The sequence below is a fragment of the Chelonoidis abingdonii genome, chromosome 7 (assembly GCF_003597395.2).
Source record: "Chelonoidis abingdonii isolate Lonesome George chromosome 7, CheloAbing_2.0, whole genome shotgun sequence".
In the NCBI taxonomy this organism is placed as follows: Eukaryota; Metazoa; Chordata; order Testudines; family Testudinidae; genus Chelonoidis; species Chelonoidis abingdonii.
Window position 1 is genome coordinate 10,447,690 of NC_133775.1, and position 50,634 is coordinate 10,498,323.

The window sequence follows — 50,634 nt, forward strand, 5'->3', positions numbered from 1 at the left end:
CAAGCAGTGGTCTCAGCACACCAGCAGCCTGTTCATTATCAAGTTTTTTTGTAGGCATCTCAGCAGAGGAGAATATTTTTTTTAAAGAGAAATTAAATTATATTTGTTATGATCAAATAATTATTATTAAGGAATATCTTTACAAATGTATGTGCATATACATGTATACACATGCATTCAAAAAGAAGAGGTAAAAAAAAGCTTTTTAAAAAAATAAATAATAGATATAATCACCAAATGAAGCTATGTTCCTAGTGAACTGCTCAATCTTTTGTAATTTAGAGGTAAAGGGCTAGGCCCCAATCCTGGGAGCTAATTTCAGTTCTTCCCATGTACCAAACAACAGACATGGCTTAATAATTTAAAACTAAAAAAAATACATGAAACAAATACATGCAAGACAATGGAATCAGACACTTTTACAAGTTGTTTCACACAGACACACCCCCTCAGAACTAATTTCAGTTTACTATATCCTTTAAAAAGGAGAAGAGAGAGAAGTAAATGCCTGTTTACTTGTTCATGAGGAAACAATATAGAAAAATAAAGCTACCAAGCTATTACACTGAACTGATTAACTAAATACCTGCAAACCTGTTAAATATCACTTTCAATTGGTAAGACTTGCTTTGGGATTGAGATTAAGGTATTCTGGGGATTTTTTTAAAACTTCTTTGTATGGTGAAAGACTTCCCAGTGAACATTTCTCTCTCTACAAATATAAATATTTCTTCATTATAATAAAAAAAAACTTCCCACGCATTCAAGCTATCACAGGTGGAGGCAGCCATAGTCCCAGTGCGCTTAATGTTTACATTATGATGGAAATTAGCACCCATCTCCAGCACAGCAAGTGGCCTATTGACAGCTAAGAGGTTACACACAGTGACCACTGGGAGAAGAGAGGAGTTTTGTACCCTCCAGGATTTTGCCTGGCCTGGGCGAGATGGGCTATAGCTTGTCTGAGGTTTGGGAATGGGGGCAGGGATGAAGGTGCCTTTACTAGCTGTAGAAACGATCTGTGCGCGTTTCAAAGACACACCCCGAGCTCTCAGAGCAGGGCAGGTTTTACAAGGTAAAACAAACAAGCGACCATCTGTTGTGGGGGGGGCTCCACGCCCGCAGAGCCGAACCCCGCCACAAAGGGGTGGCACAGAAATAGGGCGAAGGAAAAGCAGAGGGGTCGGAGACTGAGAGACTGGGGAAGCGGGGGTTGAAATGTACCTGAAAATCTGCCAGGATCATTTCTCTGTCCATGTTGGACGCCATTGCAGCCGGCCGGGTCCCCTGCTCTTGTCTGCACTGTGCACCTGGAGCCTGCTGCTGCTGGGGACCGGGGATGGGAGGCTAAGAGCTCATGTGAGCTCCGAGCCGAGACAATCCCCCTGCTGCTCCCCCGCTCCGCAGGCTCGCTCCGGCGACGGCGAGGGTCCCCGGCGTGCGCGTGCGGGAGGAGGGGGCTCGGCTCTGAAGGGGCAGGGGCGCAGCCGGCCCCTCTGAGCGGCGCCCTCCGCTGCTGTGCCACAGAGAGGAGGAGGCAGCGCTGCTTCCTCCCTGGCTCGCAAAGCGTCTGTCGCACATTTTGCCTGTCATTGAGGTCGCAAAAAGATGCTTTGCGGCTGCCACGTGACCCTCCTGTCAAGCGCCGGCGAGCAGAAAAGCCGGGGGAGGGAGGAGGGGTGGTATCTTTCTGGCGGTCCGGCAGCGCGTGGAGGCTGCGCCAAGCCCTGGCACTGTTACGGGGCCGGCGGGCGCTGCTGCAGCGCTGCACAGCTGGGAGCGGGGCTGCCAGGCCTGGGGAAGGCTGCAGAGGGGGCCCGGCTTGGCGCCGAGCTGCTGGCAGAGCCGCGAAGCTAGCCGCCGGCCTCCAGGGGATTGCAAGGGTCTCCCGTTACAAAACACACACAGCAAACTCGTGCCACGCCTCGGGGGGGGTTAGAACTGGCCTTAAAAGCAGTCACGATCACAAAGGAGGGAGTCACTCCCTCCAAACCTGGGAATAACCTTGGGTATGTCTAGGGGGCACTTGGCCCACGTTTAGGCCTTCCCTGAAGTCATGATCCGCTCATTATACAAGGAAACGTCCTATGTCTATGCAATGTTGAGGTACTGAGGTAATAGCGTTTATTGGACTAGTGAGAGAGAACAGCTTTGGCGCTACACCGAGCTTGCCTTCAGGTCTGGGAAAGGGACTGATAGGGTTACAGATGAATACAAGATGATGCAGCTAGTTCAGCGTCTGTTCAATCTTGTATTTAGCTGTGACGCTCGGAGGACTTTTCCCGGACCTGAAGAGGAGCTTGGTGTTTTGTAGCTCCAAAGCTTGTTTCTCTCTAAGAAGCTGGTCCAATAAAAGCTATTACCTCACCCATCTACTCTCTAAGTCTCAGTGTCATTTGAGGGTTAAAAGCCCCCTTTGACGTAGTTAAGAATGACTGCTTTCTTTTTCAGTGAGATTCAATATCTTGATTTATTTTAACTTCATCCCTTCTGCTTGGCATTTTGACATAGCTCTGTATTCATGACAAATGTTATTTCACTTTTGAAACGATTGCTCATCAGTATGATGATAAGGCTATTTCTTCACACGCTTTTTCTAGCAATCACTGGTTTGACCCGGATTACTTGTTCCCATCTAGCATGACAAAGACCTAGGTGTATTTATGTTGTGAACTATACTGTGTGTACCTGAATTAAGGTGTAACTCAGTGGAGCTATGAGTCACAGGATGAAACATCAAATCATGATTGTCCCATTGAGGCCTAAGCAAGATACCATTTCTCCCTCCAAATACAGCCCACATGGAAATGCCTCTCTCAAAGAGAACACTCATAGAAGTGTTTTAGCTATCTGTTCTGTTTACGATTAATGCAGGACAGAGATAGTTTTGCCTTTCTGTAACACAATATCTGGTTGCTTTGTATATAAACAGATTGTTACTGATAAACAAAACAGGTGCTTTCATTGTAACATATATAAATACAGTGATTCAGCTCCAAGACAGATGAATTGTTCCCTAAACATGATTTCCTTTTTCTTTTATAATACATGATTTTTTTTATACACTGGGCAAACAGTGACTTCCTTTTAATGAGAAAAAAAGAAACAAGGGATGGCTAGATGTGCAAGATTAATTTCTCAGTCCTTGTAACTCCTCTCATATAGGAAACCATCAATTTGTCATAGGTTTATGATCCAATAGATGTTAACATGAATAATAGCCCTTACTCTCAGGTTTCCCACAACAGTACTTTAGGTCTCAGCTCCATTACATATCATCACTAAGCTTGTTTCATAATATTTATGCAAGTCCTAGTTTTTAGCCTTATTTGTTATTTTTAAATATATGTCTTCTAATGTTTTCCTTCTCTCCTCTGCCTATATACACAGTTTGACTCTTTAACTGGCTAATTAATGCAACTTGTTTTATTCTACCCCTACATAATTTCTAGTTACTTCGCTGACACCTAAGGTCAAACACAGAATCAATCACACAGCCTTCCTAACATTACAGGATGGACAAGATCTACATTATAACATTTTGCGATTCTAGATATTCTCTTCTATTTTAAGATATATAGAGTTAGTTCTTGACTGATTTCATTTTCGGGTTTGTAAGACGATATATACAAGCCTGTTCAGAGTAGATGTGCTTCCTGCTGATCATCAAAAAAATAATGGCAGGATTGATACTAAAAGGGAGGAGGGAGAGGAAAACAGAGAAAGAATAAGTCACAATGGAAGACATTAAAGAAAAGGAGGGTGATTTAGGAAAATAAACATTACATACAAGTTACAACTGCAGACGAACTTCGAAAAGTTTAACTATCTGTCTGCAGGTTAGACCATTTGCCCACAAGAAAGCGGTAAAATAGCAGGACATAGAATTATGAAGGCACGTTGCTAGATGCTAATAAGAACTGTGATCTTTATGATACAGTTGGCTTGTTTCATATACTAAACAAACGTTTTATAATTTCACGGTGAACTATGACAATATCAAAGCCCTACTTGTGATGGAAAGCAAAATATGTCATTCAAACTGGATATTCTGCTTTGTCCTACTCCTGTTCCAATTCATGTTGACTGGGTTTGCAGTAGAGATTTACTACACGTTGTTAGTTTAATCATTCTAGTTTCACTTTACAGGATTTATAGACGACGCAGCTATTACTGCCACACTATCTCCTTTTTCCACTGCTTGACATTACAAACAATTCTGTACTATATACACTGCGTGGTTCAATACCAGAGACAATATATGCTCAACTATAAACAAATCTACCCACATATCAAGACAAAGTAACTATAATAAAGGCTGAAAGGCAAGTTTTGTAAATTGGATCAAAGCAAACTATTTTCTGTCAGTAATTTAAAACTCTGGTTTAGTAATTAGCGCTGCAATATTACTCACGGCCATCAGCTGTAGTCAAAGGTTAGTTACCTGGTGCTCATCAAAGCAATATTTGAAGCGAGAAGTAACCATCTTAAGTTAAATAAAGAGCAGGATTGGGGCCAAAATGAGAAAAAGATGAAAAATGTTAAATCTACGTTATGTCACATGCAGTCCAGATTACAGTAATATAAATAACTTCGTTTATTCCCCTCACAACTTTTAAATGAGCCCCAATCTGGGTGCTTCCTATACATACTAGATGAATTATAAATGGTACTTGGAAGGTAGGGAAGTCAGGTGGGTACATGTTTGCAGAACTCCGTGCGATGTCCGATTATTATACCTGTGTGCAGAGGGTTTGGGGATTTTTTGATTGTTGTGTTGAACGCTGATACAGCTCTTTCTGATTTATAAGATATGTCTCTCTATAATTGTTAACAGTAATTAATTACAAACAACATGCTCCTTCCTACAAATATTTTAAAAGGACATACAAGGCATCCGGTAGTATGATGCTACTTTTCTGCCTGGTCAATTTAAGCTGCACAAGAAAAAGAGGCCTTCAGTGCCTCAAAGTAAACGATTTTTGTGACTATGGCCAGTCACTTTTGTTAGCTGAAATTATTAACAAAAGAAAGATTCTTCTTCTTTAAGTGTCCTATACAGAGATTAGTAAAATAATATAATATTTATGGCTCAACTTCTGCAATGACTTAATCTACATATAATTCAATTCAAGTTAATAGACTTGAACTAGGTGTAAGTCAGCTCAGAATGTATTTGCAAGCTACCTAGTGCAACACCCTATTCTAAATAATATTGTAATATAATGTCTGTTTTCAGAAAACCAGTGTTATTGAAAACATACATTTCTGGAATTAACTTTGAAGGTAGTTAAAAATCACACTTCTGCCTAGAAAATTGTTACCCCCATGGTTACTTATAACATGTAGGTTTATTATAACAGAATTGTAATAAGTATTTGCTCTTTTTTCATCTTGTTTGCTTTGTGCATTTGACAATAATGTGACCATAGTCAGTTTCACTATTGCCTGTGCTATTCGCTGTAACAGTCCGTTCATCAGCTTCCCTTGTTGCATGTGTCAGTTTTTCACAAAACAATAGGGAAAAGAAAAACATTTTAAAAATAAAATGTGGCTGTGAAGCCACAGAACTTTGCCAGGAGACTCAGAAGCATAAGCAGTACTTACAACTTCTTTTAACTTGCTCTTTGACTACCTATAGTTCAGATTGACATGTCCCTTTAAAAACAAATTATATTTCTAGCATGAGGCATTTTAAATCAGGCCTTGGACTTGCGCTGCCTACGCATACAAAACTTGCATTGTTGTCAGTGGGAGTTTTGCCAAGTAGGGAGTGCAGGATCGGATCCTTTAATTATCTGATACTGTTTCTAAACAGTTAAATTTAAACAACATCTATTGAGTTAGGCAGAGTGTGTATTAAAATAAATGTTTTGCTTATGCATGGAAAATAGAATGTAAGACTATTTATCAAAGGAACATATTAGGTATACTTATGTGGGAGTCCTGACACTGACGCCGAAGTACAGCATAGTATTCAGAGCGATGACCTGTGTGGAATTCAGGCTTCTAAGGCTCACTGATTTTAGAGCATTTCAGTATTCAAAATCATTTACAATTCAAATGATTTTAGTCACCTCTGGCAATAAAATCCTCACGCCCTCTCATCGCTACTTGTTTCTCCTTGGACATACAAGTGGATCCCGCATTTCTTCCATTATAGCCCTATGTATTTTTCCACTGAACATGGCACTTTGCAGTTTGTCGAGGATGCTAGAGACAAGAGAAGCAAAGGTTTCTGCCCTGGATTATTGCAGTTCACAGTTAGAATCATTTGACATTGACCCTTTAGCCATGACCTTGTCTCATGGGCACCTGGGAACTGCCTCCTTTCGGAATGGTAACTACACTCTGTTGGCTCGATGCCGCTCTCATTGACTTCAGTGGCAGGTCCCACCCCACATTTACTTGCATGAGAAAAAGGACCTGGCCGGTGACCCTTCTATGGACTGCCCACTTGAAGACTGCTATGGACATGAGCCTCTGTCCTTAACTAGTGTCCTGATATTACAGCAAGAGAGCGTGGCAGGAACGTTGCCTGATGCTACTTCAGCGGAAGGCAGGAGACTACAGTGTGGGGTGCCTGCCCACAAACACATTTCCACAGCCCTGGGATCCTAGCATTGGCCCTGCAGCAGCGACAAGGGAAATCTCCTCTTTAGGCCTCACCAGGGGCCCTCTTGCAAAGCAATCGGGGTGGTGGGGCTTGTTCTTCTGCGGCATGATTTTAACTTTGGATGCCACACGAAAAACAAGAGCCTGAGTGTGCAAACCGCCGCTCAACGCTCTGCCCCGGGCCGCTGGGGCCTGCGCGGTGCGTAAAGGCGAAGGGGAGGGTGTGCGCCGACGCAGGCCTTCCTGCTCGCCTGGCTGCGGCACAGCAACTCCGCCGGGCCTCCTTAAATCTCTGCCGTTAAAATGTGGGCGGGTATTTCAACTCAAAAAGCGCTCAAATTTTTTTTCTTTTCAAAAAAAGCTGATGAGGTTAAAACAGGAGAAGAGGAAGGAGCGAGACAGAAACCGGCCGGGTGTCCGGGGGGGGCGACAGAAGCCGCGATTGTCCGGGCAGCAGGCGGCTGGTTTGGCAGATCCTGGCGAGGAGGAAAGTCGCTGCTGTCACTGAGGCGGCAGCTGCTTTGCAAGGCTGGGACTGGGGACGGTGGCATAGCAGGTTCGCTGCCGCGGCAGCCGCTCGGCGCAGGGGAGCCGGACCTGCGCTTCCCTGCTCCAGGGGGGGTCCGGGGCACATCGCAGCCCAAGCCGCTGCCTCCTCCCGCTCGCTGCGGAAAGCGAAAGAGGAACACCCCTATCCAAACAGCCGGCGGAGCGCTGCGGCACGGCGAGCCATAGGCGGGAAGGGCTCGCCCCGCGGCTTGCAGCTGTAATGCCGCCGTGTACCTTGGAGATCGCACCGGCCGGCTAGATGGAACAGCCGCTGCTGCTGGGCTTCTCCTCCTTTCCGTGAGCCCTGACGGAGGCGCTGGCACCGGCATGCAGCCGCCCGCGGACAGCCACAGGACCCGGTGCCCGTCTGAATGCACCGAGCCACCATTGCTGGGGGCTGCCGAACCTCCGCATAGGGCGGCAGCCGCTGGGGAGCACGGACGCCGTCTCCTCCGAGGAAGATTTGTCCTGCTGCTGAAACCGAGACACGTCAGGGTGAAGGCAGCTAGCGTGTGAGCTGTGCGGCGGATCAGCCTCCCGCTGTCTCCCCTTGGCTTTTTTTTTTTTTTTTTTTTGCGTACTTGGCTTGGAATAAGCGCAGCTGCCTGCGAGGAAGTGGGGGGACCCCAACCGATAATGGCTGCATGCGGCTTAAGAAGATTTCTCTGCGAAGTTGTTCCCGCTGAGTCTCAAATCTCGACTTGAATAAGGGTGGGTTGTTTTCTTCTTCAGTCTGAGTCAGTCTCCTAGGTATGTGTATATATGTTATCTGTAACATATATAAGATATTATATATTAATATTTCCCGTTTAAAATGGCCAAAATCCATAATGTGAGTTACTCTACGTGTAGAAGCAAAGAAATATTCTTTCAAGTGGAGCGGCAGTTTTGCTGAATAATCACGTGTGAATTTAGGGGCGGGCTTTTGGCAAGCAGTTTTTTACGAGTATTTACTACAAGGTCTACTCCAGAAGATTAACCATCCCAGTCCTTCTGTCAGTCTCCGATGTCATGCCTGGTTAAAAAAAACCCCCAAACTCACCTTTTTTTCGATCGTCAGTCACCCTAAAGAATGGCCGAGCCTTTGGGGAACGAGTTGGCGTCCGCAGCGGCAAGGGGGGACCTAGAGAAACTTACTAATTTGTTGCAAACGAATGTAAACGTCAATGCCCAAAATGGATTTGGGAGGACTGCGCTGCAGGTTGGTATCCAGAGAGAGAGAAAATATTTCATCACTGCTACCTACGTGACCCGGGTTGCTGAAAGACAACGTTCTAAATAGGCTGGTGTAACCAAATTTCTGTGTTTTTTTTTAACCTAGTTGGTTGCCATATTTTATAACTTTAGTGGCTCTAACTCCCTAAAATGACGTACTTGAAATGCAACTGGCCAAAAACCATTATTTTAAACGGGGATCATCCTCAATATCAAATAGACTGCGAGTTTAATCAGTTTTATTATTGGGGGAAGGGGAAGGAAGGCAAAGAAAAGGTTGGCGAGATGAAAAGAAACCATCCTAGCTGGGCACTGTTTCATAGATTTGTAAACATATACGGTATTATTATTTGAGGTTTTGTGTTGTTTTTAAAAAACATACGGTAGAAAAATACATTAATGTTCTCGATTATTTATTCTGGAGTGGATGGTACTTTTCCTTTATACGGTGTTTGTGACGAATGACCTTTCTGCATCTGGACACATGCTGCACAGGCACTGAGTACCTTTCAGATGTACATTAACAGTTAGACGAGTGAGTTAGAGGTCCGTCTGAATCACTTGCCTATCCATTCATAATTAAGGCTGAATAAAAATAGTATTTTTAGACCGGACACTAGTGGATGAACTCAAGATTTCATTTCGGAGGCTATAGGGTTGTATGTCCTAATTTACAGTATTTAGATTTGGAGGCAGTAGTTGGAACTGATCCAACCGCTAAAGATTGGAATTGGTTAATTTTTTTTCCTCTTAGGATCATCATAATGGTGGTGAAAATGTTAGAATACAGACAAAAACGTGAAACTGGCAATTTTTAACTGGGGTGAAATTCTGTGGTGTAGGAAAATGTGAAACTGAAGTCATAGTTTTGTTTTGTTTTTCTAAGTTCACACTTTTTAAAATCATGTCTCTGTTTTAAAATACGAACTACTGTTCACTTCTGAAATGTTCTTTTCAGGTACTGTGTTGTTTGCGATTGAAATCCAGACACTTACTGGGTCTTTGGCTTAAAATCAAAATGCAGGACCTGGAAAAGAGGAAATTCTTGTCTGAACACAATAATCATTCTTATTTTTCTGTTTCAGTTAAACTCAAGAACTATACGATGATCCTTGCACAATTATTATTATTATTATTATCATCACATAGGTAGGGGATTGTGCGACACTGCAGGCACCTTATAAGAAAATGAAATAACTTGTATCTAAACCTCACACAAACTAACTTCTGTAGGAAATCAGGAAACGTTTAACCAAATTTTTTATCCTTAAAATTAGGCTGAAAAATTCAGTTGCGCTGCAGTAAATATAAGGCTTTAAAAAATAACAATCAACGGACTTAACTTGAGACTTATTTGTACACAGTGGCATACCACATAACTATCTTAAACATAAGCATCCATCTGATAATATTCACTTTTATTGCAGCTTAATCATCATCGATTTAATGAACTATAACAGTCAAAACAGAGTTGTCTGTCTACTTATTTTCAGTACGCATAAAACTGAAACATGCTGTGGGTAGGTGACAGAGATCAAGAATATTGTCAGTCAACATTTTCAAATATTGTTCACTCGGTAATGAACCGGATGAAAGTGAAATTGTATTCTCCTATGCAATTATGCTAATTTAAACAACTACTTATAGATATTTTCCTCTGCACTTTTTCTTTTTGATGATGAGTAGTCATGCAGGCCTCAGATATTGAGTTTCCAGCATGACCTCCTTCAGGTTTGTTCCACAGATCTCTCTTACCGCACCCCCCCTTAACGCCCCCCACTCCCAAATTACAGTGTCACTGATATTTGAAGCCACAATTGTATCCTAAATCCGACTAGCATTATCTTTCATATCACACCGAAGTTTTAGGGTTCGCAAGGAATCGAGGATGGGCTCCCCAAAAGAATAACAGCTACGCCTAGGATTTACCAAACAATAAGAAAAAAGGGGGAAAAAGAGGACGATGCCCTCACTTATTTTCCAGAGGTATAGCCGTACCTCTTACAATCTCTATCCAGAATTGAAAGGGATGGCAGGTAATGTAAAGGAAACAGTCAGTTATCTCTTATCACAGATAACCTTTCCTCAATCCCAACTCTATCCTATCCTATAACAATATGTATTTTCTATGTGCCTTTTTCACAAAGCCTAATCTACATTTACTTTTCAGTAACAGCAGGTTTTCAACACGTCATGTAGAATTTGTAACTGGTGGTGACTACTGTAACTATAATCCTTGTTTATGCTAGTAGAAGAAAGCTTCTTTGCAAGATTTTCAAGATATCGGTTGAAAATTTCTAAAGAAGTAAAGAAGGTGTCTTTCCCTTATCTGATGTTGATAATAAATTTGTCTCCTGCGAGAGTAGGTGAATACTTGGTCTTGAAAAAATATAGACTGTAACATGGGAAATTATAAACGATCTATCTTGTTTCATTCTTTTAAAGACTGAAGGGACAGAAGTTCTGGCGAACTTTGGGGTCAGGCCAAGCCACTCAAACCCCTAATCAGAGATGTCCCTGTGCTCAGTTATAATAGCTTAATGATGTGATCAAACAAAGTTAAAGAAATAAAGTTTTACTTAACAAAAAGAATCATTAGGAACACTGATCGCTCTTCTTAAGAGGGTTATTTTTAACAACATACATTGACAGATTGCTTAGACAGAAATTCTGAAGCTCTGAGATAAAAATGTTTGTTTTACAAGAACGTATGTGAACTTTAAGTCATCGCTCTTAAGTTCTCCATTTTGGGCAGCACACAATGAAGCACAGATCTTGTAGAAAACGTTGAAGGTTTATTTTCTTTATATAGAGAACTACGGCACATTTATACGGTCAGACTGACATTTAATGATAAGAAACAGACAATTTAAACACTTATGAGAGAGTTTATCCTACATTTTGTGTTACTAGAAGAATAAATATCAGTCTCAGAAAGTCACCCATCTTATACTTAACGAGTTTAAAGAAGTTAATGAAAGTTTCTCTATTTATAAGTGAAACCGAATTATATATAGATTTTAGCCATGACAAAGCTGAGATAGAAGCAACATTATAAAAAAGCATGATAACCTCAATATTCCACACTAGCTCATTTTGATATTAATCTCCTGTACGATAGAAAGATATTTCACACTGAAAGAATAAACTTATTCGTAAATTTACTGGGGCTAGTGTAGAAATTGGAAAGTTAAGTTTACCCTCACCTCAATTTTCTATCGGGGTCCCTCTGCAGAGGTAAAATAGGTCTCCAACAGTGACAAAGCTCAAATATAAAAAGGAAGATTCTAAAACAAGTGAGTGAAACAAGCAGTTCTAATATTATTTGGAGTATTAAACTCTTATTTTTCCTCTTTAGGTAATGAAACTTGGGAATCCTGAAATTGCCAGGCAGTTGTTAATGACAGGTGCTAATCCTGATCTGAAAGACAGTACAGGGTTCGCTGTAATTCATGATGCAGCCAGAGCGGGTTTCCTCGACACGCTGCAGACTTTACTGGAGTTTAACGCTGATGTTAACATTGAGGATAATGAGGGAAACCTGCCATTGCACTTGGCAGCTCAAGAAGGCCACCTCCCAGTAGTGGAATTCCTTATTAAGCGCACAGAAAGCAAGGTGGAACATCGGAACAAGAAAGGAGACACTGCCTACGACTTGGCTAAGCTGTACAAGAGAAACGATGTAGTTAAACTAATGGAAGGCAGCACTTTAAGTGCAGAAGCTACAGACATGAATTAAATCAAACACGGACAGCTTCTTATTGGGACATTAAGGCTTATAGCCCTTGTTTTTAATAACATTTATTACAACGTTTTTCTTTTCTTTTTAAATAAATAGTGCAAGTCTGGTGAAACTGCAAAGGCGTCGATTTTCTCGCAAAAGAATATATTTAAAAATCACACCAATAGCATTTTCCTGCACCTGCCATCCGCATAATGCTAGAAAAGAAGACAACATGGACATATGTTGATCGCTTTTGCTTAGTCCCTGCAGTGTATATTTTTATACTTTCTTCGTTTGATGTAGGTCACTAATACTAAAAAAGATAGATGCTAAAATGCTTTATGTTTCTGACATTTACGTTTTAAAAATGTTTTACTGTGATGTTTTTTCTTAAGATCATGCCTAGCAATTTGAAGCACTGCTTCTGACAAAACAGGATGTTAAAGGGTGTAGCCTGTGGTTCAGGCAAAGCTTGGATTAAAGGACATTTGGTCTGTAAGGACAGCAGGATAGAGCTCTACAAGTGTTAGGAAATAGCTGCATTTGGACACTAATAAAAGTTTGTAGAACTAGGTAGTTTGCTTTCTAAACTGAGATTATACTTTTCTTTTTCACTGTATTTAATCTTTCACAAATCTGCTTCTGAAATTGATGAACAGAAACAATGTAAGTGCCTTTTTTGTTTGCCAGAGGTTAAAACAGTTAAGTTTGGTTGTTCGTGTTTTCTGTGCACTGAACAATGCACTTTCCTAGTTTCAAACCAAGCAGCAGACAACCGTTGTCAGAGGAAAGAGTATAATAAGGCTGTGATACCAACAGAGAGATCCTAGTTTTCTGGTCACTCCACAGTCGAAGAGAAGGTAGACGCTATTTAAGAAATATTTACTTTCCACCAACTTTTTATTTTAATTAACCATTTTACTATAGCTGCATCTCACAAAACGTGGATATTTGAATACAATGGAATTTAGAGGGTATCACGTTTGCTTTTAATATTATATTATCGCTTGCACGTGAAACGCAACACAAGCCTGAATATTTTAATTGACAATACGGTTGGTAGTATTTCGGAGACCCACAGTCACTTACCAGCTGATGCTGCGCAGTGCTGAGCGCCTTCAGCTTCCATGAATGCAATGGGCGCTGACGATGCTCAGCATCTTGTGGGACTGAGTTTATTGTCAACATTTTATACCATGTTATAGGTGTTAGTTGTCTGGCAAATCAGCAGTTTGAAGTGCTTTATTTTTAATCTTCTAAACATTTTGACTGCATTAAAGAGATGGAATCAAATCAATGTAAAATGAACACATTTACAAATATCAACAAAATAGCATTGAAAGGGGGAATATACTTTAGATACGATTATTTTAACTTTTCAGCAAAGGTTTTATCCCCAAAATCAATAACCATTGTTTGAAAATAATTTTTCAGAAACTGTTTATCACATGTTTACTAGGCACTTGCTGTTACATTGCTGTGTTCTTGATTAAAAACCTCTCTGACAGATGGAGCTGTGTGCATTTATTTTCAGTTTTATAATTTTTGTTCATAAAGAATCTGTAAATCAACCCTAAATAGGACAGAGCATGTGGTGCACGTTTTATGAAAGAATCTACACAATAAATTACACGAAGATTAGTAAAATAAACATCTTTAGAGTTATTAAAATGTTGGAGTGCAATTCACAATCCTATAGGGTTACGTGGCCACAAACAAACCCCTGCTGGTCCTCACAGAATGGCCTTGTCACTTTGCCACTCCGCCTAAAACATTGCGTTATGTCCTCATTAGTTTCCCAGCTTTACAACTAGTCATTCACATTATTCATCGTTACACTATACAGCTGAGTCTCCACTATGTTTTCTCACTTTCTCCCCCACGCCCACAGGGAAACAGTCTCTAAATCTGAAGGCAAATTTCATCCTTGCTTCTAAGTCATCTGCTATACTAAGCTACATCTCCCTCCGGAGCTCTACAAGCCTCCAATTTTAATTTAAACCGAATCGGTGTAATTAGTTCCTTACTAAAAACATCCTCGGCTCCAAATAAAAAATAGTGGCATTCATTGCAAGGAATATGGCTGAGTTACAACGGACTTCAGACCCCTTTTTACAGATGGAGGGTGTTTTCTAACGAGACCAAGCTCTAGCTAGCAATGTGTATAAATAATATACAAAAGCACTTCTCTGATCAACGTTCATTTTGTCTACTCTGACATTTCAATTGTAAACAGTTCTTTAATTCTCAGAAAAAAAGATTGGAAATTAAACTTATCATTCTGATTCTTCTAAAATACTATTCTTTTCCTTGTTTTTACATCACGAAGTTTACAATAACTACAAAACGATTACTGGAAGGTAAAGACACACTTTTGTTACCATAGTGGCACCCTATTTAGTCTAGTTGGAGATAGCACCTGACTTGGGGAAAGGGGGTTGTCAGTTTATCTTTTCTAAACAACTCTAAAGTTTAATGAGCATAGACAAAAAAAAAAAGGCTGTACATTAATAAGGATCCTCATATTGAAAAAATGTTGCTAATTTAATGTGGTTCCAGAAATGACTTGTGGTTCCCTACCAACAAAAACTAGTGTTAAAAATTTCCACGTTTGTGAATGTATCAGTTTAATATTTACTAAGATCCAAAACAGTGTAGTGTACAAATTAGAACGAAATAATATTGAGACAGTTTATTGGGTCCTGCTTATAGAAGCAGAGGTTAATACAGCATTTGAGGAATGGGGATAAACAACGTAGCGCTGAGATGAACGCACAAATGGTAACAAATTCAGCAAGCACAGACTAAATATAATGAAAAGAGCACAAAACAGATAACTAACTATACAGGGATAAACAAAGAACGGGCAATGTACAAATACAACCGGGGGTGGGGGGGCTGAGCCTATCCAGAGGATTACACTGCTTTTAGCAAGGTTGCTGGATTTGGCCTTTGTTTTGCAATTGACTTCAGGACAGTGACAGTGACTGCTGAATTCCATCTGAGCCAGGACAAATTTTAAAGTGTTGTATGGAACCAATATAATTACAACTATTTTAGCATCTTTGAAATAGAATGAAATAACCAGTTTTATGTTCTGAGATTAACCGAGAATGAACTGTCCAATACTAATGCAGATAAAGAAACCCTTTATGTGATTATGCTGGAAAGGTACAGAATAAATTCTGAGCATTCGGCATATTAACATGAATTCAGCATCACTATGAATATAGTAAAAGACTGCGTATTTAACTATATGAATGAAATTTCTTCCTATGGTAATCAGTGCAACTAGAGGAATGAAATAAATGTTTTATTCTATGGTGGGATAATAAATGAACTTAATATTAAGTGCCAATGCAAGGTTCATTAATGCAAAGTAGCAAAAAATCATTGAAAAATATAATTTTCAAGCTTTTAAAAATATAACGCACAGAAAATTATCTAATTGTAAGAGGTTTGGGCATATCACTGAACAACTAAAAGCAAACATACATTGTTATTATTTACTTACTAATCTGGTGAAACGCCCACCAAAAAGCCAGGAAAGGAAAAGCTTCTGTCTTTTGCTTTGTAGAGACTGTTGTATTTTACATGATGGAGGGGGAAGGGGGTGAAGACATTTCTCACCAAGGAACCAGAAGCCAGCCTGAAAAATCTGCCCCGCAAGAAATGCGTTCAAAATGTCGGCTTTGCTTACAACCCCCTCTAGAGAGAGTTAGATAAAGTCGGGTCTCAGAGGGGTACCCTGGCTGACCCCAGGCCCCCTGGTCTGCTTGGGGCAGGTCTGAGCAGCCCTTCGGAGCCCCGGGCCAGGGCAGGCCAGCAAAGCCGCGGGGGAGCGGCGGGGGGAGACGCGCAGCTCCAAAACCGTTAGCTTTGCTTCTACGGTTTCTTTTCCCTTTCTCTTCCTGTCCAAATATTTTAAATTTCCGCGCCTTAAATAACAGTCTGATTTATTTATTTAGTTTCCTCCGCGGGCCTTTCTGCGCCTTGGTCTCAGCCCCCCCATGCCTGAGGGGCTCGGCGGTCACCTCTCTCCCGCACGCCGACCCCCTTTCTCAGTGGGCTCTGCAAGCCAAGCGGGCTGCGCCTGCAGCCTGAGAGAGCGGACGGGGCGACCCCAGCCTCAGCCACCTCCCAGGCTTTCAGGCAGCTCGTGTTTATTTCTCTTGTAAGCGGCAATTCATTACTTTTTTTCCGCCGCGGAACAGAAGGTGCTGCGTCCGCGGTTTGTAACCCTGATGCCTCCGCAGCAATGAGTCGGGTGAGTATTTGAAGGGGAAGCTGTACATGCGGCGGGAATGCTGATGACACTGGGAGGGTGCAAATGTGACTGCTGCCCTTCCTTATGCAAGTTACAAAGCCCTGGGCATTTGCGAGCATCTCCCATTGTCTCCTCTCGGACGCTGGGTTCCCACCCACCTACCCCCAGATTTCGAGGCAGCAGAAGCATCTCTATTCAAGGTACCCTTTATGCCACATAGAGGTAGTAAAGAGATGGGTTTGGGTTCAGGTTTCCATAGAAGTGGGGACTGACGTGTGTTTTCCTGTTCCTGGTTTTCAAGACCTTCCATGATGTGCTAAAATCATCTGCCGCCGAATGAGAAAAATATTCCCTGTTTCTTAGTCTCTTGACCAGAAAGTGAAAGAATCGACCTTTAGAAAGAATGTTAACTCTATTTTATTTGACTGTAACCAGACGTGCCAAATCTTCCTCTGGAGAAGTAACTTCCATGGTGCTGCAAGATAAAATAAACCTCTGAGGTGGCACCCACAGTAATCTTCTTAGTATGATTTTAACCGTGGAAGAAAGCTACAATAATAAGGCTTCTCTTATTTAAAAGGACTATAACTACAAACTCCCATGGATAAATTAAAACGATAAACGCAGGTTCTACAGTCTGTGCTTTTAAGACTATTTGAATCCCCTTCTTTAAGGAAGGATCATTCACATTTTCTGCGAAGTTGGTCTTAATAAGCAATCAGGAACACTTTGGATATTTTTAAATAATCTTGACTTTTCAGAGTTGCTTCCAGTAAAGCAAAGAAGTAATATGAGAAAACTAATCATGGCACCTGCAAAAGCACAAGTCAAATGTATTTGTTTTGTCACCTGTGCTGTAAAATGGCTTCAGAACCATACAAAGACACAAAATGAATGGAGAAAAGGCGGGGTGTGAGGGGGATGCTAACTCAGCTCTTTCAGTACAGATAGGACATTAAGTTCACTGATTCAGCCCCAAACCCACTTTATTAGTCTATCTAGTCAGCTCTAGCCAAGTAAATATTGCTGCAAAGAGGCACTGTTCTCCCTAAAAAAAAATATGTAAAGAGTATAATCTGCTTTTTGGGTGGAAGTAGAAAACCACTGAACCTGATTACCAAATGCATTTCTTTGTTCCCCTGTCAGTAACCAGTTAATTTCTACACTTACAAAAAAATTAGCAAGCTCACTACACTTAGCCAATGAGTAGTTCTGATGAACTTATTTTCACATTAGAAAGGACTAGATATTTCTGTGTTAGTGTCACTAAGAGGTTAACATTAATTGATGGCATTTTAAAAGGTTTTTCTTTAGTAGATAGTGGCTAGAAAGATGGCCCTGTTCCTTGCTTACTACATCCTCAAAGACAGAAATTCAGACAGACGTTATAATTTTAGTTCATTCCTTAATAATGTTACTATCAGCAAAATGGTATTTTAGTCAGTTTTGTCCACACAAATAATTAAAACACAGATAATTAAAGAGCTTTCACACTTACCTTTGTACAACACAAACCACAGTAAAATGCTGTGTGGAAAAGTTCTTTTCAGAGTTTAAACCTTATGAAACTTCAGAACAAAACATAAACACATCACATATATATATTCAGAAGACAGGGCAGGCCTGACTGAAAGCTTTTACCAGTCTGAGTAAGGATTGCAGTTTCAGGACTTAAGTTATTAACCTCTCATTTACTCCCACATTATAAGTGATGTAAACAAGTCAGTTTGGGCCCAGTTCATATCAAATCAAGAACATTTGCTCTCAGGTATGCTAGTATAAAGTATAAAATCATTTCAAATGCCCTCAATTCTAAAAGAGATGTAAGACCTTAAACTGTTGTAATTTTAAATCATTAACGTTTGCTTATATTTAGTGATATTGAAGAATATGTAGCTGGGATTTTTTTAAGTCACTGATGATTAGTAGGCCTAGAAATTGAGCTGCTGGTTACAAATGTTATGAAGATTTCAAATAGGCCAGATTTTTTTTTAAATCCATGAATAGGACAAATAAATTCACTGGGCAACAATAGATATAAGTAACTAAAATAAAATGCAGTGATGCCTAAATCTGAATATATTATGACTCCAAAGAGAATATTTTTAAACATACGAACTGGGTTATTTTACTTTTCTTTACTAATGTATTTTGTATAAACTTCTTTTAAGACTTTTTTTTTCTTTTTCATCAGTTTATGATTTGTCAGTTATTTTTTAAACTATTTGTCTCCTGGCATCAACAAAAAAAGCAGTGGCTAATATGATGCATATCAATTTTTCCTGCTTCTTTTTATTTCAGCTTTATAAAATAAGTGCAGTGCACTAAAGAACTAAACTACACTGTCATATGGTAACAATATTGACAACAGTATGGCTATGGGTGAAATGTATAGAAATTTCCTTCATGCATGAACATTCTAATTTGAAGAAGCATATTGCTTTGTGTAAAGAAGGTGGTAGATAATTAACTATATTCATTTAATCTAATTAGAGGCCTCTAAGGCAAAAAAACCCTGACTTTTCATTGTGGTATGTTCACAGAAGTTAACTGAAAAAACATTGCATCCACAAAGCATAACATGACCATACTATGTGTGATACTAATTTGTTTTTTAAAAATTGGGTTAATTTGATTATTGTTAAATACAAGAATTAATAGCAAGGCAGATTCTGTGTAAACTTCTTGCACAATACTGCCAGTTCACTACAATGTACCTGCAATTTCAGGGATCACCAGAGACAGCTAATTATGGCAGATTGTGTGGTGGTTTTGAAATATGGACTAATATCTATTGTGAATCAGTTATAAATTTTTTAGTAAGGGGATAATTCTGAAATACATTAATTTATGCTTTTGAGCCACCAAAAGTTCTATATACAGGCCTAAATCAGTATATGCAACTCCCAATTACAGTACAAGAACCATTATTTGTATTGCTAAAGTACATATCCATAATTCCAATTTCTGACAGTCTTGGAACACTGAAACTCAAAAGGAAACTGAAGCACTATGGACAAAACCCTACAGAAAGTATCTGTGGCCTTTCAGAGGAAAGGGGAAATTATCTCTTTAGCTCTGCTGCTTGTGGGGGAGAGGTGAGTTGTTTATGTACATCCAAAATCTGAGCACTCATGCTGGACTCAAATTCCCTTTCCTTCCCCTCTCCATTGCTGGAACTGTGAAATCTCATGAATATTTTTGTACTGCTAGTGGCTGCAATAAAGCTACTATGTAAGATTTCCCACTCAACCCTACCCCTAAATTCTTAATTCCCCTGCATTCCAATCAGGCTAGCTCTACTCTAGTCTTTCTGGGTGCTAGTGGGGGGAACATCACAAGCATAGGAGACAGTTTTTCTGCTGTCACTTCTGGTGCCACAATGGCCTTCAGCAAGCAGGAGGAGCAATTGCAGGGACAGTCCTGCTCGTCTGTGAAATGGAGCATGCTCAGTTGCTGTGGGGATGGTGCATTCAGTCTAGTCAGTATGTAGACATTCTTGTATATGCGTTACAGAGAAGCATACAGAGAAATGCCATTAAATTGAGTGTAGGCACCATCAATAGTTTTAAAATTACTTTAAATGTTTTAAAATAAATTTTGCTGAGAGATTTCTGGTTAAAGAGGATGCATTTCAAATTGTAAGCAAATTGAAGATTTAGTCACAAAATTATCGGAGGCCTGAAAATTAGATTTATAAATGTTTTACCTTTTTTATGGAGCTGCTACTCTGTATACAGACACAGAAAGCAAGAACTAATTTGTTGCTATAAAATTTAGCAAGCCTCCCCCCAAGATAAATCCAGAGTTGACCTGATTAATAGCTCATCCACTACTGATCCATATTTAGAAAGAACAAAACTTTGGGTTATAGTCTCTTAATATGGAACAGAAAGTTCACGAAGAAATTAATAATTCTGTATTTGGCGCAGGGATTGAATAGCATGCAGGGAATGAGGATAAAATAAAATATTTAATACTTGCTCATTTTATAAACCTCATCATCCTATCCTTCCTCCTGTCTCCTGCACCCCATTCTCTCTGCTCCTATCCCCCTGGGTCTTGTTCCTCCACCCCCTTTGCTCCTGTCCACTGTTCTCCACCCTGGTTCCTGCTCTCCTTCCCCTCTGCTTCTATCTAAACCTCCCGCTCATAACAGCTCCTGATCTCCTCCTCTTTCTCTGTGCCTTTTCCCTCTCCCAGCCCCTGGTTCCTGCCCCCTCTCACTCTACAGCTATTCACCCCTTCATCCACGTGGTCCTGCTATCCTTCCCCTCTGTGATATCCACCCCATTCTCCAGCTTCTTCCCCCTCTCATTCTTCTCCTAACTACCCCCACCCCAGCTTGACATACTTCTCACAAGAGCAATGACAAGTGCTGATGACTGTTGGACTGATCATCGCCTTATTTGATTCACAGTGAAAATTCAGATCACTTTCAGTCATGGTCAACAGCCTCATGCTGAGCCTGAAAACATTTGCCCTCATTATAATAGAACTTGTGGTTCAAGAATTATTAGCCACCTTATTAGCCACCTAAGGCCCCATAACTCCCATGGAAGATGATCACACTCGGTAACGCCCATCATCATCATCACCCCCCCCAGCTCCTGAACCCTAACCCCTTTTATGGTTATTCACCCTTTGCAATTCTTGTCCCTTTCCCTCTCTGCTGCTATCCAACACCCATCATTTACTGGTCCTGTCACCTTGCTTCTCCTCACTGTCTTCTGAAACCTCTCCTCTCCCTACTCCCTTTTTCTTATCCTCTGCACTCAGATTGGTTTCTAGCTCCTTCTTCTCCTCCCTGCCTGGATGCCAACAGGGAAGACACTGAGAACACAAGAGACAGCCTCCCTGATCTCAGTTCTGGTGTCCAGCACTTCAGCAACCCCTGGCAACCAGGAAGAGCAATTGAAGGAAAAATCCTGCTCATTCCCTACAGTCCCAGGTTGAAGCATGCTCAGTTGGTCTGTGAGAAAGATGCATGCATAGTCCAGTCAACACATAGGAGTTGTTAGAGGATGGAACATGGCCAGAACAGAAAGAATCTTTGGAAAATTTAGCTGCCAAACTGGAATAAGTCTGTACTGAACATGTACAAACAGATTTTTCAGAAGTTTATAATCTTGCCAAATTTGGACATATTTTCACAGAACAGCAAAAGGCACATCCTTGACACCATGGTGATCCCCTACTAAATTCAAGTTCCTCTTCCAAAGCATGGAGATGCTAAAGACTCTCAAAGAAATAGTGGAAGATTTTGTTTTTAATATGGTAAAATAAAGTCTCTCCCCATTCTACCTTAGGGTGACCAAATAAGAAGTGGGAAAAATCGGGACAGGGGTCGGGAGTAATAGGAGCCTATATAAGACCCCAAAATCAGGACATCTGGTCACCCTACTCTACCCCTACCCTCCCTCTCTAATCTTATTCTTGGAAATGGCTAAATTATTCTAGTTAAAATTTAATCACACAAACAACAAGTCAGCTTAAGACAGACATCTGGCCTGGAAAATTTCAGTCCAGAGTGTTAAAATTTGCCAAAGTTATAAACAACAGAAAACAAGATTTTGTATTGGAAAGTGAATATAAGCAGCATTATGAACTCTGCCTATAATGTGAGAGAATTTAAGCCATTTGCACTGAATTTTTTATTTGGTAGAAACTTCTGTTGAAACAGGTGGAATCTAGGCAAGCTTCCCATTTTTATGGGAAGCGGTCTCTTTAGAAACTAAGGAGTACAAGGCAAAGTTAACTCTCATGGAGGCATCAGTTACAACTTCATAGATTAGTGCTGATTTACCTCTTTGTAAGGTATGAAAAATAGAGTATATCCTCCCCAGATTCACAGTACTTAGTCTCTGAATACAGAATGAATTTTCTAAGAATTTGCAAGCAAATCAATTAGTTTACGAGTTGAAATTATTAAAAATTTGATTAAGGCAATTTATCATCTATACAGTGATTTTTTTGTCCTAAATTACCTTAGTAGTGGAATAACACAGGCTCTTCAAACTTACTATGTAATTAAAACTCTTTGAAATCTTATGCATAGACTATATTTGAAGAAATTAAATTGTAATTAAGCAATGTTATTAATCATCATTGTATCTAATTTTATGATTATACAGCTTACAATTTTAATTGTGCCATGTGGTGACACCAAGAGGGGTAAAATATGAAAAACAAACCTAATGTCCTTACAAATCCATTTAAATGATTCTAAACATTAAGATGTGACAATCACAAATGTATGGTTATTGGTTGATGTCATTACAGGGCAGAGATAAGGTTGTTTGGGTACCTTAACATGTTTAGATTTCTTTTAAGTGTACTTTGAACTTTGAATTTCTAGTTTGCCATGCTTAGTTTTGAGATAATTACATCTTTTTATTTTTTTAAACCCTTAAGTACTGATATGTACTCTGACCTTAACTCCCATTTTACATATTTTTTATCTGGAAATTAGGAAAAGATCTATTTTAGGCTGACTATCAGGTAAATATGCCTGATAGCATGATCTACTAGATTGCAGAATAGCCTCCCAAGGGAAAAGGTGGAAGCTCCATTGCACAAAGTACCAAAAACGAGACTGGACAAAGCACTGGAAAGTGTACTGTACTTAACACCTTAATATGTAATGACTTTTCAGGGGAATGTATTAGATTAGCTTCTGAACAAGTAATTTTCTTTTTAATATCTAGATTACCTCTCTAAAGCGTGAAAGAGCTTCAGACTCTTATTTCTGCGAGGTCTGTAATTGTCACTTGAAAGACCCATGAATTAGGTGGCCAAAGTATGGCACCACCTAGTGGTGTAATTGTGATGTTAAGCCTACGATGAAGTAAGAAAAGGATTTTGAGATTTTAGGCTTGGTTGATTTTTGACTCTAGTGTAATAATTTCACACTCTTTATGACACATATCTTGTAAAATTGAGTATCTCAAGCACTTGAGGAAAAATAATGCTTCCTATGGAAATACTGGACGTTTTATAATTATTTACTAAAATACAACTGAAGAATCTCTTTTTAGCTAGTGTTCCAAAAAAGTTGCTTGTCTTTAGTTATCTTATCTAAATGGAAGAAACCACATTTCACATCTACCTGTTGGCAGTAAGGGAGACCAGAGAATTTACACAGAAAGACTGAATGAACATCTTTTTCAGATTCTTCCTCAAAAACTGTGGAACTTTCAATGAGATTTTGTCTCTGAAGCTTTGGAATGTCATAGAGAGCTTTACAAAGGAGGTGGTTAAGAAAGTCTATCTTTTAGATTTTAAATGTTGTGATTGACTTCTTGGATTCTATGAATTTTAGGATGTATTTGGGACATCTTTATCCTCCTACTCAGAGAGGAGTGTAGTAAAATAAGAACTACATGATATTTTGTGAGCAAAGCTAGTGGGCAAACTGAAATTTTTTCTTTGGTGCAGGCAAAGTCTTCTCTCTTATCTAAATTACCTTATCCCCTTCCCTGCAGTATCCGAGTGTCTTCCAACTATCTGAAAATGGAAACAACAACCTCTCTCTTCCTTCCTTTCCTCCCAGCTTTTAGGAGAAATAACTTTCTTCATTCATAATTTGTTATTGATGTGTGGGTGAGAGAGAGGGAGGGAGGAAGCAAAAAAACACTTAGTGATGGGAAGGCAAGTAAAAAAAGATGAGTTTTGCAGCATTTAATTCTGAATGTAGTAAAGTCTATGGTTATTCTTAGGCCCAGTTTTGTGAAAGTTTTGTCTTCCATGTTTGTGAGCCTCCCCAGACTGGTCAATTAGTTCATGGGTCTAATGGAACATGCCTGATGTGGTAGTTCCTGGTTGTGGTGACAGTGGTGAACACTCAGGTAGCTTGGACCATTTTCCATGGAGAGCTTTGGATCTGAGGGAAGAGATCTTACATTGACGCCATATACAATAGGGAGACAATGAAAAGCGCATAGTTTTTAGGTGATGTACTCTCACGTGAACCTGCATTATTAAACTGACAGACTGGCACCTTTTGTACCAATTGTAGCCTTTTCAAGTTGTGTGGTTTCTATCATAGAAATGAGTTAAACATATAATTAAGAATAAAGGTAACAAATACTTGGCCACTCTGGCCTTTATGGAAAAAGCATAATCAGCCTTGAATCTGGTGGAGGACTGGTTTTTATAGGATCTTTTAGGTTGCACTTAGCGTTTCCCTGTGACAGAGTATGAGGAAGAAACTAATTTCTCTTTATGGTGGGCAGAACTGAGGACTACTGACAGGTGGGATTTGACACTACTTTCTCTAAAGGCCTTGTATAACATACACACAAGCCTTTGATCAAGATCTTGCAGGGGCAAAGAAAACTGTAGCACTGACTGAAGTTTACCTTATTAGTTGCATGCTTACTACATCTTTGTTGGCCTTCAGGCCTACCATGCATTTCATTCCAGGGGATGTACGGGCTAGGAAAGGAGCCCAAACATTGCTATTACTCAGATATATACCTACAGTAGACTGTATTAGTGTTTCTCAAGCTCCCCCTTACATAGGTCCCGACTTTGCCATACAAGAGGGAGTCTGGAGCATGGGCTGCTTACACTACCCTGTCACGCAGGTCCCTGTGGATGATTGGCTGTAAGCTGGGAATGATTCTGCCCATTTCGTGGGCCCTTAGAACAGGTTCTTTCCAACTTGTGCAAAGAAGGGAAAGTTCCAGGAGATCCTGAATGGTCAGAGGTCTGCTGCAGAGCAGTCTGAATTCTTATAGGATAAGTAGAATTCCACATCTGATGTTTCTGGCTTTTCTGATAAGTCTTTCAAACATTTTGGAAAAGAAAAATGCAGGAGAATGAAGCTGCACTGTCTGTGAGGCAAAGAGAGAACTCACCTCCACAGATGAGACAGAATCAACCAGAAAGATTATCTAATTGGCTTTGCTTCTCACTATTGTGGGGAATGAGAGGATTATAAACATAATAAATTAGAATGTAGAACAGTTTTCCAGCACTAAATGTGAATTTTTGAAAAGTTAAATCAAAAATAAAAACTGGAGAATACGGCGGCCTCCCAGACAGAATCAAAGGGTAAGATGCCTGCCTGTTTGCTAAAACAGTGGTTCTCAAACTTGGGACGCCACTTATTCAGGGAAAGCCCCTGGCAGGCCAGGCCAATTTGTTTACCTGCCGTGTCCGCAGGTTTGGCCGATCACGGCTCTCACTGGCCGTGGTTCGCCGCTCCAGGCCAATGGGGCTGCAGGAAGGGCAGCCAGCTTGTCCCTTGGCCTGCGCCGCTTCCTGCAGCCCCCATTGGCCTGGAGCAGTGAACCACGGCCGGGGGAGCCACAATCGGCTGAACCTGCGGATGCAGCAGGTAAACAAACCAGCCCGGCTTACCAGGGGCTTTCCCTGAACAAGCAGCATCCCAAGTTTGAGAACCACTGTGCTAAAAGACTAAGAAAAGAGCTCCAAGTGTTCATTAGGCCTGACCCAACTAGTCCCGCCTCCTCAGGCTGGGAGGCAGGTATTTATGGCACAGGTGAATCTGGTCCTATTTCTCCTTACAGGAGCCAGTCACCCTGGACATGTACACACAGCATTTCTGACATGAGTGTAAACGGATTCTTATATTTTAGCTGGATTTAAAATGTTAGGGTCTCATTTGTCCCTCAGAAAAACTAAGGGCCTTTCCATCTTTGCATATTCGGAGGGGGGAAATATTTCTCTTGAAAGTGCAATTTATAGTATTGTAATTGCACCTGTCTCTTTATTTATACTCTTCAGACTATTCATTAAAGATGCTGAAATTTTTAAGTTGAAAACAAAATTATGGCATTATATCTCATGGCATCATCAATCATTGCTTCAAAAATATGTTCAGAGAAAGCTATGCCAAAACATCTTTACGTGACTCCATTTGATATTAAAAATGGATCAGATACTAATCCTCACTATTTAATGCAGTTTAAAGATATTTTTTTTCCTGGCATCCAAACTTGTTGGAAATGTCTAGTCTTCTTTGGCTAATAGAATCAATCTGTACTCCCTATGTGTGATCTGAGTGATATCTTCTTATTTTAATGATAACATTTTTTTTTTACTCCACTTAGCACTGTAGAGTCCATACACATATGGAATAGTAAACTGTGTTATTTTTTTTGTCTTATGCATCATTGTCAGCTATGTTCAAGTTATGGAAGCTTTATTATGAGTGATGACATGTAGAAAAAATACTACCTGTCCTTCAGATCCCAGGATGTTTTTGCAGTGCTGAGAGAAAAAAGTCAGTTACCTTTTTTGTAACTGGTGTTCTTCAGGATGTGTTGCTCGTGTCCATTCCATTGTGGGTGTGGATGCCTGCCACATACATTGCTGTCGGAAGTTGTTCTCTCAGTGATATCCGTAGGGGACCAGCTCTGGCGCCCTCTAGAGTGGTGCACATATGCCAAGGTACAAGGGGCACTGCTGGCTATCCCCACCCTCAGTTCCTTCTTGCCAGAAACTCCAACAGTGGGGGAGGAGGGTGGGATGTGGAATAGACATGAGCAACACACCTCGAAGAACACCAGTTATGAAAAAAGGTAATTGTCTTTTCTTCTTCAAGTGCTTGCTTACATCCATTCCATTATAGGTGACTCCCAAGCAGTACCAACGGAGGTGGGCAGGAGTTCATGGATGTGTTGATTACAACACAGCTCTGCCAAACCAGCATCATCTCTTGCTTGCTGAGTGATGGTGCAGTGTATCATGAACATGTGTACCGAAGACCACATCACAGCCCTGTGATAGGGACATGTGCCAGGACGGCTGCCGAGGATGCTTGAGACCTAGTCAAGTGGGCCTTCACTATAGGTGGCAGCTTGGCCTAAATCAGCTCATAATAGGTCTTGATGCAGGTGGTGATCCAATTCAAGATCCTCTGCGAGGACACTGGGAGACCCTTCATCCTGTCCACTGTTGCAATAAAGGGCTGGGTTGATCTGTGGAAGGGCTTGATGTGCTCCAAGTAGAACACTAGGGCATGTTTAGCCGCCTATCCTCATTGGTTGAGTGCGTCTCCGGACAGAATACCAGGAGGAGGATATCCTGGTTGACATGAAAAGGGGACACCACCTTACACACGAAAGCCAGATGAGGTCGCAGCTGGACCTTGTCCTTGTAGAATACTGTAGACGGAGGCTCCGAAGTGAGAGCCTTAATCTTGCATATGCGCATCACCAAGGTAATGGCTACAAGGAAAGCAAGTTTCTATGATAGCTGGGAAATGGAACAAGAAGCCTTAGGGTCAAAGGGTGGGCCTGTGAGCCTAGAGAGGACCAGGTTGAGATCCCATTGGGGAACCGGGTCTGGACCAGCGGGAAGAGCCTTTTGAGGCCTTTTAGGAACTGGATAGACATCTCATGTGAGATCACCGATTTGTCCTGGACACATGGATGGAAGGCCAATATAGCTGCCAAGTGCACCTTGATGGAAGAAAGTGCATGACCCTGGTGCTTTAGATGGAACAGGTAATCCAGGATGGACTGCAGAGACGACCAGGTTGGGGAGATGCTATGCCCCAACGCCCAGCAGGAGAACCGTTTCCATTTTACCAGGTACCTGGTTAGAGAAGGCCTGTTCCTCTGGGTTTAGACATGCAGCAGCCAATCCGTGAGGTGAAGAGAGGGAACGTTCGGGTGTAGGAGCCAAACACAGTCCAGCTAGAGTAGGTCTGGGCGGCTGGGCTGTGGCCATGGAGTAGCCACAGCCAAATCTATGAGCGTGCCGAACCAGTGCTGGTGAGTCCATGCTGAAGTGATCATAATGACTCGCACCTTGTCACTTTTGATTTTCGATAGGACCCTGCTGATCAGCGGAATCGACGGGAATGCATACATCAGATCCTCCTGCCCATGACATGAGAAGGGCATCGGAGAGGGCGCCCCTAACGAGGCCTTGGAGAGACCTGAACTGACGACACTTCCTGTTCTGTCTGGTGGAGAACAGGTTCACTCAGGGAGCCCCCTACTTCTGGAAGAGTGGAGCGACCACTTGTGGTGAGAGAAAAAGGACCTGCTGAGGCAATTTGCCAGCAAGTTCCAGATGCCAGGGAGATGCAAAGCTTCCAGGTGGATCGCATGGTAGATGCAAAAGTCCCACAGGTGGAGTGCTTCCTAAGAAAGCTGACTAGTGTGGTCTCCTTTGCCTGTTGACATAGAACATTGAGGCTGTGTTGTCCATCAACACTTGCACTACTCAACCGGACAACTGTGGCTGGAAGACACTGCAAGACAGGCGGATGGCTGAGCGTTATACATAATGCCAGCTCCTCTGGAGACCGTGTCCCTTGGGTCCCCAGCACACCAAGATGTGCTCCCCAACCGAGGTTGGAGGCATCCGATATCAGGGAGACCGTGAGCCATGGACTCTCGAACGGCACTCCTTCCAGCACCAACCTTGGGTCAGTCCACCACTGCAGAGAGGTAAGTACCTTTGGCAGGATCGTGATGACCTTGTCCAGGTGATCCCTGGATGGAAAACAGATTGTCACAAGCCACAACTGAAGGGGCCATATTCTGAGCCTCGCATGGCGGATAACATAAGTGCACTCTACCATATGCCCCAATAGTCTGAGGCAGACCTGGGCCGCGGTGAGTGGATGTGCGGAGATGCTGTCAATGAGATCCGACATCATCCTGAATCTGTCCTGTAGCAGAAATGCTCTGGCCCGGGTAGAGTCGAGTACTGCTCTGATAAACTCTATCCTTTGGAGCAGGATTAATGTTGATTTTTGCTCATTTATCAACAGGCCCAGGGCTTGGCACATTACTTGCAGCTCGGTGACACTGCATCCTAGGTCCTGGAGCAGTCCTTGACAAGCCAGTAATTGAGGTAAAGGTAAGTCTGGATACCCTGACATCTGAGGTAAGCCACCACTACCAACATACACTTGGTAAACACCCTTGGGGATGTTGCTAGGCTGAAAGGGAGCACTGCAAACTGGTAGTGAGCGGTCCCCACTATGAAGCACAGAGAAGTCTGTGCTCATGGAATACTGATGTAAGTGTCCTTCAAATTGAGGGCGGCGTACCAGTCTCCCAGATCCAGGGAAGGGATGATGGAGGCCAGGGAGATCATGCAAAACCTCAACTTCTTGAGATACCTCTTGAGGCCTTGCAGGTCTAGGATGGGCCGGAGAACCCTCTTGGTTTTTGGGATTAAAAAATAGAGGGAGTAAAACCTCTTTTCCCTTACATGCAGTGGGACTTCTCCCAAGGCTCCCACCTGCAGAAGGTGCCACACCTGTGTGAGCAGATGCTTGTGAGAAGGGTCCCTGAAGAGAGATGGGGAGTGGGGGGCAAGGGAGGATAGAAATAAACTGGAGGGTATATCCCCCTGCTACTGTGCTGAGGTCCCACTGGTCCAATGTTATAGAGGCCCAGGCAGGGAGGAAGGGTGACAAGTGGTTGGAAAATAACAGGGGAGCAGGATCCAGGATCCACGCATGAAGGTCGCCCTCGAGCGCATCCTCAAAATGCCCACTTATCACCCTGTTGGCTACAGGTGAAGCTCGATTGAGCAGAGGATGCTGGCTGGTGGCCTTGCTGGCGCTTATAGGGCTTGCCCTTCTTATGGCAGTGCTCCGCTTGAGGTTGACTTCCAAACCTCTGGGTCTGTTGCAGCTTGAACCACTTCCTAGCTGGCCCTAGGTGTACAGGCCCTGAGAGGGCAGGGTTGTCCTAGAGTCTTTCAGACCATGCAGTTTTGTGTCTGTTTGCTCAGAGAACAATGCCAGGCCATCGAATGGAAGGTCCTGGATGGACTGCTGAACCTCCGTTGAAAGGCTCAATGACTGTAACCAGGACGCCCACATCATGGAGATGGCCATGGTTCGGGCCTCAGAGTCTGCCGCATCCGAGGCTGCTTGGAGGGCTGCCCTTGCCACTGCTTTGCCCTCTTCAAGAATAGCCAGGAATTCCTTCCTGGATTCCTCTGGCAGCAAGTCTGAGAACTTGGCCATGGAATGCCAGAGGTTAAAATCATAGTGACCAAGTAACACCTGCTGGTTGGCCACTCATAGTTGGAGGCTGGAAGTTGAATAAACTTTTCCTCCAAAAAGATCAAGCCTCCTTACCTCTTTGTTTTTGGGTATCACACCTGTTTGGCCCCATCTGTCACGCTCATTAACTGCAGACACAACCAGAGAGCTTGGGGCAGGATGCATGTACAAATATTCATACCCCTTAGTGTGGACATAGTATTTATGCTCTGTCTGCTGGGAAATGGGGACCAGTGATGAAGGCACTTGCCACAAAGTCTTAGTAATTTTTGCAACTCCCTTGTGCACGGGCCGTGCCACCCAGGCAGGGACTGCCGAACTTAATACATAAAAGAGGGAGTCTGAGGGCTCTGCCAACTCCTCGGCTTCAAGCCCCAGGTTTGAGGCAACCCTTTTTAAGAGCTCTTGATGAGCCTTGGCATCATCCTGAGGAACTGGGTGAGAGGGCCCCGTAATTGCCTCATCAGGTGAGGATGAAGAGTAGATGGGCACCATTGGTTCTGCCACCTCCGTCGCCTCCTGCATGGGCACCTCCACTGTGGCCGAGTTACCCCAAGGGGTCTGCTCTAGGGTCACATCTGTGTCGGGGGTGTGTGTGGGCAGAAGCCTGTCACTGACCACTTGTCTGATGCCCCTGAAACTGACCTATGCCCCTGCAAGAGTTGTGGAAATCCCCAGGGATTCCAGAGGTTCCAGGGGGCAGACCACTGGCTCTGAGACCACATTGTACCAGGAGGTGTTATGGGAAAAGTCAGTTCCTCCACTGGGTGGCTCTGACCCACTGGTAGGGACTCCCCTCACTGTTGGATCAGCCTATTCCAGACCCTTCGGTGCCAACCTCAGAGCTCTGCTGAGGATTCGCATGAGGGCAATGACCCTGGTGCCACGATCCCAATGACCGGTGGTGGTGCTTGGCGGATTGGCAGTGGTAATCTGGCTATCTACACCTGATGCTTAGTGGGCAGTCCATCGAGTGGGAGCGAGTAGGCCAACATGCACGGGATTGGCAGCATGTCTGCAGTGAACCATACCGGCATTCTGTCAACCAGTAACAGGGCTCCCTGGACCAGCAGGTTGAACTGCCAGAGTGGTGCCAAACACTGGGAGAGTGGCTTGGGCATTCCTGGCACTGGGACAACGCCATTCCACTGGCAATCATCTCCTTGAGCCTGAGGAGCACTGCTTGGATTCTGGGGATCTACACCATGGACTCTGATGGGTGGGCCAACCCATGTCCAGGGCATCATAGCTCTGCGCAGGCAAGCACTGGTAGGATACTCCCCATGGTGGACACCCCCACTAGAAGGGTCCCAAGGCAGGTATTCCCCTGGCGTGGGGTACCTCTGTGGCCAGCATGGGCCTCAAAGGGCTCCGGTGTGGATGGCACCACCAGGTGCTAAATGCCTCTGCTCCTTCTTGGGGTGGCGGAGGGGCCCGGAGTGGGCTAGTTCGCTCAGCAGGAGCTGGGACCTGACCTCCTTCTGGAGGTGAAGAGCTGCAAGACAAGGTAGTGGTCCATTGATCCTCCATTCTCTTACCTGGGTCCCATCCTACGGGAGGGAACTTATCCTCAGTCACAGTCAGCATACTACCGGTCCTTTACTTACCTTTATATCACCTGTTGTGGGGTCCTTGCTTTACATGTGTTCCTATTCATTTGGTTTACCTCTGGTTTACTTTGTTTAGAACTGTTGATGGTGTAATAAATATCTTGGTTGTTTACACCCACACATCCTTCTTGGTTTACCCTGATGATAGATGTGGGTAGGGGGACATCCCTCTAGACTGGTTCAACATGGGTTACCAGGGACAGATAAGGTGGGAAAGCTAGACAAATTATCATCTGTAGCCAAGGCATCTTTCAGAACTAAATGTTTAAAATATGACTTATAGGGCCAAGTTAATCACTGGCACAACTCCACTGTCTAACATCTATATTAAGTAGTTCCAGTGGCCAACTGTTCTCCATGTCCACTGACGGACGGTAGGACAAGAAGTAATTGGTTTAGTGTGAAACAAGAGAGATTTAGGTTGGATATTAGGAAAAACTTTCTAACTATAAAGATAGTTAAGCTCAGGAGCAGGTTACATAGGGAGGTTGTGGAATCCCAGTCCTTGGAAATTTTTAAGAACAGATTAGACAAATAACTGTCAGAGATGATCTAGGTATAGTTAATTTTGCTTCAGTGAAGGTGGATGGACAAGATGATCTCCTGAGGTCCCTTACAACCCAACATGTTTATGAATATATGTCAGAGGGAGTTTAGGTTGGGAGGTCCCACCCTCAGTATTTACTCAGAAGGGCCAAGCAATGCTAGGCTGATTTGGAGCCTGGCAGTGTGGACATTTCATGACCCTGAACTGGAGACTAGCACTTGTGCCAGGATCAGTGATGCTAGATACCTGCTAAAAAGATTACAGTGCAAGTGGGAATAAGGACCATTAGGCTGCCAATGACAATTGGATAATAGTGGATCACATAGTTTTCTAGGCTTCCAAGTCTGTTTCTCTCACCTTCTGAGAGCTTGATTGCTAGGGAAATAGGTCTGCCACCTTGCCCAGGGGCCCCGACCAATTAGGGGTCCTGGAAAAATGGGCACTCCCCATACCCTGCCCCACTCCACAGCAGCGCCAGGTGGGTGGAGTGGGGAAAGCCCCCATGCCCCGACTCTGCTCCCTGGCTGGAGAGCCAGGTGGGCGGAGGGAGTGGGCCCTGACCCTGCTCCCCGCAGGAGTGGGAGAGACGGGGGATGACTGCATGTGGAAGAGGTCCCATAACACCCTAATCCACCTCTGTAAGGTACAGGTGTTCTCCAAGATGGTTTCTCTCTCAAACATTCTTCTTCCCAGCCATAGCTGACTTTCCCCTCAGTAAGAACCTTCCACAGAAGTACAAGGTGCTGGCTTTTCTTGTCCTCCTAAGTGAAAGATCTTTGCCTAAGCAGGTTTCTCACATATATTCTGTTCCCAGAGGCTTCAGTCTTCCCTGGTTGAATAATTAGTGAGTTATTAGTTTTCCAGTAACATTTTAGATGACATCTTTTTGATACAGATAATAACCAAAGTGATTTGGGGTATACTGAACTGATTAGGTCAGCTGAAACTCATTACCTGACACCAGTGAGTCCTTGTCCCCTGATACTGGGATGCTCTTAAGGGTCACAGCTCCCCACTCTCAAAGCTGCAGGAGTGTTAGCCACTGGCTGACCAGAGGCAGCTGGTTAGAGCCCTCTTTCCTGGACAGGGCATCTGACACCATATTCTCTTTCCTCTTTATATAGAAGAAACCTGTTTTGTTATCTTTGTCTGTTTACAGTCTCCAGGATATAATATCAGAGTATCTGTGATTTCAGCTACAGATTTTTTAGACATTTTACAGTAACCTTAATGACCAGTATTATTATACTTCAAATGATATATCATGTCACCTCTCAAATAAATATCATGAGACTAGTATGTGAGGTGTAGTCTGTCAGGCCTGACAAGAGCTGCTGACACAGTGCGGTGAACCATAAATTGGCCTCTGTGTCACAGGTGGACCAACAAGGGCACAAAAAAGTCAAAACTGATGACTGCTGCTACCTCTCATGGATGATATGATAAAGTGTCACCGAATCACTTCTGAATTTTTATACTGAAATGCGGAATCTACTGTTTAATATTTCAGATATATTTCATTTTAAACTCTGAAGTTTTCCCTCTGATGTTCTAATTATTTTCTGAAAAAACAGAGAATCTTATATACATCTATAATTCTCACATGTCCTTGTTTCTACTCTAAACATCATACATGAATTAGCTGTTTTATTAATAGTGGGATTGTAAAAATTAAATTTGGTTTCAATATAAATACCTTGTAACTACCCTTAAAATACAAACTAGATTTCGAAGACATGGGATTATTTTCCTGTGAATATGAATACATTCTTTCCAACCTATATCTTACTTTCTAATGGTTCTCTCTTTTCCAGGTATTTTAGGTAGAAAAATGATGTATTTAGCCCTGGAAGTTTCCTCCAGTCTTAGGAAAATAACACAGAACACACAGATAGTAACAGTGGAAAAGTAAAATTAGCACTGTGTTCATTAACATAAATAAACTTATTAGATGCGACTTTTTCTTATGATTCTTTGATTTTTAAAATCTGCATAAGCAAGCAAGCTACATTTAAATGATTAAAGAAAACACATTAATTCTAACATACAATATCTAACAACTATCAAGTTGAAAGTCAAGAAAGTGATAAATGCAACAACTCATGATCAGCCCACATGTGAAGTTGTTTCTTGTCTTCAGCACAGATGTGTTATTACAGCACAATGAATGCCTCACACTTGAATCAACAGAAAATGCCTGTAAATTCTTCATCAAAGCTTTAGAAACTACCTAAAAAAACCCCTCTCTTCTATATTTTGAGATCAATATTTATAAGTTAAAGACATAGTATGTTAGGCTATCAGTTAAACTATGCTACCATTATGTGGTAAGTACCATTCTTCTACATGTACATTTAAAATAAAATGTTTAAAGGAAAACTGAAATTGAAATTTACAAAAGACAGAAATTGGCTTCTTGTCAACTTTTCAGTAATGACTGTAATACATCATATATTTTAAAACTACACCAGCAGCTTATTTTGACTCATTTTATACCCAAGAGGTTTTCATCTATTAAATTCATTTAAAAAAAATAATAACATTCTTAAGTTCTCTAGAACATGTTGTATAGTCTGGTACAATTAGGTCTAAATAATTTACAAGGTTTTATTGGCAGGAAATCCTGTTACTGGACTTTGTTTAATACTCAGACATTTCTGCTAAAATTTTGATAATGATTTCCTCTTATAAATAAAAGTAGACAAATGTACGGGAGGAAGGCAAAATGGAAAGAAGATTACATTAAACTCATATCAGAAACATAATTTTTGATGAGTCTGAATACTTGTTATTTTAGGATTTGATCATATTCAGATCCATTGAAGTGAATCACATTTTTGCAATTGACTGCAATAACAGCAATATTGGTCCAATTCTGACACCATAAATCAGAACTTCCTCTAAAAATATATTTAATAAATTCACTATAAATTATTTATTTGCCATGCACTGTTTAGATCTTTCATTTATGTTACAGTCCCTCCCCCCCAAAAAATAAAACAGTTGAAAAAGGACACAATCACATTGGTGCAAAGAAAAAAAAAAGTGATGAAAGATTGTTCCCAAGGGAAGTCAAGGAGATAGACTTTGAAATCTAATCTCTTCAGGCATGAAATATTTATTCGCACATCACCTATTATTGTTTTATTAAGAGGTTTTTAATTTTTCTATGTATAAGCAAATGTAATGTAATACAGAATAATTCATGTATAGTCTAGCCAGGTCAAATTTGCTGTTTAGCTGAAGAGTACGAGTTAATATTTCTTTCATTATTATGATTCAAATACAGGCATATTTAGGTATAAGTAAACTTAAAAATAACCTTACCATTACACTTGGTCATTTTTAACTATTTAGAAAGTAAATCCATCAAAGCAAAAATAAACTTAGCAGGTAGTTTTCCTAGTACACCTCTACCCCAATATAATGCTGTCCTCGGGAGCCAAAAAATCTTACAGCGTTATAGGTGAAACTGTGTTATATCGAACTTGCTTTGATCCACCGGAGTGCGCAGCCTCCGCCGGAGCACTGCTTTACCGTTATATCCAAATTTGTGTTATATTGGGTCACGTTATGTTGGGGTACAGGTGTATGGTCATAGTAGGGATCCCTGGCTATCCTGTGCCACTAAGGCTCCAATCCAACAATATACTTAAACATGTGGATAACATTAAGCACTGTACCATTGAAGAAGGGAAGTTGAAGTCAATGGAACTACACATATGGTTAAAGCTAACCACATTGGCCTCAATTCAGCAAAGTATTTAATTACCTGCTTAAAGTTAAATATGTGCTTAAGTCTTTTGCAAATCAAGGACTTAATTAGCAGATCTCTTCCATAAGCCTGTGCTGTGGCATGACCACCAACAAAAGCCAAAGCATATGAATGTTGTTATTTTAGAAGCTTGAAAGCCAACTATTTTTTCCTCATTTTGCTAATTCAAATGGACACTTGGGATTGTACAAAACTTTCAAAAAATCTATAGCTTATAACCATTGACAAATGTATTCTTAATGTAACTTATATTACAGATAGAAAAGAAAAAAGCTCATCAGAAAATTTTGCGGTCATAAATCAGCCTTCATGGCAGTCTTAAGTAGGCAGGCAATACTACCATCAGGTGAGATAATCTGGCAATCCTCATCATATGTTGTTCAGCATCTCTTCATAATTATCAGTCTTTCTAAACCCGTTATGCAATATATGGCACAATAATACTGGACCTGAAATGATTTCACATGTCCCTAGACTATATCCAGGATAATAAAAACACCTGATCAAATGTAACTACAGCATCAATATTGCAATATAATAACAAGAAGACTGATTAGAGAACTAGGGGAAAGCAGACTTAGCCAAGGGTAAAAAATTAACCATACCTTTAAATTTCTTGGGTTTTTTTCAATTTATTGCAGAGCCCTAACGTTACCATTATTTTTTTCATTTATTAATAAAGAATCGTATAAAAGTAACAAATGGATTGTGTATCTGGAAGACCTTTTGATATGATAGCATAAACAGTCCTCTATTCCAAGGAATTCCAGAGTGACAAGGCTCTGTTTCTTTTTCTTTCTCCCCAATAGCTGCAAGGTTGCTCTGTGCTCTGGAGAAGTGGGAAGAGGCTGACTAGCAGCTGGAGCCTCAGGAGGAATTCTGAATGGACAGCCAGAATTCCTCCTGTGGGCTCCAGAATGCACAGTGGAGAGATAGCTCTGCCATCTGCAGAAGGTACAGTAGGCTCTCTGCTCGCTGCCCAGCCAACTCTAGACCATTGTGGGGTGAGAAAGCACAGTTATCCCCTCATCCCACCTCTCACAGCCACATTAACAACTCAGTGATATCAACTGGGGAAAACTGGAAAGGATGTACTTTCCCTATAACATTAGCATATGGATGTCTGGTGCCTTTCTGTGAATTTATGTAGGCCTTCCTTGTATTTTCAGATTGTACTGTTTCCTTTCTGATTTTGGATATGAAGGCAAGCACTCACTTTCTTTTTTCAAAAAAGCTTTTTGGGATAAAAGGTACTATGTAAATGTGAGATTATTATTAAATTATTTGTTATGAATCAAACCTTATTTTTTATATTAAAATTTAAAGTTTTTATAAAATCTTACTAAGCATTAAGTAGAAAACTGTGTAATTTCTGCAAATTCAATGTTGTATACAAGCATTTTAAACTAGAGAATGTTATCACGTCAAATGTGCTTACATTTATTTCCTGTGCTTAGATGTAATGCAGTAATAATAATGCCACAATTACCAGAATGTACAATCTAAATTGTATACTCTGTAAATCAAAATGTAGCTGAATGAGTTACATACATCCTACAGGATACCACTGCAGTTCTAAATTGTTTCCTGTTAACACTGTGCACACATACTATAAAATTTTGAACTGTGCTCAGGATACAATGTGGTAACTAATAAAAACTATACCACTGTACAGATATATAAATGATGAAATACATAAACTTTATTCAGAGTTGCATAATGGGGAATCTAGACAATTCCTGTAACTATTATTGAAGAGAAATATATATATTTTAACTTACTAGTGAGATTTCAAATAAGAAAATAAAATCTTTACGAATCACAAATGTTCAAATAGGCTCCCATTTCAGTGTGAAATCATCAATATTATTCATGCTGGGATTTTGCATACAGTGGAAAATTGTATATACCATATCAGATGCACTATTGCTTTGTTTAGAATAGGACATTGTGTTTCGTCCTTAAATGTGTACGGGACAGCACTGCTTAACCACTGGTAAACACTTGACAACTGGGCATTTTCAAAATAACTTCTTTTTGCACATAATTTTTAAAAGTCAAAGAAAAAGTATAAATCTCAATTACAACAGAAATGTCACTTTAATTACAAAATATATCGCTATAGACGGCTCAGAGAACATTCTCTCAGAAACCACTCCACTGAATACCACTGCCATATGTCTAACTGAAAGAGACTTTAGATCTAGTTTACCTATTCATTGAATATGTACATTCAATGAGATATTCAGCATTGCAAGTAGATTACTGACAACTATTAATACCGGTACATATTTTCTATGGCATTGTAAAATAGTTTAAAATAAAACTGGAAAACACAGTCATTAAAAAAGAATACATTTGTTTTTACCGAATACCTCCTCTGTGAATTGCCAGGTTCATCAATCCTCTGATTGGGTCTCATTCTGCTTTACAGCTAGGAGGCATCTCCAGACTTGTCAATCATGGCTAGGTTTCAGCTTCACCTACTTAGGAAAGCCATTAGATACAATGTTTTCTGAAGTGAAAGGTGTTATAAAATGACAACCTGACTACTCAGAGAAAATAAATTATCAAGTAAAAACATATTTGTCCTTCTTTGTCATATCCAGGTCTATCATTACTATGAAGGGATTTTAACAGCAATGAAATCCCATTAGTAGAGCCAAATAATGCCAACATCTGAAAGTCTCCTTCTTTCAAATATCCAGGTCTACCGCATGTAAATTCTTTTGTCTCTTCCTGCTTTCAGAGCAAAACTAATCCTATGAAACAGTGGTTCAGGGCTCAGTGCATGAAACCTAAATCCTGCCCACTGCAGAAGCTGCTCGAGAGGGTAGTAACTAAACTGTAATCCCTTACTGCACTGCAGATGTAGCGAGCATGGCTGGGATGGAGGAAGGAAGATGGAGATTTTGGTAGCTGGGTAAGGGACAGTTGGAAGGATGCAGGAAGCCACTTGCTAAATTGGGTCCATTCAAAATGTATTTTAAGGAAACCAAATGCAAAATCATACCTCTAGGAACAAGGAATGTAGGCCATGCCTTCAGAATGAAGAACTGTAATCTGGAAAGCTGGGAATGAAAAAGATTTGGCGGTCATAGTGGACAAGCAACTCATCATGAAGTCTCAATTAAATGCTGTGGCAAAAACAGCTAATGCAATCCTTAGATGTATAAACAGGGTAGTAGTGAGTAGGGAGTGAGGCCAATACTAGAATACTGTTTCCAGTTCTGGCACCCACATTTTAAGGGATGTTGAAAAAATTGGAGAGACTGCAGAAGAGGGCCTCAAAAATAAATCAAGGGATGGAGAAAATGCCTTATAATGATAGACTTAAATTTGCCGTTTACTTAATCAAAAAGATGGAGAGGCAACTTTATTACAATGCATAAGTACCTTCACAGGGAGAAGATATCAGGTACTAATGGACTTTTAAAACTAGCTGAGAAATGCAGAACAAGAACCAATGGCTGGAAGATGAAGCCAAACAAATTCAAATTAGCAATAAAGCACCAATTTTTAACAAGTGAAGGAACAAACTACCAAGGGAAGTGATGTATTCTCCCTCTCTTGATGTCTTCAAATCAAGAATGGATGCCTTTCTGGAAGATATGCTTTAGCCAAACACCAGTTATACTTTATTAAACACAATTTATTGCACTTAATACAGGGGTAACTGGGTGAAATTTAATGGCCTGTAATATACAGGAAATCAGATTAGGTGATCTGATGGTTCCTACTGACCTTAAACTCTATGAATCAACTTCTTCCACTCTGACAATAATGCAAGCCTGTCTCATTTGCTCACTTCATCCACAGCCAACTCTTTGCCTTTCTCCACAATTCCCTGTTAAGAGAATACAATCAGTTCTAGTCCACCAAGCCAGTACCCTCTTTTCATTCAAATTGCTCCTCGAGAATAATTTATTTTGAGATGCCTATAAGCAGGAACAATCTTAACCACATAGGAGTGCACACACACACAATCTTCCTGTTGCAATAAGCTCTTATCTTACTGCTAGATTGCTCCTAATGTATTATACAAGTAAATATAAACACTATAAACACTAAATGAAATTAATTAGTATTAGTATGTAATTTTATTATATATATATATATATAAAATCCAACAAGCAGATGTTGCAAGCCCATTGTATTTCCTCATGTTCATGGATATCATTTTAGGTTACCGTAAAATATCCATTATGAACTGGTAAGTTGCAATGATTTCAAAGAAAGAAAGACTGTGACATTTGCAGTTTAGATATAAAATACAAGATTAACTATTCATTTCCAAATCCTATACATATTTCAGTTGGTTATAAAAAGCAGATGTAATCTACCAAATGTAGTCTTCTGATTCTTCACTGGTTAGCACTGGCACCACCTTGTGGTCATTTGCTTAATAATACAAAAGTTGTGCCATTAAAAGATATCACAGCTGTACAACTGTAATTTTGGAATGAAAATTGCAATATTCAGACACACTGTGTTCAATTTGAATTCCATGTTTAAAAACACAAATACAATTAAAATACATTTATAAAAATAAAAGTAATAAAAGTTTAAAATGTAATTATCTCTCCTTATAAGGGGTAGCTTTAGCATGGGTTCACAGATTTAATTGCACTCACAGAATTCACCCCACAGCAGTGGCTCCTGTCCCACAGGGCTGGGCTCAGTTCTCTGTTCTAGGCATTGTGACTTGCCACACAGGATCACAGCACCACTCAGGTTTAGCAAACCTCCCTGCCCTGCCTCTTCACATGGCTGGAAGTAGGGTTGCAGTGCCAGTGTGGAGGCTACTGCTGATAGTATGAGCAGCACATTTCATTAGGGTGTGCACCCAGGGAATTTTTTTTTTAAAGGAGAACATTTATTGAATACTCAATCATAAAAGACATTATTTTTATTCATCAAACAAACTAAAGAAATGAAAACTTAATAAACTTAATTTTTTTTTAAATTAACAACTAAATTTTACTTAAAAAATGAGACACAAAATACCAAATTTTTGCTGTAGTGAGAACCAGGCATATACAAAGATACAGTCAATTTTGATGATCTTTATCTTTAACCAGATAATGAGCTAACCCAAACTGACCAAAACAGATTAAGGTTTCTTCATCTGTCTGACCTAGAGAATGAGACATCACTCACCAGGTGTAATGGACTTAAATTCCTCAATCACATCATTGTAATTAACTGACAAAGCCAATTCCTGTTCAGTGTACAAAATCATGAGTGAATCAAGGCACTGTTGGGACATTGCACTTCTCAGTTTGTTTTTTACATGTGCTAGTTTAGAAAAGGCTCTTGCAATGAACAGCTTGTAACAGGTAAGACTGCAAAGCATTGAATAGATTTGTAAAAGGCCTGGAACATGGAAGACCGATCTGATTCCTCTAGCGAATCAAGCCACTCTGTGATGGTGTTTGTAGTGTTACCTTTAGGAACAGATCTGTCATAACCCTGAAGCAATCTGACTTCAGCTTCCAACTCATCCAAGGACACTTTAAATTTGTTGGCAATGATTCTCATATTGTCCCTGCCAATGTCTAAGCTCAGTAGTTTTCCCATTGCAGTCACAATTTTACAAATCTCCTGTTCAAATTGCTGGTCAATGCTGGTAATCAGTGAGTCTAGGAGTGGGTAAAATGAAGTTATTCTCTCCTGCTCCTCTTTTGTATCAATATGAGTGGATGTTTTTCTCTTCTTAACTGGGGGAATCGATACATCATTCTCTACACACATTTTCAAACTGTAACTGAAAATAGATTGAAAATATTCTGGGCCACTTCCCATTGCAGCCAAAGAGTTATGCAAGCTTTTCACCCCTGTTATTGCAGTAAGTAAGTTGAGATCTGGAGCTTGAAGAGCCTTATTCACTTTTACCACCATCTGGAGAATAGGGTGCATCATATGAAGGGCAAAGTTGAACGTGAATGAATTTAGTTAATGGATAAGGCCCCTGGCTTTTATTTTAGCATCAGCAAGGCAAGTTGTTTTGATAATCTCTTGTAAAGCTTGTAAAATGATAGAGTAGTTTTGTTTTACAGCAGCCATTGCTTCTGCTCTGCATGCCCATCTTGTGTTTGATAGTGACTTCAAAGTCTTCAACTGGGATCCTACTTCTTCTGAAATCTTCTCCATTACTGCATGTCACAAAGGACTCCCCTCCATGAAGGCATAAAGAGTCTGAATAACACCAAAAAAATCAAAGACAGTTCTGTTTTGTTTACTTGAAGTGCATGCATCTACTAGGACGAAGTTCAAACAATTCACATAGCAGTGTACATAGAATATTTCACTGTTTCTTTCTTTACATTTCATTTGCACTCCCGCAGTACAACCAGACATAGCAGATGCGCCATCAAAACAGACAGACATCACTGATGACCAGTCAATTTTAAGAATGCCAAGGATGTCATTTAACTAGTCAGAAATAGACTGAACATCAACTGTTAATAGTCTCTGAACAGACACAAAATGTTCAACTGGACTATGTTTTTCACGGTCAAAATATCGCACTACAATGGATATCTGTTCATGATGTCCACAGTCAGTAGTGTCATCGGCAATTATTGAGACCATTTTTCCATTTAGCGAAGATACAATCTTTTGTTGCACAACGTTATGTAAGGCCACAATTAAATCATTTTGGATGCGATTACTCAGGTAGGTAGAATTTCAAGGAGATTGTTGCACATGCTTTGCCATTACAGGATCATATTTTTGGACCATATTGACAAGATTTAGAAATAAAACTCTCTAAATACTGTCAGCTTTTTCATTGTGACCCCTGAATGGTCACCCACCTTTCGCCAAACACAGAATAATGTCAATCAGTCGCTCCATTACACTTCGGTTATGGCACCGTTCTTCTTTTTGTTTAGACAGATAAGCCTGCTTGCCATCACCAACAATACATCAATAGGTTTCCCTTCATTAAAACTTGACCATGAAGAACAGCTCACAAATGAGATTTTGACAGTTAGTGGTTTTTAAACATTTGTTGGCCCCATGCCAGTTTCTGAATCCCTTATCAATAAATGCTGGATCAGTGTGACCTTTATTTGCTGCATCATTAGAGGACAAGAAACGACAGTAAAAGCAAAATGCCGTGTCCTTTGATGGGCTATATTCTAACCACCTATACTTTTCATACTAATTGGACTGAAAACTTTTTTGTTTATTCCCTATTTTACTTCTAGGAACCATGCTCAGTCTAGGCTGATAAGGACCTCTAGATAATCGAGACCGGTGTTCTAATCTATTTTTTGGAATATCACAGACCAGGTTATCAAATGGAATGTTTGATGGCTTTGAATAGGAACTACAAGAGACAAAGTCTGTTTCTGTTGGTCATTACTCAGTTTATTGCACGCACTGGAACTGGTGGTGGCATTATCTTCATGTAAGTTCTTAACCAAGGAGTCCAAGGTATTTGCACTACTATCAGCACATTCATTATAATTCAGTTTGTCTGCTCCCTTTCTTATCTTAACAATGAACAGATCCATATTTTAAAATTAAAAGGGGGTATCATTCAATTGAATTAAAACAAAGCCATAGGCTTGTTATGCTATTTCAGTAGAGTACACACAACAAAGATTACAAACACTGTAGACACTGCCCTGGGCATGCCTGATGCAGCTGCTTATATACGTCAAAGAATTTTCTAGAATAGTAGTCGGAGGGAGAGGGGAGGACCAATGGTAATGCAGCACCGCAGTAGCGGGGACGCACGCTGTGAGCGAACATGGGATTTTTATACATTTCTACAACATCTATATTACACAATTTGGCGCTTATTGCATAATACAACAATCCATACTTTAAAACTAAAAGAGCGTATCATGCAATTAAATTAAAATGCAAAGCCACTTTTTTTTGAGACACAAGGGCAGGGGTGGGCAAAATTTTTGGGCCGAGGGCCACATTGGGGTGGGGAAATTGTATGCAGGGCCGGGCAGGGCGTTGGGGTGCAGGAGAGAATGTGGGGTGTGGGAGGGGGTGCGGTGTGCAGGAACGGGCTCAGGGCAAGGGACTGGGGAAGAGGAGGGGTGCAGAGTGTATGAGGGGCAGGGGGTTGGGGTGCAGGAGGGGTGCAGGGTGTGGCAGGGGGCTCAGGGCAGGGAGTTGGGGAGCAGGGTGCAGTAGGGGGCTCAGTGCAGGGGGCTGGAGTGAGTGCAGGCAGGGGGCTTAGGGCAGGGAGTTGGGGTGCAGGAGGGTTGCGGGATGCAGGCAGGGGGCTCAGAGCAGGGAGCTGGGGTGCAGGAGGAGTGCTGCAGGGAATCAGGACAGGGAGTTGGTGTACAGGAGGGGTGAGGCTCAGGACAGGGAGTTGGGGTACAGAAGGGGTACAGGGTGCAGGCAGGGGGCTCAGGGCAGGGAGTTGGGGTGTAGGAGGGATGCGAGGTGCAGGCAGGGGGCTCAGGGGAGGGAATTGGGGGGTGGGATGCAGGAGGGGTTTGGGCTCCGGCCCGGCGTCGCTTACCTAAAGCAGCTCAGAGTGGCAGCGGCATGCTCCCTGGTTGCCTACCCTGGCCCCACACCATGCCGCCCACCACATCCCTGTGCGGCCCCTGGGAGAGAAGGGGGCACAGGGCTCCGTGCGCTGCCCTTGCCACACCTCCAGGTACCTCCCCCGAAGCTCCCAGTGGCTGCGCTACTGCTGCGGGTGCTCGGTCCTCCCTTGACAGTTGGTATAGTGCAATCATTTAATCAGGTGGCTACATTCACCTTTGCTCCTTATTCAATCTGCTCCTTTTGAAATCTATTAATTTTTGCTGGAAGTTATCACTGGGCCTTTTGAGCACCAGCAATAAGTTGTTATGGACTGGTATGTAGGCAGTCTTGCTTAATAGTCAGAGCAGGAGTCAGGTCTACTGGGCAAACAGGCATCCAAGTTGGGGAACAAAGCTAAAGGTCAGCACCAGAGTCAACTGACAGATACCAGAGCCAGGGATCAAGCCAGAATCATAACCAGGAATCAAAGTTAAGGGTCAGAGCTGCAGTCACAAGCCAAATGCCAGAACCAAGGCTCAAGCCAGAGGCAAGATTAGGAATCAGAGGCTAGGATTGGAGCTGGGACTGGTAATTGGGGATAGGAGGCAAGGCATAAGAGCCAGAGGAGAGGTAAGGATCAAGCACAGAGCATGATCATGGTGGGAAAAGAAGCAAAGGCAGGGGTGAGGCAGGAGCACAGCAGGAATCAGGAACATAGTTGGGTGCAAGATGCAGGCACAAGCAGGGCCCAATACAGCCACAACATGAAACCACCTTGTTGCCTAGACAAACTTCCTGCCCACCTTCTGGATTGAATAGCATAACTGGACCAATCAGTGGAGCTAAGCAATCCTCCAATCACAGATGCCCTGAGTGGGTCTTTGGCTGGCTACAGTCCTAGTAGCTCAGCCCACCAGGTTCCACCACATATTGGGTGGAGGCCACAATGCAGCAGCTGTCGGGAAACTCCTAGGCCTAGGCTCCAGACCCAAGACATTACAGAAGAGTGGTCAAGTAGGTTTCTCCCAAAATTAGTTGTGCTGCTGCTTGATTGATTATCTAACAGTGCTTAGGGCCTAATCCTGCAACCGCTATGCATATAGACCTTCATGCAAGTATTCACATTGAGCAAGGGTTGCAGACTCAGGCCCATAGTACTAAAGATAAATCTTACTTCGTGGATATAAATTCATCAGTTAGGGTACTATCCAGACTGAGCCACACAGAACTATGAGAGAAGAATAATATTATTCTTAACACGCTAGGAACCATAATAGTGAGTTATATTACATACTAAATCTACACTAAAAGAACATAAAGGGCACCAATCCAAGCACTCAACAGCTGGAAAACACCAGAATTAAATTTGTCCTTGCAATCTCAGTTTGGTCACCTTAAACACAAGCATGGATAATCCTGCTGAACATTACCTAGCAGGTCTGTGGCACAGCCAGAAACAGAATCCTGATACCTGAGGTCCTACATGGAACTAGTCAGAAAAAGAAATTTCCTTTCCACAGGCAACTTTGACATTTTAAAATTTGTTTTTTTTCCAAAAAGTTTAATTTTTGAAATTTCTTACAGGAAGGAAATTCAGAAAAAATTTGATTCTGAAACATCAAAATGTTTAATTTTTATAATGTCAAAACAATATATTAATTTTAGTATATAAAATGACAATTTAATATAGAAGTTGAAACATTAAATAAAAATAAAGACTAATGTAAACATGTTGACATTTTCAAAATGAAACAAGTTGAGACCAATCATTGTGACTTTTCCCCATTGAAAATTTTGCTCAATTTCCCATGAAATGTTTCAGTTTCAACGAAACTGCATTTTTCAACAGAAATAATTTTGTTGAAAAATTTTCAACCAGTTCTAGATGAGTGCCTTCACACAAGAGAAGATCCCTTCTCTTTTTACAACCCTTTACCTCATTCACTGTCTGTTCTGTGCACTGAATGGGGCCAAGGTCCTACAGAGCAAATAGTATGTGATCATGTAATTGCTAACTGTCGTAATGGGAAATAACCTTAATTCTGGCATTTCCTAACTTTTGAGTGTTTGAATTAAAAATCCTACCGTTCTTTTAATGTAGTTTTTTATATATAACACCGTAGATTTATAAAAAAGCAAACTGAACTAATAGATTCCATCATGTGGAACCACATTGACCCTGGACCTTTCAATCTATAGCAGTGACCCCTACCACTTGAGCTAAAGGAGTAACTGGTCCAGCAATAATAGGTTGTTATCTTCTATGTGAACAAGCCAGAAGAGGGGGCCATGATACACACTTCACAGGTGGCTATACAACCCTTTGCTAGACAGCAGCAGAAGGTTGAGAACTAGGAATCCAGTGTTCTGTTCTTGACTGTGAGGAGGGTATTAAGCTACACATAACATAGCCAATTACATATCTGCAACACTCATGTAGAAAGGCACCATGTCTAAGTGGACGAGACTTGAATCTACTACAGGGGTCCCCAACGTGGTGCCTGTGGGTGCCATCTAAATGCACCCGCATCCTGGCCGGCGGTCAAGCATCCGCCAAAATGCTGCCGAAATTTGGCAGCATTTTGGTGGATGCTCGACCGCTGCCAAGGTCCTTGCTAGATGAAAAAGGTTGGGGACCACTGATCTACTATAATAGAACCTGTATTCTATTCCCAATTGTGCCAGAAGTGACCTTGCACAACCTCTCGGGTACACTAAATGTTAAATAAAGAGGAAGGGTGTCACAGTTCAGGTTGAGCTCCCCCTTGTGGACAGTCACCAGGCTGCTGTATTGGACCTAATCTTTGGATCCCATCTGCTTTTTAGCCTGCTGGGTCTAAGCCATGTCCAGACATTGTCTCTAAGTCTGATCCCTCAGACACACTCAAAGGGTGCAGACTCCCTGTCTAGTACCTTTTCTTGCACAGCACTGAACACGAATAGTCTAAAGGTCACATTCTGGTTGGATGCTCCTAATGATGGACAGCTGAAAACTCACCTGTGAAAAAAAATCATTACCCCCATTATGTTAAATGAATGGGGGGAGATGTTCAGGAGGCAACAGAGATAACAGAGGCAGTTTGCAGGAAATTATAATGAAGAGAGGTAGCTCAGGCAGGAGACAGGGAGGGAATGTAAGAAAAAAATGACATTTTTAATGACTCTCTTTATTTTGGCAACAGTTTGTGGACTTCAAACTACTTTTAATCTAAATTATATTGCAAGAACTAAGGGTAAAAGACTCCTTTCTTATTCTGCTAGTCTAGATGAGAAAAAGTAGTGGAACTGGCCCAAGGGTGAGGGACAGGACTGCTGGCTTCAAAATAGGCTTCCCTTTTTTTCTTTGGAGCTTGTCTATAAATCATGGGAATTACGTTTTGTGCGAGGGAGGGGCCCAGGATCCATGCTGGTCCAAATTAATGCTGAATAGATCAGTAGGGATTTGGATTGCTTTTTCTGCTGTACACTGACATATTTAGCCAAGCAGACACAAAAAGGCAATCTGTGCAGATCCAGTTACAGACCTTAGTTTTTCTATAATGAAGTGAAAATGGCTTTGGGCCAAAAACAACTATCTAAAGAACAACTGAGACTCTGAGGGCAGGAAGGGGAAGAAGCACAGAGTCAAAGCAACTTGCATAAAAGCAGCTAGGTAAATCTCAGGAGCAAAGGGATTAAGTGCACAGACATTAAACACCATTAAAATATACCATATACTATTTGCTAACAATCACAGTGTCCTTCATTAACAAAAAAAAAAATTAAACAAAAAATATTTTGTAACCATTCGCAACTAGCCTTATTCAGCCCAAAGGTGTTTCTGCTGCTACTTTACTAAAATTCTCAATAATGTTTGCTGATATGGAGTGGTGGTAGCACTCCATAACAAAGGCTGAAGCTAGCTTGTCATTAAAAACCAGATTTTTCAATCACTTCTCTAACTCAACCAAAAAGGAATCCCCCTGAAATTTCAGATCCCACATCACCTTTCTAATGTTATTGTCATACAAGTTTGGAGGAAGGGGATGGAGACTGGGGAAGAATTTTACAGTAAAAGGGTATTAAAATATTTTATCATGTTTTTTGAAAATCTTCCTAACTTTAGCTCATCTCTACAAACTGTCTACAAAGTACAAATCTGTTGTTTTAATGGCCTTGCTGAGAAGTGCCTTTTGGCGGACTTATTGTGGGAATTACAAAACTACATAAAGAAGCTGTTACGGGATGTAAAGTAGGCAGGGAATGGGATACAGATCCTGATATGTGGTGGTGCTGTGATGTGGATGTGTCTGTGCAGGGGCGCAAGGGGATGTGGTCGTGCTGCTGGCTGACTGATGGGGTAATGTGAGGGACTGTGCGGCAACAGACCTATGTGGTGTATCACAAGCTAGATCCCAATCACCCTCTAAATGGGGCCGCCTCTTGATAACAGGAGAAGAGGTGCAAACTCCCCCTTCACCCTGCCGTGGGTTACGAGGGCATCAAGCGTCACACACTGAGGGACAGGCAGCTTTCCCCTCCCGGGCAAAGAGCATCAGGCGGACATCAGTGCGGGAAGGCGGGAATACAATGCCCTTAACCCTAGTGCCCTCACCCGAGCCGAGTGGCGCTGCTGGCCTTTTCCCCACGCATCTCCCCGATGGGCAATGCCAAGCGCGCGCCTGTTCAGAGGCGCGAGGCTGAGACGTTACCTTACCCCTAGAGGGACGAGGCTGAGGCGCTGCCCCCACCCCCGGAGGCGCGAGACTGAGCCGTTACCCCTACCCCCAGCAGTCTCGAGGCTCAGGAGCTGCTCCCCGCCCCCGGTGCGCGAGCTCGAGGTGCTTTCTCCGTCAAAGGTCAGGTCCAGCCAGCTGGCGCCGGCGCCGGCCGCTAGGTTTATGGCGTTCGCTCACTCTCGTTCCTTCCTTGGCGGCAGTTAGAGCCCGAATTTCTCCTCCGCAGGGGGCCCCGACACCGCCCCTTCCACCCGCAGTCCATGGCGGGCGCGGAGGCGAAGAGGCGGGCGCCATGCTGAGGGCCGGAGGTTTCATGTCTCTAGTACTAGCCCTGGTGCTAGCTGCGAGGCTCCCCGCGCTCGGCCGGCCGCCTCCGCCGCTGGGCCGACTCCTCGCCCTGTGGGAGCTGTGGCCAGGTGAGAACAGGAGTGGAGGCATCTGTACGGGGGTCGGTCGGCTACCGGTCTGTGATGCTCCCCGGTGCCTGAAGCTGATCGAGGAGGGGGGCCAGCAGCCCCCTGTGCGACCCGAGGCCCGTTTACAGTCGGGAGGAGGATGGGTCCTTAGAGAAGTGATAAAGGTCCAGTGTTCATGCTGAGGGAGGGCCCGAGGACTCAGGGCCATATCTATGAATGGAGCCCCCTGTAAGTGCAAGGGCTGTGTGGTGAGATCAGAGAGGGTGCCATGTCCCTTGATTATGAGCCCCTTCCTTTATACTTTATGAATGGGTATCCCTGGGGACATGGAGCCTTCTGTCAATATTCACAAGTAGAGGCAGTGCTCACAAGGAGGACCCCGGTCAGTGTCCAAACTCACTGCTTTGCAAATTGAAGCAGAATGAAGTTAAGGAGGCTGTAGTCAGCAGCAGTGAAAGTGCCAAGGATCATGTTACTTTCATGCTGCTGCTTGGGAAAAGCTACAAGGAGCAATAACCATGGTGGAATAGGAGCCAAAAAACAGGCTAGAGGAGTGAAGGAAGACCCTTCCCCTTGCAGAAGCTAGGACGCTTTGGAGGGGGAGAAGAGACATAAAACATCTTCCTTCTATCAGTCAGAGCAGGGTGTTTGTTCCACTGATCAGAAACATACTAGCCCA

At 41.8% G+C, this 50,634-nt stretch overlaps 2 protein-coding genes and 1 long non-coding RNA gene across 7 annotated transcripts in view; 2 read left to right on the forward strand and 1 right to left on the reverse strand.

Annotated features, from left to right (window-relative positions):
- Nucleotides 1-1,600, reverse strand: part of FAF1 (Fas associated factor 1) — a 320,055-nt gene extending 318,455 nt beyond the window's left edge. For 2 of the 3 annotated variants that reach the window (XM_032767242.2, XM_032767254.2), the window contains exon 1: nt 1,225-1,600. In XM_032767242.2, the coding sequence (XP_032623133.1) occupies nt 1,225-1,269 (45 nt within the window). In that variant the 5' untranslated portion in view covers nt 1,270-1,600. The remainder of the gene's footprint in view (nt 1-1,224) is intronic. The other variant, XM_032767249.2, reaches the window with a different exon arrangement.
- A 6,358-nt stretch (nt 1,601-7,958) lies between these two features.
- On the forward strand, nt 7,959-13,612 carry CDKN2C (cyclin dependent kinase inhibitor 2C). Its single transcript, XM_032767271.2, has 2 exons — nt 7,959-8,365; nt 11,738-13,612. Exons 1-2 carry the CDS (start codon nt 8,237-8,239, stop codon nt 12,116-12,118), a joined length of 510 nt encoding a protein of 169 aa, XP_032623162.1. The 5' UTR covers nt 7,959-8,236; the 3' UTR covers nt 12,119-13,612.
- A 2,466-nt stretch (nt 13,613-16,078) lies between these two features.
- Nucleotides 16,079-30,403, forward strand: LOC116817386 (uncharacterized). Of its 3 annotated transcripts, XR_004371901.2 has the most exons (4): nt 16,079-16,370; nt 19,345-19,468; nt 29,128-29,216; nt 30,102-30,403. It is a non-coding gene; the product is annotated as an uncharacterized LOC116817386 (long non-coding RNA). The 3 variants fall into 3 exon arrangements; XR_004371900.2 differs by lacking the exon at nt 19,345-19,468; XR_004371896.2 differs by lacking the exons at nt 16,079-16,370; nt 19,345-19,468 and adding an exon at nt 16,410-16,570.
- Nucleotides 30,404-50,634: the final 20,231 nt, after the last annotated feature.

What these genes read in the sequence shown, in the direction of transcription:
- CDKN2C (XM_032767271.2), top strand. Translation starts at nt 8,237, where the DNA reads ATGGCCGAGCCTTTGGGGAACGAGTTGGCGTCCGCAGCGGCAAGGGGG. An exon ending in TTGGGAGGACTGCGCTGCAG is followed by an intron (nt 8,366 to 11,737) that starts GTTGGTATCCAG and finishes TTTCCTCTTTAG; the next exon opens with GTAATGAAACTTGGGAATCC.